General features: G+C 44.4%; 1 protein-coding gene across 2 annotated transcripts; it reads left to right on the forward strand.

Annotated features, from left to right (window-relative positions):
- The first annotated feature begins 17437 nt into the window (after nucleotides 1–17437).
- BIRC2 (baculoviral IAP repeat containing 2) lies at nucleotides 17438–43131 on the forward strand. Of its 2 annotated transcripts, none has more exons than XM_077298489.1 (9): nucleotides 17438–17538; nucleotides 31041–33754; nucleotides 35011–35110; nucleotides 37257–37335; nucleotides 37564–37612; nucleotides 38528–38767; nucleotides 39624–39878; nucleotides 41111–41152; nucleotides 42709–43131. In XM_077298489.1, exons 2-9 carry the CDS (start codon nucleotides 32914–32916, stop codon nucleotides 42900–42902), a joined length of 1800 nt encoding a protein of 599 aa, XP_077154604.1. In that variant the 5' UTR covers nucleotides 17438–17538; nucleotides 31041–32913; the 3' UTR covers nucleotides 42903–43131. The 2 variants fall into 2 exon arrangements, with proteins under 2 accessions (XP_077154604.1, XP_077154605.1); XM_077298490.1 differs by lacking the exon at nucleotides 17438–17538 and adding an exon at nucleotides 17678–17970.
- The last annotated feature ends 28958 nt before the right edge of the window (nucleotides 43132–72089 follow it).

The raw sequence follows: 72089 nt of genomic DNA on the forward strand, positions 1-72089 counted from the left end.
GGTCCCCGGGTAACCAGGGTAAACATCGGGTTGCTAAGCGCAGGGCCGCGCTTAGTAACCCGATGTTTACCCTGGTTACCAACGTAAAAGTAAAAAAAACAAACAGTACATGCTCACCTGCGCGTCTCCCAGCGTCTGCTTCCTGACACTGACTGAGCTCCGGCCCTACAGCAGAGCGGTGACGTCACCGCTGTGCTTTCACTTTCACTTTAGGGCCGGATCTCAGTCAGAGCAGGAAGCAGACGCTGGGAGACGCGCAGGTGAGTATGTACTGTTTGTTTTTTTTACTTTTACGCTGGTAACCAGGGTAAACATCGGGTTACTAAGCGCGGCCCTGCGCTTAGTAACCCGATGTTTACCCTGGTTACCAGTGTAAAACATCGCTGGTATCGTTGCTTTTGGTGTCAAACACAACGATACACGGCGATCGGACGACCAAATAAAGTTCTGGACTTTATTCAGCGACCAGCGACATCACAGCAGGATCCTGATCGCTGCTGCGTGTCAAACTAAACGATATCGCTAGCGAGGACGCTGCAACGTCACGGATCGCTAGCGATATCGTTTAGTGTGAAGGTACCTTAAGTCCAAAATAATGTTGTCACATGTTGTACATTTAACAAATTGATAGAATTTAGGTAGAGCAGTAGAAATTTTAGCCCGATTAAAATCCCCAGAGATTACAGTAAGTGAGTTGGGGTGTTTCATCTGGAGCCGAGCAATGACTCCTGACAGCACTTCACCTGCAGCCTCATGGTTTGCAGTTGGTGGTATGTACAACACTATTGCAGTAACAAGCGAAAATTCTCTAGGAATATAGTAAGGTCTGAGGCCAACAGCTAGCAGTTCAATGTTCGGACAACAATGGCGCTCCCTTACAGTCACATGCCCCTGATTGCACCATCCATTGTTTATGTAGAGTAATAATAATATAATAATAATAATTTTTACTTATATAGCGCCAACATATTCCGCAGCGCTTTACAACTTATAGAGGGGACTTGTACAGACAATAAACATTACAGCATAACAGAAATCACAGTTCAAAATAGATACCAGGAGGAATGAGGGCCCTGCTCGCAAGCTTACAACCTATGAGGAAAAGGGGAGACACGAGAGGTGGATGGTAACAATTGCTTTAGTTATTTGGACCAGCCATAGTGTAAGGCTCGGGTGTTCATGTAAAGCTGCATGAACCAGTTAACAGCCTAAGTATGTAGCAGTACAGACACAGAGTGCTATTAACTGCATAAAGTGTATGAGAACATGATGCAAGGAACCTGATTATGTGGGTTGTTTTTTTTTTTTTTTTAATTGGCCACACAGGGATAGTTAGGTTAATGCGTTGAGGCGGTAGGCCAGTCTGAACAAATGCGTTTTTAGGGCACGCTTAAAACTGTGGGGATTGGGGATTAATCGTAGTAACCTAGGTAGTGCATTCCAAAGAATCGGCGCAGCACGTGTAAAGTCTTGGAGACAGGAATGGGAGGTTCTGATTATTGAGGATGCTAACCTGAGGTCATTAGTGAAGCGGAGGGCACGGGTAGGGTGGTAGACTGAGACCAGAGAGGAGATGTAGGGTGGTGCTGAGCCATGGAGTGCTTTGTGGATGAGGGTAGTAGTTTTGTACTGGATTCTGGAGTGGATGGGTAGCCAGTGTAATGACTGGCACAAGGTAGAGGCATCGGTGTAACGGTTGGTGAGGAATATGATCCTGGCAGCAGCATTCAGGACAGATTGGAGCGGGGAGAGTTTGCCTCCGCCCTTTTTTTTGCCGCTCTTCATAGTGTCTCTATCAGCCCGGACCATGTGAAATCCTGGTACTGAAACACTCGAGTCAGGTATCTCGTCGCGTAACCATGTTTCAGTAAAACACATCAAACTGCATTCCTTGTAATCCCTCTGGGTCCGTATTAATGCTAACAGTTCATCCGACTTATTTCCCAGTGATTGAACATTCCCCATGATGATGGACGGAACTACAGGTTTAAACCGTCTTCGCCTTGCCTTTAGTTTTTTGCCCGCTCTGCAGCCTCTGAAAGGTCGCCTTACCTCACTAGGGACACGTGGTCTACACACTGCAGGAGAAGACATTAGCCTGCGCAGCTCCAGAAGTCAGCCCCTTGAGTAAGCAACACGTTTAGGAACAGACTTTGAGACATCCATCAAAACCTTGGCCATATTAGTCGCACCAAGCCTGTCGGTGTAGGGAGGCATACAGTGCACGCCTCCAGACATAGCTGTACTAATTCCCAGACAAGTAGTGGCCACCCGGCCGTAGGTGCATATAAAAAAAACAGACCTAAGTTGCAAGGTGATCACAAATGCACTGTATATCCAGATAGCTGTGGGTAGTAGCAAACATCCAAGGGAAACATTTCAAAGGAACCCAGGTTCAGAAGCTTATATCCAGAAGCAGTGGGTAGCAGATAGATAGACAGATAGATATGGGATAGATAGATAGATAGATAGATAGATAGATAGATAGATAGATAGATAGATAGATAGATAGGCATATATCTATCTATCTATCTATCTATCTATCTATCTATCTATCTATCTATCTATCTATCTATCTATCTATCTATCTATCTATCTATCTATTTCCATAGATATGTCCATATCCATGTTTCTAAACCCCTTCACCCCTGGAGCTTTTTTCGTTTATCGCTCCCCTTCTTTGCAGAGCCATAATTTTTCTGTCTATATGGCCATGTGAGGGCTTATTTTTTGCGGGAAAAGTTCTACTTTTGAACGTCACCATTGGTTTTACCATGTCGTGTAACAGAAAATGTGCAAAAAAAGGCAAAGTGCAATGAAATTGCAAAAAAAGTGCAATCCCACACTTGTTTTTTGCTTGGCTTTTTTGCTAGGGTCACTAAATGCTAAGGCTGTGTGCACACATTGTAGATTTGATTGCAGATCCGCAGGGTTTTTTGCTGCACAGTATTGCATCAAATCCGCAGTGTAGAGCACAACAACCAATGTAAGTCTATGGGAGCCGCAGACTTGTTGTGCACATGCTGCGGAAAAGGCCGCACCGAAACACAGCTTTTTTTTTCTCTGCAGCATGTCACTTCTTTTGTGCCGAACTGCAGCATTTCTGCACCCATAGGCACATCCGCAGCAAAACCGCAGATGTAAAAAAGATCTGCAGTTTAGATGCGGATGTGGGTCCGAGAAACGCTGCAGTTCGGGAGGAGGGAAGTGTGTGGGCGGCAGGGCCGGACTGGGACTAAAATTCAGCCCTGGCATTTGAAGTTACACAGGCCCACTTGTCACATGGTGACTGTATAATATCTTTGTACACTTGTAGACAGGGCCGGTTTTAGGCAAAGTGGGGCCCTAGGCAAAGTTTAAAATGGGGCCCAAAATGCTAACATATTGCACATCACACAAAAGCATTTCTGTTGTATTTACATGCGCTGATCTCAGGCCGCTAAATGAGTTTGATCGACAATACTGAAGTTGTTCAACGCTTGTTTCCCGGCCTCTTTCCACCGTCTGAGAAAGAATGATGGGACAGAACGATCACTAACAGATCACTAACCGATCACCATACAGTATCATGTTATCAGCAGCACATCTACAGTTTACGCTGGCGATGTGCTGCTGAGAACAAGGATTTTTGTTCCGGCAAACACAATCTGAATATGCAGCATTTTACTTGTTTAGCCCGCACAGTGGTATATCCAGCAGAGCCCGCACAGTGTTATATACAGCAGAGCCCGCACAGTGGTATATCCAGCAGAGCCCGCACAGTGGTATATCCAGCACAGCCCGCACAGTGGTATATCCAGCACAGCCCGCACAGTGGTATATCCAGCACAGCCCGCACAGTGGTATATACAGCACAGCCCGCACAGTGGTATATCCAGCACAGCCCGCACAGTGGTATATCCAGCACAGCCCACACAGTGGTATATCCAGCACAGCCCGCACAGTGGTATATCCAGCACAGCCCGCACAGTGGTATATCCAGCACAGCCCGCACAGTGGTATATCCAGCAGAGCCCGCACAGTGGTATATCCAGCACAGCCCGCACAGTGGTATATCCAGCACAGCCCGCACAGTGGTATATCCAGCACAGCCCGCACAGTGGTATATCCAGCAGAGCCCGCACAGTGGTATATCCAGCAGAGCCCCCACAGTGGTATATCCAGCACAGCCCGCACAGTGGTATATCCAGCACAGCCCGCACAGTGGTATATCCAGCACAGCCCGCACAGTGGTATATCCAGCAGAGCCCGCACAGTGGTATATCCAGCACAGCCCGCACAGTGGTATATCCAGCAGAGCCCGCACAGTGGTATATCCAGCACAGCCCGCACAGTGGTATATCCAGCACAGCCCGCACAGTGGTATATCCAGCACAGCCCGCACAGTGGTATATCCAGCACAGCCCGCACAGTGGTATATCCAGCACAGCCCGCACAGTGGTATATCCAGCACAGCCCGCACAGTGGTATATCCAGCACAGCCCGCACAGTGGTATATCCAGCACAGCCCGCACAGTGGTATATCCAGCAGAGCCCGCACAGTGGTATATCCAGCAGAGCCCGCACAGTGGTATATACAGCACAGCCCGCACAGTGGTATATCCAGCAGAGCCCGCACAGTGGTATATCCAGCACAGCCCGCACAGTGGTATATCCAGCAGAGCCCGCACAGTGGTATATCCAGCAGAGCCCGCACAGTGGTATATCCAGCAGAGCCCGCACAGTGGTATATCCAGCAGAGTCCGCACAGTGGTATATCCAGCAGAGCCCGCACAGTGGTATATCCAGCAGAGCCCGCACAGTGGTATATACAGCACAGCCCGCACAGTGGTATATCCAGCAGAGCCCGCACAGTGGTATATCCAGCAGAGCCCGCACAGTGGTATATCCAGCAGAGCCCGCACAGTGGTATATACAGCACAGCCCGCACAGTGGTATATCCAGCAGAGCCCGCACAGTGGTATATCCAGCAGAGCCCGCACAGTGGTATATCCAGCAGAGTCCGCACAGTGGTATATCCAGCAGAGCCCGCACAGTGGTATATCCAGCAGAGCCCGCACAGTGGTATATACAGCAGAGCCCGCACAGTGGTATATCCAGCAGAGCCCGCACAGTGGTATATCCAGCAGAGCCCGCACAGTGGTATATACAGCACAGCCCGCACAGTGGTATATCCAGCAGAGCCCGCACAGTGGTATATCCAGCACAGCCCGCACAGTGGTATATCCAGCAGAGCCCGCACAGTGGTATATCCAGCAGAGCCCGCACAGTGGTATATCCAGCAGAGCCCGCACAGTGGTATATCCAGCAGAGTCCGCACAGTGGTATATCCAGCAGAGCCCGCACAGTGGTATATCCAGCAGAGCCCGCACAGTGGTATATACAGCACAGCCCGCACAGTGGTATATCCAGCACAGCCCGCACAGTGGTATATCCAGCACAGACCGCACAGTGGTATATCCAGCAGAGTCCGCACAGTGGTATATCCAGCAGAGTCCGCACAGTGGTATATCCAGCAGAGTCCGCACAGTGGTATATCCAGCAGAGCCCGCACAGTGGTATATCCAGCAGAGCCCGCACAGTGGTATATCCAGCAGAGCCCGCACAGTGGTATATCCAGCAGAGCCCGCAAAGTGGTATATCCAGCAGAGCCCGCACAGTGGTATATCCAGCAGAGCCCGCACAGTGGTATATCCAGCAGAGCCCGCACAGTGGTATATCCAGCACAGCCCGCAAAGTGGTATATCCAGCAGAGCCCGCACAGTGGTATATCCAGCAGAGCCCGCACAGTGGTATATCCAGCAGAGCCCGCAAAGTGGTATATCCAGCAGAGCCCGCACAGTGGTATATCCAGCAGAGCCCGCACAGTGGTATATCCAGCAGAGCCCGCACAGTGGTATATCCAGCACAGCCCGCAAAGTGGTATATCCAGCAGAGCCCGCAAAGTGGTATATCCAGCAGAGCCCGCACAGTGGTATATCCAGCAGAGCCCGCACAGTGGTATATACAGCACAGCCCGCACAGTGGTATATCCAGCACAGCCCGCACAGTGGTATATCCAGCACAGCCCGCACAGTGGTATATCCAGCACAGCCCGCACAGTGGTATATCCAGCACAGCCCGCACAGTGGTATATCCAGCACAGCCCGCACAGTGGTATATCCAGCACAGCCCGCACAGTGGTATATCCAGCACAGCCCGCACAGTGGTATATCCAGCACAGCCCGCACAGTGGTATATCCAGCAGAGCCCGCACAGTGGTATATCCAGCAGAGCCCGCAAAGTGGTATATCCAGCAGAGCCCGCACAGTGGTATATCCAGCAGAGCCCGCACAGTGGTATATCCAGCAGAGCCCGCACAGTGGTATATCCAGCACAGCCCGCAAAGTGGTATATCCAGCAGAGCCCGCAAAGTGGTATATCCAGCACAGCCCGCAAAGTGGTATATCCAGCAGAGCCCGCACAGTGGTATATCCAGCAGAGCCCGCACAGTGGTATATCCAGCAGAGCCCGCACAGTGGTATATCCAGCAGAGCCCGCAAAGTGGTATATCCAGCAGAGCCCGCACAGTGGTATATCCAGCAGAGCCCGCACAGTGGTATATCCAGCAGAGCCCGCACAGTGGTATATCCAGCAGAGCCCGCACAGTGGTATATCCAGCAGAGCCCGCACAGTGGTATATCCAGCACAGCCCGCAAAGTGGTATATCCAGCAGAGCCCGCAAAGTGGTATATCCAGCAGAGCCCGCACAGTGGTATATCCAGCAGAGCCCGCACAGTGGTATATACAGCACAGCCCGCACAGTGGTATATCCAGCACAGCCCGCACAGTGGTATATCCAGCACAGCCCGCACAGTGGTATATCCAGCACAGCCCGCACAGTGGTATATCCAGCACAGCCCGCAAAGTGGTATATCCAGCAGAGCCCGCACAGTGGTATATCCAGCAGAGCCCGCACAGTGGTATATCCAGCAGAGCCCGCACAGTGGTATATCCAGCACAGCCCGCAAAGTGGTATATCCAGCAGAGCCCGCAAAGTGGTATATCCAGCAGAGCCCGCACAGTGGTATATCCAGCAGAGCCCGCACAGTGGTATATACAGCACAGCCCGCACAGTGGTATATCCAGCACAGCCCGCACAGTGGTATATCCAGCACAGCCCGCACAGTGGTATATCCAGCACAGCCCGCACAGTGGTATATCCAGCACAGCCCGCACAGTGGTATATCCAGCACAGCCCGCACAGTGGTATATCCAGCACAGCCCGCATCTCTCCTCCTCCCCCCCCCCTGAGAATGTCCCCACAGTCCAGTAAAAAAAAAAAAAACACTCCTCACCTTTCCTCTTGCCCGCGTTGCTTCTTGCTCCTGTCTCGGCAGCTGCAGTCTGCCCGGGACACAGCAGGTGCGCGATGATATGACATCATCGCACACCCGCAGTGTCAGAGGCAGAGCGGGGAATGATGGGAGAGGGAGCGTCTGTAGACGCTCTTGCAGCGCCCCAGAGTCCTGGTCGTTGCAGTACTGTGGCTCCGCCACTAAGGGGGGCTATGGTACGTCTGATGGCACTGAAGGAGTTCATCTGACCAGGTATCACAGACACCAATACATTTCACAGTCTGGCCTCCAGGGGGAGCTAAGGGTACTATTCATTAGGCTACTCCTCACAGTCTGGTAAAACTGGGGGTCAGGCAGGAAGTTAAAGAGAACGCTGACTGGGTTGGAACCAGACAACACCTTGTGGCAGAGGGTGTTGTGGGGGAAGATTCGGTAGGGTCCCCGTCAGGGGTGGGATCCTGACAGAGGCCTGGCAATCAGAGAGAAAGCTACGGGACCGCGCCTGCACTTCATAGCGGCGGTGCCCTAAGAAAGGACAAGAAGCGAGATTTATTGTGCTGAGTGAGAAACGAGATCAACGCAACAGGGAGAAATACCAGTAGGAGTCGTGCTGTTAGACCGAGGCAACATCCTACTGAGGCGTAACTAACCGGTGGCCGGAACGCCGAGGAAGTACAGAGCTCTAAGCATTACTTCACACCAACGGCAGGACAGAGAGCTATAGGCTGGCTGTCTCACCTACATCACCTACGCAGACATAGGGGGCAACTTGTGGAGAGGGGCGACTCTAGGGTCCCGGAAGAGCTCCGAGCCTTCCCGTCATACGGGTGCGTCCTACCATAAGATCTGGGGGACGAGATTCAGAAGAACATCAGAATCGAGTTGTTGTGAGGGAACACGAGAAACAGACACAACAGTTGTGGGGACTATCCCGTAAGCACAGCAGGGGAGGACCACAACACACAAGCGCTAGAAGGAAGGCACAGATTTCCACCTGCAAAGGGAACTCTGGAGGTGCCATCGGACCGGCCGGACTTGCGCAGCCCGGTTAACCGTATTCCGGACTGAGGATCCAGAAGCCTTCAGTAAAGAGGTAAAGAGACTGCAACCTGGTGTCCTCGTTATTTACTGCACCGCACCACTACCATCACTACCACCATCCACATCTATTATTTGGGCGCCCCTCGGCAGGGTCACGGACCGGGTCTAGCCACCGTGACAACCCCAGAGCAGAGACTCAGAGGCCCGGTACCGGGTACCCCTCGGCCCTGCGGCAGCGGGGGCGCTGCACTCTCTCCTCCATCATTGCATTCAACTGTACCGGCGTCATAGACGCCAGGGGGGTGAGTCGGCGGCGGCAGGGGGGTGAGTCGGCGGCAGGGGGAGGAGGATCGAGCGGCCCACGACTGGCACCGGCCCTTCTGGCATTTGCCAGAAGTGCCCGATGGCCAGTCCGGCCCTGGTGGGCGGAATGTGGGCAGTGACGGTGTGCGTGTATGTGTGTGCTGGGTCTGCGGGCTGTTCGGATGTGTGCAGCGCTGTGCAGGACTGTTCAGGTGTGTGCGGGGTCTGCGGGCTGTTCGGATGTTTGTGGGGAACTGTTTGGATGTGTGTGGCGCTGTGCGGGACTGTTCGGGTGTGTGCGGGACTGTTCGGGTGTGTGTGACGCTGTGGGGGACTGTTCGGGTGTGTGGGACTGTTCGGGTGTGTGCGGGGATCATCCAATGGGACTACAAGTACGCAGCATCCAATCTGCAGCTAATTCGGATGTAATCCGGACAGTGGACACGCACCCTACACTATCCATACATCTATCAATAGATATATCTATCCACATATATCTATAGATAGATATAGGAATAGATAGATGTATGCATCTATAGATCTATCTATATGTAGCTCTGTATATCCATTTCATCTATCATCTATATGTCTATCTATGGGTGTGGGTTGGACAAATGTAAAAGAGGAGGTTGGACAGAAATGACATCACTCAATAATGTTCAATAATACATCTTTAGCTTTCAAAAACGCATACAAAAACGCACAAAAAACAAAATGCATACAAAAACGCACAAAAAACACGCAAAAACCGCACCAAAAAAATAAAAAAATGCATCTAAAGCACGCAAAAACTGCACCAAAAACTGCATCATAACCGCACCAAAAACTGCATCAAAACCGCACCAAATACTGCATCAAATCTTCACCAAAAACTGCATAAAAAGCATCAAAAACCTGAATCAAAACCACGCAAAAAACCGCACCAAATACTGCAGCAAAAACTGAATCAAAACCGCGCAAAAACCACACCAAAAACCGCACCAAGAACAGCATCAAAACCACACAAAAAAGCTGCATCAAAACCGCGCAAAAACATGAAAAAAAGTGAAAAAAAATGCATTCAAAACGCAGCTGCGTTTTCTGCAAGGAGATGCAGATTTTGTGCAGACAATCCTGCACCCAAATCTGCAACGTGTGCATACAGCATAAAACTGATCTGCCATTATGATTCTCCAGGTCATTACGAGTTCATAGACACCAAACATGTCTAGGTTATTTTTTATCTAAGTGGTAAAAAAAATTTCAAAACTTTGCTAAAAATAAATAAAATAATTGCGCCATTTTCTGATACCTGTAGCGTCTATATTTTCTGAGATATCGTGTCGGGTGAGGGCTAATTTTTTGCGTGCCTAGCTGACGTTTTTAATGATACCACTTTTGTGCAGATACGTTCTTTTGATCGCCCATTATTGCATTTTAATGCAATGTCGAGGCAACCAAAAAAACATAATTTTGGCTTTTGATTTTTTTTTCTCGCTATGCTGTTTAGCGATCAAGTACATTTTTTATTTTTGTATTGAAAACAGCTGACATGTTGCGGCTTTGAAGTGGGCTCACCGCGAAGCCCACCTCAAAGTGGGGGATACTGCCAGCTGACGTACTATTCCGTCAGCTGGCAGAAAGGGGTTAATAAACAATATGTTTATGTAATTAAAAAAAAAACGGTGTGGGCTCCTGCGCAATTTTCTGCACCAGAGGGGGAAAGCCGACGGCCGGGGGCCAATATTTGTAGCCTGCTATGAATATCAGCCCGCAGCTGTCTGCGTAGCCTTTACTGGCTATTAAAATAGGGGGACCCCCCCAAAAAAAAATGACGTGGGGTCCCCCTATATTTTATAGCCAGAAAGGCTATGCAGACAGCTGCCGGCTGATATTCATAGCCTAGAGAGGGGCCATGGATATTGGTCCCCCCCCGGCTACAAATACCAGTCCGCAGCCGCCCCGGAAATGGCGCATCTGTAAGATGCGCCAATTCCGGCACTTAGCACTTAGCCCCTCTCTTCCCACTCCCGTGTAGCGGTGGGATATGGGGTAATAAGGGGTTAATGTCACCTTGCTATTGTAAGGTGACATTAAGCCGGGTTAATAACGGAGAGGCGTCAATAAGATGCCTATCAATTACTAATCCAATATTAATAAAGGGTTAATAAAACACGCACACATTAGGAAAAAAGTATTTTAATATTCTTCATTTAACCATACTTACCATATTTCAGACCCTGCAAAAAACGTAAAATAATAAACCGTATACTACCTGTCCGCCGTAGTCCAATTAATAACGAGTGTCCCACGACGATCTCCCCTATAGAACAGTGACATCGGGTGATGTCACTGCTCTATAGGACCCTCAGTGACACACTGACAGGAGACAATGGCTCCTGCAGTGCATCACTGAGAGGTTACACACACACACACACCACCCCCCAGCACATACCGGTCCGCACATCGCCGGCGCCCGGGACCGCACAGCGCCGGCAACCGCACAGCGCCGGCGCCCGCACATCGCCGGCGCCCGGGACCGCACAGCGCTGGGGACCGCACAGCACCGGCGCCCGCCCGCACATCCCTGCCTAGCCCCGCAGGCAGCCTCAGCCCCGCCCACAGCCCAGTCACTCTTTCTGAGTGACTGCTGTCTGTGGAGCCTGGGGACACGCCTGCTACTGACGTCATGTCAATTTCCAGAGTCTGGAAATTGACGTGACGTCGGCGGAAATGAGCGGCGGCTGAAGCCTGGGGGTCACGTGACCCGGACTCAGGCACCAGCATAGCGCCGCTCACAGGCGAAAACGGCTAAAGAAGGTATTTACACAAATCATCAGGGGCCCCGGGTGGATACATAGGGGGGTTAATTGAAAGTAGTGGACAACCCCTTTAAACTTGAAAATCTACTTTAATTTCATCTCAGTGGTTTCATTTTAATTCATAACCATTGGCATGCACAGCCTAAATCACAAAGATCCGGTCACTGTCAAAATATTTCTGGACTTACTTGTATATGTAAGCAGTAGTTGGCATAAAACACTTGACTCACTATGTATAGAGAGAAGCAACATTTCATCATTCATCTAGCAAGGGCAAGTAACTCAACTTTTCTAGCGGGCCCTTGGCACCCCAGTCCGACATTGCTCATGCCTGCCATACATGGTGCCTGTTTGAAATCCCCAATTGTGCAGATTTTTAAGACCCAAATCACTATATAGAGTTAAATATTATCCCTTTAATATATTTGGAAAGAAAAGGTTAGATTATGGAATAAAATACCATTAGGAAAGGCAGATAGAATAGTGTGATGCCCACCAGGGCTGTGGTTTACTCAGAAACGGGTAGGACAGTTCTATGGGGGAAGTCACGGGGCCGTGACCCGACTCCGTCGCCCTGGGCGTGCAATAAAAATGATGCAAGGGGGAAAAGTTTATAGGGGGTTGATTCATGATGCCACCTGTGGTGTTCGACAAGGGGTGCCGACGTTGCGGTGCTCAGTGGGTTTCTTGCCGCCTCTCCTGCAGCACACTTTCCCGCACATCCACACGTGCTCCTTCCGTTCTCCACCCTTCATGGGTGGATCCTTTTTCTTTTCCCGCCAGCCATACCAGGAGGCGGATCCCTCTCGCTGACAGACAAGTCCTCTCTCAGTGAAGTCTTTAAAGTGGGGGGATACGGTTTTTGCACCGTTCGGTAACCCGGCCCACAATAGGCGCACAAGACCCGGGTTTACAGGATCGGTCCATTCTGTTCGTGACGCCAAGATGCGATGCCCACCAGGGCCTAGGGGTACTTGGAACCGGGTCGGACAGTTCTTTGGGGGAAGTCACAGGGCCATGACCCGACTCCGTGGCCCTGGGTGTGCAATAAAAATGATGCAAGAGGGAAAAGTTTATAGGGGGTTGATTTGTGACGCCACCCATGGTGTTCGGCAAGGGGTACTGACGTTGCGGTTCAGATCCACTGGGGCCGATGGTGACACAGCAAATGTGGTGCTGCTTTCCACGGCTAGAGCGGGGCCCCAGGGCAGATATATGGAAATTATGATGATGGTAGCTGTTGCAGTACTGAGCAGGTGACGCAGTAAATAATTCTGAGGACACAGCAGGGTGCAGTCTTCACACTTTTCCTCACAGTCTGTTGGTTACAAATGCCCGCCGGGGGCTGCGTCCTCCTGGCCGTGATCCAGCCAGCTCTCGGGTAATTTGGGACACACACATACATAATGTGTTATTGATGTGTTCATGCACGGTGGCACTGCTACACAAAGTGTATTGTCACCGTGTCCAAGAGCATTGCTATACTGATGTATATTGCTCTGTATTTAAATATATGTTTGCCATGCACACTTTATGTTAGGGAAAGATTGTCCCCGGGTCTAGTATAATGATAGGGGCGTAGTGTTCATAATTGGCCATTAGAGGGGGGCACTGTAGCATATAGTTAGAGTAGAAGAGGTACAGTGCATAAGTATAGTGTAGCTTTGTGGTACGAGTCAGTTAGGGCCTGGGCGCCCGTGCAGCGCACTGGGGTGCCTAGCCAGAAGTCGGTGTGCTCCGTAATGTTCAAGAAGGGGCCCAGCATAGAACAGATACAAGGAAAGAATTCCTCTAAGAGGAAAAGGAGAATGGAAGCGCTGCAGATGCAGCTGAAGGAAGTCTATCCCTATAGAGCAAGAAGACAGGTCAGCACAGTCATTATGCACGAGATGTGGCAGATCTTTGCCTGGGCGGCAGTACTTAGAACCGGGGCGAAACGGTGTAGGACTCCCCCATGCGAGGCAAGAATTCCGGATGGAATAGATTCTGCGGGACCAAAAGAAGCGGTCCGACCCAGGGCTGAATATAGTTTTTACCGACCCCAGTGTTGCGATCACCATTATTCACGGATTAACAGTGACCGCAAAAAAAACAAAATCTCAGATTTCCCATTTAATTTCTCTCTCCTCTGATGTGATCGCACGCTAGTTGTCAGATCCCAGTACGTGTATCCAGTATACCTGTCCTGCTATTCTTTCTTGTCTGCCTATCTGCTATGTCTGTTAGTACCAGTCTGTGTGTTGAGCCGGCTACTGTTCCAGTCGAGCCTGTCAGGACTTGCCCAGTCCACCATTGCTTCCTACAGTCCCTTGGGAGTAAGCTGCCAATCACCCAAGGTCAGTCCTGGTGTAGCACGTAGTCCCACCTTCGTCTCTTCTAGGCTCACGGTGTTGTCAGCCAACATGTATTCTAGATCAAACTTAGTGAGGCACCTAGTTAGGCCCCTCCAGGCTTTCCTTGGGCCACCGCGCAGCCTGTTACAAATAGATGGGTTAAGTGTGGTGGTGAAGTTTGGGAGGAGGTGTGATGGGATCGGGAAGTGGAGAAGTGCGATTTGTAGAGGGGACGAGTAAGCTCTCCTTCAGTGATGTTGGAAAGCGAAAGGTAACGGGGTTTGGCATTGGTTTAGTATACAAATGGGTTGTGGTGGTCAAACAATAAAGACTTGCTTTGTTTGGTCGATCTTATTTTTGAAGCGTTTGGCAAAGTCCACGATCGCACGCAAACGTAAACCATGAATGTGGTTTATTAAGTCAAAGCATTTCAAAGTTTTCAAAACTCTTCATCAGGACTAAACAACAATGATCAGGTGATTATGTAGGCACAGGAGCCACACAATCACCACCGGGAGCTCGGTTTAATTGGCAACCAAGCTCCTACATTAACAAGCAGAGCCAGGGCAAGCACCTAGCTTAAAGGGAACCTGTCACCCCCAAAATCGAAGGTGAGCTAAGCCCACCAGCATCAGGGGCTTATCTACAGCATTCTGTAATGCATTCTGTAATGCTGTAGATAAGCCCCCAATGTATCCTGAAAGATGAGAAAAAGAGGTTAGATTATACTCACCCAGGGGCGGTCGCGGTCCGGGGCCTCCCATCTTCTTACGATGACGTTCTCTTCTTATCTTCATGCTGCGGCTCCGGCGTACTTTGTCTGCCCCTGCAGAGCAAAGTACTGCAGTGCGCAGGCGCCGGAAGAGGTCAGAGAGGCCCAGCACCTGCGCACTGCAGTACTTTGCTCTGCCCTCAACAGGGCAAACAAAGTACACCTGCGCCGGAGCCTGAAGACAAGAAGAGGACGCCATCATAAGAAGATGGGAGGCCTCGGACCAGAACAGAACCGGGTCCGCTCCTGGGTGAGTATAATATAACCTCTTTTTCTCATCTTTCAGGATATATCGGGGGCTTATCTACAGCATTACAGAATGCTAAAGATAAGCCCCTGATGCCGGTGGGCTTAGCTCACCTTCGATTTTGGGGGTGACAGGTTCCCTTTACCGCTATTATGCTGCGATCAAAAGTTATTGTGGCATTTAGATTGTCATGAGAGCATTTTAAGAACAATCCTGATATAAAGCGGATGTAATAAATGTTTTTATGAACTATTTTGTGTGGTATGACCACCTGTTTTAATGGGCATTAAAAATTCACTCGAGCGTGGGAATTTTTCGGATTATTTTCTCACTCTCGAGTACATCTGAGGTTCTGCCAGCAGGGGGCGCAGCACTGCAAGTTAGGGTATGTGCACACGTTGCGGATTTCTTGCAGAAAATTCCTGAAGAAAACCGGAAATTTTCTGCAAGAAATCCGCATTTTTTTTTTTGCGTTTTTTTTCCGTTTTTTTCGCGTTTTTTTAGCATTCTGCAAGCGTAATTAGCTTGCAGAATGCTAAAGTTTTCCCTGCGATCTGTAGCATCGCTTGGAAAACTGACTGACAGGTTGGTCACACTTGTCAAACATAGCGTTTGACAAGTGTGACCAACTTTTTACTATAGATGCTGCCTATGCAGCATCTATAGTAAAAGATAGAATGTTTAAAAATAATAAAAAAAATAAAAAAATGCTTATACTCACCCAGACATCTCACCGGCGTCCGTTCCGTATAGCTGGTCTGTGCGCACAGGACCTCCCGTGACGTCACGGTCACGTGAGCGGTCACATGACCGCTCACGACCAATCACAGGACAGTGACGTCATTCGGCGAGGTCCTTCAGCGCACACCAGGTACAGAAACCGAACGGCAGCGTGCGAGGAGGCGGCAAGACATCGAGGGTGAGTATAGGACTGTTTATTATTTTATTTCTTATTTTTTGACCACTTATATGGTGCCCAGTGCGTGGAGGAGAGTCTCCTCTCCTCCACCCTGGGTACCAACCGCATATAATCTGCTTACTTCCCGCATGGTGTGCACAGCCCCGTGCGGGAAGTAAGCAGATCAATGGACCCCTAGGTGTGCGGAATCCCTGCAATTCCGCATTTTTAATGAACATGTTGCTTTTTTTTCCGCTATGCGATTTTTTCGCGGAAAAAATCGCAACATTTGCACCAAAAATGCGGAATACCCTGTAAATAATAGGAGGCTTATGTAAGCGTTTTTTTTCGCGTTTTTATCACGTTTTTATAGCGAAAAAACGCGAAAAAAACGCTAACAATCCTGAACGTGTGCACATGGCCTAAAGGTAGCTACTTCCCCTGCTTCCCATTCATTCCCCAAATGTTACAGTCAGGAGCACAGCTGCATTAGCAGAGCTCCTGGCTGTAAAATTATTTAACCCCTTCAGATGGATTTACAGCGTGGGACAAGACTGAAAGACGGAAGGTATGGGATATTGTTGATTTTTTATTTTCACTTTGTTTCAGGTGACAAGGGTATTCAGGTGGATTAAGAGTATAATAAACTATTATAACACCCTGTGTCTTTATTTCATTAAAATACTTTATTCCTAATGTGTGTGTGGTTTATTAACCCTTTACTACTATTGGATTATTAACGGATAGGTGTCTTATTGACATCTCTCCCTTATTAACCTGGCTTAATGTCACCTTACAATAGCAAGGTGACATTAACCCTTCATTACCCCATATCCCACCGCTACACGGGAGTGGGAAGAGAGAGGCCAAGTGCCAGAATAGGCGCATCTTCCAGATGTGCCTTTTCTGGGGTGGCTGGGGGCAGATGTTTTTAGCCAGGGGGGGCCAATAACCATGGACCCTCTCCTGGCTATTAATATCTGCCCTCAGTCACTGGCTTTACCATTCTGGCGGAGAAAATTGAGCGGGAGCCCACGCCAATTTTTTCCGCCATTTAACCCTTTATTTTACCAGCTAGAGCCCCAAAATTTTGCGAGAGAGAGACACTGATATATATATATATATATATATATATATATATATATATATATAGACTGTATAGTATATGCTTTCATGACTATTTCAGCCCATGGATCCCTTGTATGTCCGTTTTGCAAGCCTGCGAGAAAATCTCGCAGTACGGATGCCATACGGAGGATGCCACGCACAAAATACGCTGCCACACCCTGCCTACGGATGACATACGGATCACTATTTTGGGAACATTTCTGCGTATTATGGCCGTAAAAAAACGGCCAGTATTTTCATACGCCTGGTGTGACGCCGGCCTTTGGCTCACAAACACTGAGGTGAAATACCGAGCGTGTGAACGCGGCCTCACAATGAAACTGGCGGTTCTGTGAGCCGATACTGACGCTCCTCGTTTCCTGCCAGCTCACTGCTCCCTATGGCGCGGACACATCATCACTGCACGAGGGGATTTCCACGCCGCTCAGGACTTTCCGCAGCAGTGGACTTTCCACGTTGCAAATACCCCATATTATTTTCGGACGCCCACTTCTAACATTCAAAGAAAAATAACAAAACCCACCGAAAGAAATGGCACACAATGGTTATTTTACAACATAAAAATAAAAAACACACTACAGACTCCGCCTCACGCCTCCTCCCTCGTGTGACGTGTAGCAAAAGCACAAAGGCTGAGGCTGAGGGAGAGGGCCGCCATTTCGCATCGCACAGGGTGAGGTAAGTCCGCTAGAAAAAAAATAATACTAAAGTCACATTCTCCGTCCTGCGTGTGCACTCCCGGTGAGGGGAGACAGACAGGGTGAGGTAACGGTCGGTGCAGAGACTCCTCGTGTGGCCGGAGAGGAGGAGGAGAGACGACGCGGAGCTGCCAGGCAGAAGACTCCTGAAATGGCGGCTGCGGTGAGGGAGAAGCCCGGACATTGCAGGGACTGTCCTACAGCGGTCTGCAGGAGACACGGGGCTGCGGCCGGCATTGCTGCAATATCAGTGTCAGCAGGTTTTATTACAGTGTGGGGGAGTCCCCGGAGGTGGGGTGATGGCGGACTATAATAACTGCTCCCTCCTGCCTGCACTAAGTGTCGCCGTCTTCTTGCTAAAAGATGTAACAGAAAAGGCTGAGTCAGGAGCAGAGCCCGCCTCTATACCGGGGTAAGTTACCTCACAACTGGGGTATGGACCGGCACCGTGAGCTGCCACCTGTCAGGAGCTGTGCAGAGGCAGTAAATCCATTACATGTAGTACTGTGCACATCTTACTATATACATACTACATATAGCACTGTGCACATCTTATTATATACATACTACATATAACACTGTGCACATCTTATTATATACATACTACATATAACACTGCACATCTTATTATATACGCTATATACATACACTACATGTAGCACTGTGCACACCTTATTATATACACTATATAAACTAAGTATTCCTTACTATACACACTGTATACCACTATATACCACTTATTACCCACACATTGTGCTATTATATACCACTTATTACCCACACATTGCGCTATTATATACCACTTATTACCCACACATTGTGCTATTATATACCACTTATTACCCACACATTGCGCTATTATATACCACTTATTACCCACACATTGCGCTATTATATACCACTTATTACCCACACATTGTGCTATTATATACCACTTATTACCCACACATTGCGCTATTATATACCACTTATTACCCACACATTGCGCTATTATAATTATATACCACTTATTACCCACACATTGCGCTATTATATACCACTTATTACCCACACATTGTGCTATTATATACCACTTATTACCCACACATTGTGCTATTATATACCACTTATTACCCACACATTGCGCTATTATATACCACTTATTACCCACACATTGTGCTATTATATACCACTTATTACCCACACATTGCGCTATTATATACCACTTATTACCCACACATTGTGCTATTATATACCACTTATTACCCACACATTGCGCTATTATATACCACTTATTACCCACACATTGTGCTATTATATACCACTTATTACCCACACATTGTGCTATTATATACCACTTATTACCCACACATTGTGCTATTATATACCACTTATTACCCACACATTGTGCTATTATATACCACTTATTACCCACACATTGCGCTATTATATACCACTTATTACCCACACATTGTGCTATTATATACCACTTATTACCCACACATTGCGCTATTATATACCACTTATTACCCACACATTGTGCTATTATATACCACTTATTACCCACACATTGTGCTATTATATACCACTTATTACCCACACATTGTGCTATTATATACCACTTATTACCCACACATTGCGCTATTATATACCACTTATTACCCACACATTGCGCTATTATATACCACTTATTACCCACACATTGCGCTATTATATACCACTTATTACCCACACATTGCGCTATTATATACCACTTATTACCCACACATTGCGCTATTATATACCACTTATTACCCACACATTGTGCTATTATATACCACTTATTACCCACACATTGCGCTATTATATACCACTTATTACCCACACAGTTTGCTATTATATACCACTTATTACCCACACATTGCGCTATTATATACCACTTATTACCCACACATTGTGCTATTATATACCACTTATTACCCACACATTGTGCTATTATACACCACTTATTACGCACAGTGTGCTATTATATACCACTTATTACCCACACATTGAGCTATTATACACCACTTATTACCCACACATTGCGCTATTTTATACCACTTATTTCCCACACATTGCGCTATTATATACCACTTATTACGCACAGTGTGCTATTATATACCACTTATTACCCACACAGTGTGCTATTATACACCACTTATTTCCCACACATTGCGCTATTATATACCACTTATTTCCCACACATTGCGCTATTATATACCACTTATTACGCACAGTGTGCTATTATATACCACTTATTACGCACAGTGTGCTATTATATACCACTTATTACCCACACATTGCGCTATTATATACCACTTATTACCCACACATTGCGCTATTATATACCACTTATTACCCACACAGTTTGCTATTATATACCACTTATCACCCACACATTGTGCTATTATATACCACTTATTACCCACACATTGCGCTATTATAATTATATACCACTTATTACCCACACATTGTGCTATTATATACCACTTATTACCCACACATTGTGCTATTATAATTATATACCACTTATTACCCACACATTGCGCTATTATAATTATATACCACTTATTACCCACACATTGCGCTATTATATACCACTTATTACCCACACATTGTGCTATTATATACCACTTATTACCCACACATTGTGCTATTATATACCACTTATTACCCACACATTGTGCTATTATATACCACTTATTACCCACACATTGCGCTATTATATACCACTTATTACGCACACAGTGTGCTATTATATACCACTTATTACGCACACAGTGTGCTATTATATACCACTTATTACGCACACATTGCGCTATTGTATACCACTTATTTCCCACACATTGCGCTATTGTATACCACTTATTTCCCACACATTGCGCTATTATATACCACTTATTACCCACACATTGCGCTATTATATACCACTTATTACCCACACATTGCGCTATTATATACCACTTATTACCCACACATTGCGCTATTATATACCACTTATTACCCACACATTGCGCTATTATATACCACTTATTACCCACACATTGTGCTATTATATACCACTTATTACCCACACATTGCGCTATTATATACCACTTAATTACCCACACATTGTGCTGTTATACACCACTTATTACCCACACAGTGTGCTATTGTACACCACTTATTACCCACACAGTGTGCTATTATATACCACTTATTACCCATGCGCTGTGTCCTGTTGCGTTCCACGTGTTACATGTACTTATATACACTGCACTCAGCACTGCTGCTTCAGTACAGTTGTGTGACCAGTGCAGTCAATCAGTGTTCTGTGTTACAAACCGCTTACGTCAGTGATTGGCTGCAGCATCACATTGGTGTGAGGCACATAGGCTGGTAGAAAACATTGGCGTAAGAAGAAATTGAATTGATGAATTCTGCTCATTTTATTTTTGGCAGAAACCATCGGCACAAAGGGGGATTGTTGGCAATATTTTTTGGAATTGAGACCGGTAAAGCCAGGAAAGATTGAGTAGTATATTCTTGTGTTTTTTTTTTTTTTGTGTGTGTGTGTGCATATTTTGATGTTGGGTACAGTTGTTTAAATCCCTTTAGAGCAGACTTGGTCAAACACATCCGACCCTCTATCTGCTCCAGTCCAGTAGACAGCCGAAGGGCTGAAATGGTGGCCCATGGGCTGGCGCCGTGCCCTCCGGTGGTCACTGTCTCCTGTATCTGCATCCTCAGGAGCAGGGCTTGAGTCTATTTTGGTGGAGTCAGTATAAAATGGACCAACTCCTAAAATATATAATACATTGGGTACAGTAGTTCAGTGCAAGAGGAATGAGGGCCCTGATCACAAGCTTACAATCTGAGGAAATAGGGGAGACACGAAAGGTGGATGGTAACAATTTATTTCATTGTACTGTCCAGCCATCAATGTAATAAATAGGGTGTTCATGTAATGCTGCATGAATTGGTAACATTAGGGTACCGTCTCACAGTGGCACTTTTGTCGCTACGACGGTACAATCCGTGACGTTCCAGCAATATCCATACGATATCGCTGTGTCTGACACGCAGCAGCGATCAGGGATCCCGCCGAGAATCGTACGTCGTAGCAGATCGTTTGGAACTTTATTTCGTCGCTGGATCTCCCGCTGTCATCGCTGGATCGGTGTGTGTGACAGCGATCCAGCGATGCGTTCGCTTGTAACCAGGGTAAACATTGGGTTACTAAGCGCAGGGCCGCGCTTAGTAACCCGATGTTTACCCTGGTTACCATCGTAAATGTAAAAAAAACAAAACGTACATACTCACATTCCGGTGTCTGTCAGGTCCCTAGCCGTCTGCTTCCCGCACTGACTGACTGCCGGCCGGAAAGTAAAAGCACAGCACAGCGGATTACCCGGGGACTTCGGCATCGTTGGTCGCTGGAGAGCTGTCTGTGTGACAGCTCCCCAGCGACCACACAACGACTTACCAACGATCACGGCCAGGTCGTATCGCTGGTCGTGATCGTTGGTAAATCGTTTTGTGTAACGGTACCCTTACAGTATGGGTTAAAGACACAAAAGGCTGTTAAATGCATAAAGATTGTCAGAACAGATGATACAGGCTTCCTGGTTTTGAAGAAAACTTTGAATGGGCAACACAGGGATAGTTAGGTTAATGCGTTGAGGAGGTAGGCCAGTCTGAACAAATGCATTTTTAGGCAACGCTTAAAACTGTGGGGATTGGGGATTAATCAAATTGTCCTAGGTAGTGCATTCCAAAGAATTGGCACAGCATGTGAGAGGTAGTGTTGAGCATTCCGATACTGCAAGTATCGGGTATCGGCCGATACTTGCTGTATCGGAATTCCGATACCGAGATCCGATATTTTTGTGATATCGGGTATCGGTATCGAAACAACATTAATGTAAAAATGTGTAAAAGAGAGAATTAAAATAAAAAATATTGCTATACTCACCTCTCCGACGCAGCCTGCACCTTACCGAGGGAAGCGGCAGCGTTCTTTGTTTAAAATTCGCGCTTTTCTTTCCTTTACGTGAGTCCCGGCTTGTGATTGGTTGCGTGCCGCCCATGTGACCGGGACGCAACCAATCACAGCAAGCCGTGACGTAATTTCAGGTCCTTCAGGATTTTAAAATTACGTTCCGGCGTTGTGATTGGTTGCGTCGCAGTCACATGGGCGACGCAACCAATCACAGCAAGCCGTGACGTAATTTCAGGTCCTTAAGGATTTTAAAATTACGTCCCGGCTTTGTGATTGGTTGCGTCGCAGTCACATGGGAGACGCAACCAATCACAAGCCGTGACGTCACGGGAGGCTGGACACGCGCGCATTTTAAAATGGGCGCGTGTCCAGCCTCCCGTGACGTCCCGGCTTGTGATTGGTTGCGCCGCGGTCAACCAATCACAAGCCGGGACGTCACGGGAGGCTGGACACGCGCCCATTTTAAAAAGCGTGCGTGTCCAGCCTCCCGTGACGTCACGGCTTGTGATTGGTTAATGGCGGCCATGTTGCCGGGACGCGGACCAATCACAGCAAGCCGTGACGAAATTACGTCACGGCTTGCTGTGATTGGTCCGCGTCCCGGCAACATGGCCGCCATTAACCAATCACAAGCCGGGACGTCACGGGAGGCTGGACACGCGCCCATTTTAAAAAAGCGCGCGTGTCCAGCCTCCAGTGACGTCCCGGCTTATGATTGGTCCGCGTCCCGGCAACATGGCGCCGTGACCAATCACAGCAAGCCGTGACGTAATTTCGTCACGGCTTGCTGTGATTGGTCCGCGTCCCGGCAACATGGCCGCCCTGACCAATCACAAGCCGGGACTTCACGTAACCAAGTAAAAGCGCGAATTTTAAACAAACAACGCTGCCGGTTCCCTCGCTGAGGTCCAGGCTGCGTCGGAGAGGTGAGTATAGCGATATTTTTTATTTTAATTCTTTCTTTTACACATTTATATGGATCCCAGGGCCTGAAGGAGAGTTTCCTCTCCTTCAGACCCTGGGAACCATCAGGAATACCGTCCGATACTTGAGTCCCATTGACTTGTATTGGTATCGGGTATCGGTATCGGATTGGATCCGATACTTTGCCGGTATCGGCCGATACTTTCCGATACCGATACTTTCAAGTATCGGACGGTATCGCTCAACACTAGTGAGAGGTCTTGGAGATGGGATTGGGAGGTTCAAATTATTGAGGATGTTATACTTAGGTCATTAATAGAATGGAGGGCACGGGAAGGGTGGTAGACTGAGATGAGGGAGGAGATGTAGGGTGGTGCTGAGACATGGTGTGCTTTGTGGGTGAGAGAGATAAGTTTATATTGAACTCTGGAATGGATGAGTAACCAGTGCCATGTTTGGCACAGGGTGGAGGCATCGGTATAACGATCGGTGAGGAATATGATCCTGGCTGCAGCATTCAGGACAGATCAAGAGGGGAGAGTTTAGTAAGAGGGAGACCGATTAGTAGAAGTTACAGTAGTGCGGACGAGAATGAATAAGAGAAACTGTAAGGGTATGTGCACACATTCAGGGTTTTTTTTGCATTTTTTCGCTATAAAAATGCTATAAAAACTCATTAAAAACGCATGCATTATGCATCCTATCATTTAGAATGTATTCTGCAATTTTTGTGCACATTATGCATTTTTTTCCGCGAAAAAAACGCATCGCGGTAAAAAAAAGCAGCATGTTCATTAATTTAGCGGGTTTTTTTTCACGTTTTTCCTGCTATTCTATGCATTGGGAAAAACGCATCAAAAACGCGATAAAAACGCATGCGGATTTCTGGCAGAAATGTCCGTTTTTTGTCAAGAAAATTACTGCCATAAATCCTGACGTGTGCACATAGCCTAAGAGTTTTTGCAGAGTCGAACGTAAGAAAAGGTCGAATTCTAGAAATGTTTTTGAGGTGTAGATGACAAGAGTGAGCCAGTGTTCGGAAGTGGGGGGGGTGAAAGAAATGAAGTATGACCCCAAGACAGCGAACATGTTTGGAGTAATGGCAGAACCACATACAGAAATGGCAATGTCTGGCATAGGTAGGTTAGTGGAGGGAGGAAACACAAGGAAGCATGCATGATGTATTACACAAAGTGTCCAACCAGTGGTGTCGGTATGGTTATTCAGCGCTCTGCATTCACAGTACTGCTAAATCTGCAGCAGCAAAAACTGATTTTAAGTTGGGAGACCGGCTATCATAGCAGCAGAGCCTGCAGGAAATGACAATACTGGCATATACAACTTGGCTGTGTTCACGTTGGCATTAGAAGCTCTTTTAGGAGCCTCTTTCACAGATTTTGTCAAAAATACTTCCCATTACCCAGAGACCAGTACAAAAGCCTAACCATGACATACAAAGCCATCCACAACCTGTGTCCTCCATACATCTGTGACCTCGTCTCCTGGTACTTTCCTGCACGCAACCTCTGATCCTCACAAGATCTCCTTCTCTACTCCCCTCTTATCTCCTCGTCCCACAACCGCATCCAAGATTTCTCCTGCGCATCACCCATACTCTGGAACTCTCTACCACAACATATCAGACTCTCGCCTACCATCGAAACCTTCAAAAAGAACCTGAAAACCTACCTCTTCCGACAAGCCTACAACCTGCAGTAACCACCGATGGACCAAACCGCTGCACGACCAGCTCTATCCTCGCCTACTGTATCCTCACCCATCCTTGTAGATTGTGACTCCTCGCGTGCAGGGTCCTCTCTCCTCCTGTACCAGTCATGACTTGTATTGATTAAGATTATTATACTTGTTTGTATTATGTATACCCCTCCTCACATGTAAAGCGCCATGGAATAAATGGCGCTGTAATAATAATAATTTTATCAAAATGTCAGTAAGCAGCCCAGTAAGTGACACAAAGCTTGAATTATGGGCTCTCTCCCTACATCATGCTGTTCTTTGACCTATTACATCAAAAATATATATATATTTTTAATCTCTTATTGGATCTTTATTTTAGATTTTAAATCAAGAAAAAACATTAAATTTTTATGGTGGCCCAGCTACTCTCTCATTGGTTTTTTTTATTTTTTTCCCCAGCATAACAAACTCTCGGGGGAATTTCATTGCTTACACATTAGTTTTCAGGTGGGAAAAAAAGTCCCAAATTTTGGACCATGTCGTTTTTTTTTTCTCATTATTTAACCCCTTCCCGACCTTTGACGCCACCTAGGCGTCATGAAAGTCGGTGCCAATCCGACCTGTGACACCTATGTGGCGTCATGGAGGGATCGCGTCCCTGCAGAGCGGGTGAAAGGGTTAACTCCAATTTCACCTGATCTGCAGGGACAGGGGGAGTGGTGCTTCAGCCCAGGGGGGGTGGCTTCACCTCCCCGTGGCTACGATCGCTCTGATTGGCTGTTGAAAGTGAAACAGCCAATCAGAGCAATCTGCAATATTTCACCTATGAAAATTGGTGAAATATTACAATCCAGCCATGGCCGATGCTGCAATAGCATCTGCCATGGCTGGAGACCCCGATCTGCCCCACCGCCACCGATCTCTCCGTCCTGTCCGCTCTCCCCGAGCTCCGATCCCACCCCCCCCATACTTACCGAGCTCCGATGTCCCTCCCGGTGTCTGTCCGTCTTCTCCATGGGCGCCGCCATCTTCCAAAATGGCGGGCGCATGGGCAGAGCGCCCGCTGAATCTGCCGGCCAGCAGATTCTTTCCAGGTACATTTTGATCGCTGTGATAGGTTCTATCACAGCGATCAAAATAAAAAAAATAGTAAATAACCCCCCCCCCCCCCCTTTATCACTCCCATAGGTAGGGAACATAAAAAAATAAAGAAAATATATTTATTTTTCCACTAGGGTTAGGGTTGCACTTAGGGTTAGGGTTAGAATTAGGCTATGTGCACGCGGTGCGGATTGGTCGCTGCGGATTCGTAGCAGTTTTCCATCATGTTTACAGTACCATGTAAACCTATGGAAAACCAAATCTGCAGTGCCCATGGTGCGGAAAATACCGCGCGGAAACTCTGCGTTGTATTTTCTGCAGCATGTCAATTCTTTGTGTGGATTCCGCAGCGTTTTACACCTCCATAATAGGAATCTGCAGGTGAAATCCGCACAAAAAACACTGGAAATCCGTGGTAAAGTGCGTTTTACCTGCGGATTTTTCAAAATCTGTGCGGAAAAATCCGCACACAAATCCGCAACGTGGGCACATAGCCTTAGGGTTGGAATTAGGGTTAAGGGTGTGTTGGGGTTAGGGTTGTGATTAGGGTCATGGTTAGAGTTTGGATTTAGGGTTAGGGGTGTGTTGGGGTTAGTGTTGGAGTTAGAATTGAGGGGTTTCCATTGTTTAGGCACATCAGGGGGTCTCCAAATGTGACATGGCGCCACCATTGATTCCAGCCAATCTTGGGTTGAAAAAGTCAAATGGTGCTCTCTCCCTTCCGAGCCCCGACGTGTGCCCAAACAGTTGTTTACCCCCACATATGGGGTACCAGCATACTCAGGACAAACCGGACAACAACTTTTGGGGTCCAATTTCTGCTGTAACCCTTGGGAAAATAAAAAATTGCGGGCTAAAAAATTATTTTTGAGGAAAGAAAATTTTTTATTTTTTTTTCACGGCTCTGCGTTATAAACTTCAGTGAAGCACTTGGTTCAAAGTGCTCACCACACATCTAGATAAGTTCCTTTGGGGGTCTAGTTTCCAAAATGGGGTCACTTGTTGGGGGTTTCTACTTGTTTAGGCACATCAGATCATTCCATCAAAGTCTGCATTTCAAAACGTCACTACTTCCCTTCCGAGCCTCGACGTGTGCCCAAACAATGGTTTACCCCCACATATGGGGTATCAGCGTACTCAGGACAAAATTTCTCCTGTAACCCTTGTGAAATTAAAAAAATTGCGGGCTAAAAATCATTTTTGAGAAAAAAAAAAATAAATTATTTTCACGGCTCTGCGTTATAAACTTCTGTGAAGCACTTGGGGGTTCAAAGTGCTCATCACACATCTAGATTAGTTCTTTGGGAGGTCTAGTTTCCAAAATGGGGTCACTTTTGGGAGAGCTCCAATGTTTAGGCACACAGGGGCTCTCCAAACGCGACATGATGTCCGCTAACGATTGGAGCTAATTTTCCATTCAAAAAGCCAAATGGAGTGCCTTCCCTTGCGAGCACTGCCGTGCGCCCAAACAGTGGTTTACCCCCACATATGTGGTATCAGCGTACTCGGGACAAACTGCACAACATTTGGGGGCCAATTTCTCCTGTTAACCTTGGGAAAATAAAAAATTCCGGGCTAAAAAATCATTTTAGAGGAAAGAAAATTTTTTATTTTTTTTTCACGGCTCTGCGTTATAAACTTCTGTGAAGCACTTGGGGGTTCAAAGTGCTCACCACACATCTAGGTTAGTTCCTTGGTGGGTCTAGTTTCCAAAATGATTGGAGCTAATTTTCCATTCAAAAAGTCAAATGGTGCTCCTTCCCTTCCGAGCCTTGCCGTGCACCCAAACAGTGGTTTACCCCCACATATGAGGTATCGGCGTACTCAGGAGAAATTGCCCAACAAATTTTAAGATCCATTTTGTCCTGTTGCCCATGTGAAAATGAAAAAATTGAGGCTGAAAGAAATTTTTTTTGTGGAAAAAAAAAAAGGTACTTTAATTTTTACGGATCAATTTGTGAAGCACCTGAGGGTTTAAAGTGCTCACTATGCATCTAGATAAGTTCCTTGGGGGGGTCTAGTTTCCAAAATGGGGTCACGTGGGGGAGCTCCAATGTTTAGGCACACAGGGGCTCTCCAAACGCGACATGGTGTCCGCTAAAGATTGGAGCCAATTTTTTATTCAAATAGTCAAATGGCGCTCCTTTCCTTCTGAGCCCTGTCGTGCGCCCAAACAGTGGTTCCCCCCACACATGGGGTATCACCGTACTCAGGACGAATTGGACAACAACTTTCGGGGTCCAGTTTCTCCTTTTACCCTTGGGAAAATAAAAAAAATTGTTGCTAAAAGATCATTTTTGTGACTAAAAATGTTAAATGTTCATTTTTTCCTTCCTTGTTGCTTCTGCTGCTGTGAAACACCTGAAGGGTTAATAAACTTCTTGAATGTGGTTTTGAGCACCTTGAGGGGTGCAGTTTTTAGAATGTTGTCACTTTTGGGTATTTTCAGCCATATAGACCCCTCAAACTGACTTCAAATGTGAGGTGGTCCCTAAAACAAATGGTTTTGTACATTTTGTTGTAAAAATGAGAAATCACTGGTCAAATTTTAACCCTTATAACTTCCTAGCAAAAAAAAATTTTGTTTCCAAAATTGTGCTGATGTAAAGTAGACATGTGGGAAATGTTATTTATTAACTATTTTGTGTCACATAACTCTCTGGTTTAACAGAATAAAAATTTGAAAATTGCGAAATTTTCGCCAAATTTCCATTTTTTCACAAACGCAAAAATTATCGACCTGAATTTACCACCATCATGAAGCCCAATGTCACGAAAAAACAGTCTCAGAATCGCTAGGATCCGTTGAAGCGTTCCTGAGTTATTACCTCATAAATGGACACTGGTCAGAATTGCAAAAAATGGCCAGGTCATTAAGGTCAAAATAGGCTGGGTCATGAAGGGGTTAAATGGAATCTTGTCAGCAGGATCTCACCCTTCAAACTATTTATATGAACATGTAGCTCTTTTAAAAAGAGGTGCAGCAATCTCTTTTCATGGCCAGTCCATTCCTCCACTACTGAGAAATTACCTTTTGAATTAATACGGAAATGAGGCTGAAGGACTGTCTGAGATCTCAAGCCTCTGTCACTCTAGCTCTATTCCTTGACCAGTGCCACCGCCTTCTGCTTCACTGATGGCTCCTTTGTTTTAAAGTCACATCAGAGGCTACAGTTTTAATCAGGGCTGTGTAGTCGGTAAGCCAAACCTCCCAACCCCGACTCCTCAATTTCCATGACTCTGACTCCACCAAAATAGGTTCAGATTCCGATTCCGATTCCACAGCCCTGGTTTTAATATCACGGTTATATTTGCTAGTCTTAATCATGAGTTTTGTCTAACCCAACCATTACTTTTTCTGCTTATACTATGCATAGGTGGAAAGCAAACATTCAGTGCCGGGGCAAGGGAATAACCAATGCTCATGAATATCTAGGACTAGACAGCAGAAAGTTACAATTAAGAGGGCTAGCAGAGTTGCAACAGATATGTTTTATCAGAACTACAGCAAGAAGCCCAGTAAGGGACCTAAAGGTACCGTCACATTAAGCGACGCTGCAGCGATATAGACAACGATGCCGATCGCTGCAGCGTCGCTGTTTCGTCGTTGTGTGGTCGCTGGAGAGCTGTCACACAGACAGCTCTCCAGCGACCAACGATGCCGAAGTCCCCGGGTAACCAGGGTAAACATCGGGTTACTAAGCGCAGGGCCGCGCTTAGTAACCCGATGTTTACCCTGGTTACCAGTGTAAATGTAAAAAAAACAAACACTACATACTCACATTCCGGTGTCTGTCGCATCCCGCGGCGTCCGCTTCCCTGCGCTGACACAGTGCAGGGAAGCGGACGCCGCGGGACGCGACAGACACCGGAATGTAAGTATGTAGTGTTTTTTTTTTTTTTTTTTTACATTTACACTGGTAACCAGGGTAAATATCGGGTTACTGAGCGCGGCCCTGCGCTTAGTAACCTGATGTTTACCCTGGTTACCAGTGAAGACATCGCTGAATCGGCGTCACACACACCGATTCAGCGATGTCAGCGGGAGATCCAGCGACGAAATAAGGTGCTGGCCTTCTAGCTCCGACAAACGATGTCACAGCAGGATCCTGATCGCTGCTGCGTGTCAAACACAATGATATCGCTATCCAGGACGCTGCAACGTCAAGGATCGTTATCGTTGTTAAGTTGTTCAGTGTGAAGGTACCTTAACACTGGAACTGGGGTCCTGCCCTTATCTGTTCAAAGATAAGATTAGAAATCTGTTCTGAGTAGTAACTTATCTCTTTGTGGAGAGTGACTTGCCAGTGTGAAGAGACTTATAGGCCATGTGATTCATATTTCCTCCTCAAAGCAAGAGGATTATAAGTCTTGGGCCACCTAGTGTAAGTAGTAACCCTAAAGACACCTTCAATATTTGTTCCACTCCTGGTTTCTGCTTACAATCAGAGGAAAAGTGGAATAGAAACATCTGCACCACTAATTCATTTTTCAGCCACTCCTAGTTTTGGCTGACAAATACTGATAGAACATGGCCTAAAAGTCAATATCGACTTTAATGAGCCTTACCACATGACTTTGGTTAAAAGGCAAGCCAGTCTCTATTCGCAGACTTGTTTCGGGGTGTTGCGCCTTCCTCAGTTCAAAGCAGATCTGATTTGGTTTGAGAGGCCTCAGACTGTAGTTTTAAGGAGTAACAATCAGTGCTGTTCATTGAGAGTTGATGGTGCAAGGAAAACTATAATCTAAAAGACTTTTTAAATATGTTTCTCTTGCAGGTTTTAAAGACTTATAGAAAAGCTTCCATGCATCAACTTCATCATTTTTTTTACGGTGTGTTCAGAACAGATATGGAAGGCTAAAGGCCAAAAAATAAAGAGGGGAAGTCTTACTCTGGGAGGTAGAAGCGGGTTTTTTAGTTGTCTTTTTCGCTCAACGTCAATACATTTTTGTTAAGATTTTAATCATACAAGTGCTTCTTACTAAATTGGAATATCATCACAAAGTTAATGTTTTAGTTTTTCAATACAAAAAGTGAAACTCGTGTATTATATAGTCAATACAAACAGTGATCTCATTTCAAGTGTTTATTTCTGGTTTGTTGATGATTATGGCTTACGGTCAATGAAAACCGAAACATCCTAGAATAATTAACAAAAACTCCTGCGAAGGCTTCCTAAGCATTTAAAAAGTCCCTTAGTCTGTTTCAGTAGCTCCACAATCATGGGGAAGACTGCTGACTTGACAGATGCCCAGAAGACAGTCATTGACACACTCCACAAGGAGGGTAAGTCACAAAAGTTCATTGCTAAAGAAGTTGGCTGTTCACAAAGTGCTATATCCAAGCATATTAATGGAAAGTCGAGTGGAAGGGAAAAGTGTGGTAGAAAAAGGTGCACAAGCAACCGGGATAACCGCAGCCTTGAAAGGATTATTAAGAAAAGGCCATTCAAAAATTTGGGAGAGATTCACAAGGCGTGGACTGCTGCTGGAGTCATTGCTTCAAGAGCCACCACACACAGACGTATCCAGGACATGGGCTACAAGTGTCGCATGCCTTGTGTAAAGCCACTCAAGACCAAAAGACAACGCCAGAAGCATCTTACCTGTGACAAGGAGAAAACGAAATGGACTGTTGCTCAGTGGGCCGAGGTGTTCCTTTCAGATGAAGGAAAGAGTCTGGTGGAAGAGTGGAGAGGCACACAATCCAAGTTGCTTGAGGTCTAGTGTGAAGTTTCTACAATCAGTGATGGTTTGAGGAGCCATGTCATCTGCTGGTGTAGGTCAACTGTGTTATATTAAGACCAAAGTCAGTGCAGCCGTCTACCAGAAAATTTTAGAGCACTTCATGCTTCCCTCTAAGTTTTTTTTGGAGATGGAAATTTCATTCTGCAGCGGGACTTTGCACCTGTCCACACTGCCAAAAGTACCAATACCTGGTTTAAAAACAACAGTATCGCTGTGCGTGATTGGCCAGCAAACTCGCCTGACCTTAACCCCATAGAAAATCTATGGAGTATTGTCAAGAGGAAGATGACACCAGACCTTACAATGCAGATGAGCTGAAGGCTGCTATCAAAGCAACCTGGGCTTCCATAACACCTCAGCAGTTCCCCAGGCTGATCGCCTCCTTGCCACGCAGCATTGATGCAGTAATTAAAGGAGCCCTGTCCAAGTATTGAGTGCATTTACTGACCATACATTTCAGTAGGCCAACATTTCAGATTTGAAAATCATTTTTCAAGCTGGTGTTATAAAGTATTGTAATATACTGAGATAAAGACTTTAGGGTTTTCGTTGACTGTAAGCCATAATCATCAACATTAACAGAAATAAACACATGAAATAGATCACTCTTGTTTGTAATGACTATATATGAGTTAGCAGTGCTATCTGCAGTGGTAGGCAAGGTTTTCTTATGTTACGCTAGGGTGGACTTTGTGTTTGAACATGAGCTCGCTCCAGCACATTTCCATCAAAGTGTGGTAGGCGATCCTGAACTATTAACAAGAGCGTCTTCATTATTCTTTAATTCCAAATGTTGATTATTTTTAAACAGCCTCTACGTTTTCATAGCAGTTAATCTGACACTTTTTTGTTTGACTACCTCCCAGAGAGACTTCCCCCTCTTTTTTTTCCCCCCCAAGCAATATGCAGGATTTGAACAGTAGCCCATTTTTGGCAAATCTGCTGAAATCTACGACAAGCATGAATTCCATAACCATGGAGCTTTCATGTGAACTGTACCGAATTTCTACTTTCTCCAAATTTCCAATAAATACACCAGTATCTGAACGCAGCCTCGCCAAGGCAGGTTTTTATTACATCGGCACTGACGACAAAGTGAAATGCTTCAACTGCGGCCTGATGCTTGATAACTGGAAGAAAGGTGACAATGCAATCGAAAAGCATAAATTGCTCTATCCAAGCTGCAGTTTTATCCAGAATGTATCTTCTTCTTCGAATCTCGGAGCCTCTAAAAATTCTGCCTTTTCCCCTCCTATAAGTAATCAGACGCATTCTGCCTCTTGTGAAGAAGAGACTGGATTCTTCAGTGCATCCTTTGCTAGTGTTCCTATTATATCTGTTTCAAGAGCAGTGGAAGACCGATCTCACGAAAGGGGTGATAACGGCATGTACACTGAGGAAGCAAGGCTGGCCACTTTTAAAAACTGGTCTCTAAGTTTTCTTTCTCCTACTGAACTTGCTAAAGCTGGGTTTTACTACGTTGGTCCCGGAGATAAAGTGGCTTGTTTCACATGTGATGGAAAATTAAGTAATTGGGAACCTAAAGATAATGCCATGTCTGAGCACCGAAGACACTTTCCAAATTGTCAATTTGTGAGCAACAGTGCAAGACCCTCGTTAAGGTGCAGTGTTTCCAATGTCAGCATGCAGACCACCTCGTCAAGACTTAAAACATTTCTAAACTGGCCTCCCAGGATCCCAGTGACGCCGAAAAAACTGGCGGAAGCTGGCTTTTATTATGTCGGTACGTATTGTGAAGTGATGAACTGTATTCAGGTGCAACCATGTTTGTCATTATTAAAAATATCCCACTTTTCTGTCTACAGCCCATATGCCGTTCTTTGTGTCTCCATAGTTGGACTACAATTCTTGTATGATCTTGCTCCTGCAGCTGTTCCCTACTTGCTTGAGTAGTGAATGTAGGTTAGCAAGCAGTAATGGATGGAAGGGTTTGTCTTCTGTTACCATGGAAACACACTGTTCTGCATAGGAGCGGGTATGACCTTTTTATAATTAAAGGGGTCTTCCACTACTGGACAGCCCTCACTTAATAATTTCCAGGCCCCATTTAAAAAAAAAAAAAAAGAAAAAGCAATTTCCACTCTACTTCTACAGTGGCGCTGACCCAGCAATGTTGGCACGTTTATTCCCAGTGGGTCACATTGTGTCACCTGACCACACTGCAGCCTTTACCTTTTCATCGGTCAGGGCTTCCTCTCTGATGGAATATTGAAGAGCTGCAGCCGATCAGCAGCTGCTGACTGACTGCAGTGGTAATATGACCACAGTGGGGTGAGCCCCGCTAGGTGTAACCATGCTGACATTGTTGAGTTGGCACCACTGCAAGAGGTGACTATACATTTTTGTTTTTCTTTAGGGCCCTAAAGTAATTAATCAGGCATTGTCCAATAGTGGGCAACCCTTTAAGCCTCTTTACAAAGTTCAATTTTTGCGTGCGTGCGCAATGCATAGTCTTTAATTATAATGGGGCTTAAAGGGAACCTGTCACCCCCAAAATCGAGGGTGATCTAAGCCCCCGATGTATCCTAAAAGATGAGAAAGAGAGGTTAGATTATTCTCACCCAGGGGCGGTCTGATCCAGTGGGCGTCACAATCTAGTCCGGGGCCTCCCATCGTCATAGGATGACGTCCTCTTCTGGTCTTCATGCTGCTTCTCCGGCGCACTTTGTCTGCCCTGTTGAGGCGCCGGGAAAGGTCAGAGAGGCCCAGCGTACTGCAGTACTTTGCTCTGCCCTCAACAGGGCAGACAAAGTGTGCCGGAGCCGCAGCGTGAAGACCAGAAGAGGACGTCATCTGATGAAGATGGGAGGCGCCGGACGGGACCGCCCCAGGGTGAGTATAATCTAACCTTTTTCTTTTAGGATACATCGGGGGCTTAGCCCCTGATGCCGGTGGGCTTAGCTCACCCTCAATTTTGGGGGTGACAGATTACCTTTGTTTCTTTAAACTTTAATATCTCTTCCTTTTGTTTTCTTGTAGGGCGTAATGATGATGTGAAATGCTTTTGTTGTGACGGTGGTTTGAGATGCTGGGAATCTGGAGATGATCCGTGGGTTGAACACGCAAAGTGGTTTCCCAGGTAATACTTTAGATCTGAACACTGACATGTATTGTGTAACTTCAAAGTAAAAGAACTTGTATTGATATAAATGTCTTGTGCCTTAAAAAAAAAAAAAAAAAAAAGTGAATACATACCTCGTTAAAAAGTGGCAGTACCAGTTTGTCGCCCCGGTAGGGCTAGTGTGCATCAGTGATGCGCAGTGTATTTTGTCAGCAGGGACACTCCTAAGCAGACAGGCTTCAACTGAGGTGCAGACTGGGTGTACTGCCCAGCGTCGGCAGCAGGACGTTGCGTGATGAAGCTGATTGTATGGACAACATACAATGCTGATTCAGTTTTGCACCTTAACGGGTGCAACATTGCCAGACCTTTCTTCTGCACAGCAATCTACTTCCATTTTATGCAAAGAAAAGTTGATTGAGACTAGTACAACCCTACTGTACACCCTACCTGTGCACTGAGTGGGCTTCCCTGCTGTGCGGATTAACACTTTGTTGGAACAACCCTACTGTAGGTCGAAGGGCGCTAAACAAGCTACTGGGAAAGTGACCTGAGTATGTTTAATGCTCATGATGCACCAGTATCAAAACCACAAGGTCGTATTGGCGCTTGGTTGAAAGGGAAAATCAATATCTGTAGGGATATCCGATTTGGAACGTCTGAACCAAGGCAAACTTGACATTGTCAAAGCCAAAATGAGCAGAACAAGGACTCAACTTACTCTAAATTAGCGAACTAAGATGGATTCAATATGAACATTTTCAATTAAATGTACAGTGGGTCTTCTATTCTGGCAATGACAACCAAAGATGAAACTGCTTTTACTGTCAACCGGAGATTATACGTACAATGCGGTCAGTGATCGTCATCTTGATATGACTACAAGGAGCGCCAATCCTTTTGACAGTCATACAAGTCTGCTCTCCAACAACAGAACAAGACTTGCTCATTATCATAGGAGACTTGAGTGCTAAAGTGGGCCACGGCCAACATGGAACTGTTGGGGCAAACTTTGGACTGGCGGAAGATTCCTTGACGTTTTTATGACAAATCAACTGTCCATCATGAACACCTTCCAAAATTACAAACTGAGACTCTACACATGGGCATCACCAAATAGGGCCTTTCATAATCGGATTGACTACGTGCATGTTCACCAAAGATGGAGGTTGTCTGTCTTTGGCTACTTTCACACTAGATTCGTGCACTGCACGTCGCAATGCAACGTTGTGGAGAAAAAACGCATCCTGCAAAGTTGTCTGCAGGATGCGTTTTTTCTTCCATAGACTTTTATTACCGACGCAGTGCCACACGTCGCAACAGTCGTGCGACGGTTGCGCCGTGTTTTGGCGCACCACCGACACAAAAAAGTTACATGTAACGTTTTTTTGTGCGTCTGGACCGCCATTTCCGACTGCGCATGCACGGACGGAACTCCACCCCCTCCTCCCCGGACCTTGCAATGGGGCAGCGGAAGCGTCTTAAGACTGCTTCCGCTGCCCACGTCGGGCATTTTTATCACAGTATGCGTCGGGCCGACGCAGCGCGACGGCCCAGTGCCGACGCTAGTGTGAAAGCGGCCTTTACCGACTGGAACTGATCATGAACTTTTGACATCAAAGATTAGTCAAGCTGCTCAGATGGACTACACAACAGGCCGTTTTCCATCTTTTGATTTGACCATCATACCTGTAGTTTTTTAGAATGGTCTGCACAACTAATTTCCTTCACTGTACGTGGATGAAAGACAGCCTGAGGAATAATGGACACAAATATAAAGATTATTCTTATTGAAAAGCCAGTAAGACTAGCAGGATTCAGAAAAGGTAGGAGAACAAGAGATGTGACTGCTAACATTACCTGGATAATGGAAAAGGCCAAACAATACAAGGAGATTTATTTTTGCTTCGACTACAGCAAAGCCTTCGACTGTTGATCACCAGAAACTTTGGAATACCATGAAGGATATGAGTGTACCGAACAATAGGACAACCCCTTCAAAGATGCCTCTGTAACTCACTAAACCAGCTAATCTAGCAATAATTAAGTTTCAACCAGTGCAGTACTTTATTTTCCTAAGGCAAACAGTGTGCATATTGTTGTTTTATCGTCACAATTGATGTTACTTTTTTATTTAATCACTTTTCTCTACCCCTCTCTATAGATGTGAATACTTATTGCATGTGAAAGGCCAGGGCTTTGTCAATGAAATTCAGGATAGATATCCACATCTTCTAGATCAGGTAAAAAAAAATTACTATATCACTGCATATTTTCATCTCTGCAAAAATAACTCATTTATGTAGCTTTAAAATTTATTCCAGTTTGTAAATGTGCTTACAGATTGACTTTGAATCATGAGTATGACATATTGATAAAAGTAATGGTTGACATTCCAATAATAACTGATTTCTTAGTACTCTTCGTTTTAAACGAAAACATGTTTATCTTGCCCTTTTTCCCTTCTACAGCTATTATCCTCTTCAGACACGCAAAACAATGAAGCTCAGTATCCACCAAGTAAGTATTCTCTTTAAAAAGATTTACACTAATAATAATTTAGAGTTGAGATAAATAAAACACAAACATTTTGACCTGAAACAAGCCGAGGTAGTGCATATGGTGAAAATTGGCCAATTTACATCCTTTCCAACACCCTCCTCCCCATCAGTTATATTAAAGGTCTACCCTAATGATAAAGTATAGAGCTACAGTTCCAATCTAATACATTGAGTCGTATGCAATCTAATTACTCTAATCATTAGCTCTGCAAGAAGTCTCCTTGAGCTCAGGCCTAAAACCTTTCACAATAAAGACTGGCTGACTTTTATCTGTTCTGCCCCACTGAACAGCTTGCTCCAAAGCAAACACTTTACATATTTGTCATTCTAGTGTAACGTCTATTGCCGCCTCCTTACTTACTTTACAATGCTGACCTTCAGGTTTGCTATGTGAACAAAGCTGTTTAGTCCCTTGAGGATACCATCAATTTTCATTTTTGCACACTTAATTTTTTAATTTTTTTTTAAAGCGTTCTGTCCATATAGCCATGAGGGTTTCTTGTTGGACAAGTTTTAGTTTTGATTGACATGATACACTGTACCATATAATGTACTGGGCAAACTGGAAAAAATTCAAAGTGAGGTGCACTGGGGCCGATAGACTGGAACAATTGCAGCCAGCATTTGCACTGTGCAAAGCAGTCTCTGCTCCATACACCTGCACTCTTTCTATATTATATAGTATGATGGTTTGTCATGGGACATGAAGGGGTTAATTGGCAAGTGCCCATGCAGTGTGTTTCATACATCTGAATGCATATATGCTGTAGACAACATTTCCCACCCACTCCCTTACATTTATATTCTATTTATGTATGGAATCGCTTTTTGGCTGTAATTTACGCTGGACTATTTTCCTAATGTTTTTACTTAGTTATTCGCTTGGACAAAGAAAACAACCAAGATGATGAGGTTTATCTGAATACGCCTATAGTCCAAAATGTACTGCAGATGGGATTTCTGCGAAGACTAGTAAAAGAAACTGTAATGAGTAAAATATTGACATCGGGAGAAAATTACAAGGATATTGAAGAACTGGTCAGTGACTTGTTATGTGCCCAAAAGGATCAGACTGAAGAAGAGCGAGACCGGCAGATGGAGCAGAGTTCATCAGGTAATTTCAGCACATGACTTATTTTCTCCTCACTCCCCATTTTTGACTGGAGTGTTAGAGGACCTTTCACCATATTTTTCATGTTGAACTGGACACAGGATGTAATAGATGCTGCAGAGCATTATTAAACTTTTTTTTCCTTTTCTGTTGAGATATTCACAATCAATGTATTTAGCACCTAACGAGTTATCAGATAATTTTCCCTGTGGGCGTGTACTTCTTCCTGTGTGATGCTGACCAATCATAACCAGGCAGCAGAAAAAGAACACGCCCCTATACTGGCTTAGAGCAAGTGTTTTTTTGTTTTTTTTTTCTTTAAAAATTTTAGAGTATGCTTTTTATGACACTGCCCCTGATCTTCGGGCCTACCTCCTGCATGCTTAGAAAGCGCAGATGACTAACACACTTCAGATAATGGTCTTGTGTGGGGAAGGGCAGCACAACTGATTTTAGCTGTGTCACATTACAAACCCATCTAATGGCTCTACTCGTGTCACCTGGGCAGTACTGCTCCTCACCCACACCGACCGAATGCTGTCTGCTTTATGATTGGTCAGCATCATATAGGCAGAAGGACACGCCCCCACTGAAAACTATCTGATAACACCCACTTGAATTTAGCAAACGTTAACTCCTTAAGTGCCAAATATTTAGATTGCTAATATCTCAGCAACGAAAAGGTGAAATGTTAAAGTTTTATTCCATGCGGCAGCCACTTATTACAAGTCCAGTGCAACCTGAAAAATTTGGTGACAGGTCCTTTTAAGTTTGCATCTCCACGATGAAGTGTATGGGACATAATTTGGTAATCTGTTATCATTTCTGTACTTTGTTACAATTTCCTTGTTCCTTTCAGATGAGATCACGTTAATTCGAAAAAGTCGACTTACTTTGTCCCAGCGTATGGCAAATTGCCTTCTAATTGTAGAGGATCTGGTCGCCTCAGACGTCCTCACATCTGCTGAATATGATGCTATAAAGCAGAAAACACCAATCGCCTTACAAGCTCAAGAGCTGATTGAAATGGTTTTAATAAAAGGTCGAAATGCAATTGAAGCCTTCAAAAAGAGTCTTAATAAACACGACCCGGGTCTACACAGAGAGCTGTTCAGTAAGTGGATTTTTTATTTCATGTATTCCAAAGCGTGTTCGTATATAATATACCGTATATACTCGAATATAAGCCGACCCGAGTATAAGCCGACCCCCCCCCCTAATTTTGCCACAAAAAACTGGGAAAACTTAATGACTCGAGTATAAGCCTATGGTGTAAAATGCAGCAGCTACCGGTAAATGTCAAAAGTAAAAATAGATACCAATAAAAGTAAAATTAATTGAGACATCAGTAGGTTAAATGTTTTTGAATATCCATATTGAATCAGGAGCCCCATATAATGCTCCATACAGTTCATTATGGCCCCATAAGATGCTCCATACAAAATACACCCCATATAATCCTGCATAAAGGTTAATAATGGCTCCATAAGATGCTCCATAGACACATTTGCCCAATATAATGCTGCACAAATGTTGATTATGGCCCCATAAAATGCTCCATAAAGATATTTGCCCCATATAATGCTGCACAAACCTTGATTATGGCCCCCATAAAGATGCTCCATACAGACACTTGCCCCATTTGCTGTTGCTGCGATAAAAAAACCCAAACAAATCATACTCTCCTCTCCGTCGCTCAGGCCCCCGGCACTTTCAATATTCACCTGACATCGCTATGGCGCCGCTCCATCTTCAGCGTCTTCTGCACTGACGTTCAGGCAGAGGGCGTGCACTAACCACGACACCGTGCCCTCTGACCTGAGCGTCACTGCTGAAGACGGAGCGGCGCCGGAACGAGGAGCAGGTGAATATCGCACAGCGCTCCCCTCCCTGTTATACTCACCTGCTCCCAGCTTCTTCCTGTCACCGTTACCGCTCATTACAGTAATGAATATGCGGCTCCACCCCTATGGGATGTGGAGCCGCATATTCATTACTGTAATGAGCGGTACCATGTGACCGCTCAGTATAGGAAGAAGCTGCGGCGCCGGGGAACCAGGGACCTGAAGGGACTGCGCCAGGAGCAGGTGAGTATTAGACAGCCCCCGCTCCCCCTCCCCTGCCGACCCCTGGGTAGGACTCGAGTATAAGCCGAGAGGGGGACTTTCAACCCCCAAAAATGGGCTTAAAATCTCGGCTTATACGCGAGTATATACGGTATTCCTTTTTTTTTTTTTTTTTTTTTTTTTTTTTTTTAACTTTTATAATATTACATATCTTATATTTGAAGTTGATGGATAATATAAAGTTTTGTAACTTTTTTTTTTCTTTTTTTTTTTCCTTCAGTTGAACAGTCATTGATATGTCAAACATCAGAAGGCTATTCAGGTAGGTTTAGTTTTCTGTATGATTGTCAGTATTTTACTTTAACCCCTTCATGACCTTGGGATTTTCCATTTTTCCTTGTTCGTTTTTCTCTCCCCGCATTCCCAGAGCTATAACTTTATTTTCCCATCAATATGGCCATGTGAGGGCTTATTTTTTGTGGGACGAGTTGTACTTTTGAATGACATCATTGGTTTTACCATATCGTGTAGAAAATGGGAAAAGAATTCCAAGTGCGGTGAAATTGCAAAAAAAGTGCAAACTCACACTTGTTTTTTGTTTGGCTTTTTTGCTAGGTTCACTAAATGCTAAAACTGACCTGCCATTATGATTCTCCAGGTCATTACGAGTTCATAGACACCTAACATGTCTAGGTTATTTTTATGTAAGTGGTGAAAACAAATTCCAAACTTTGCTAAAAAAAAAATTGCGCCATTTTCTGATACCCGTAGTGTCTCCATTTTTCATGATCTCGGGTCGGGTGACGGCTTATTTTTTGCGTGCCGAGCTGACGTTATTAATGATATCATTTTGGTTTAGATACGTTCTTTTGATCGCCCGTTATTGCATTTTAATGCAATGTCGTGGCGACCAAAAAAACGTAATTTTGCCGGTTCAAATTTTTTTCTCACTATGCCGTTTAGTGATTAGGTTAATCCTTTTTTCTTTTTATTGATTGGGCGATTCTGAACGCGGCGATAACAAATATGTTGGTATTTGATTTTATTTTTGTTTTATTTTTAAAGGGGGGTGATTTAAACATATATATATATATATATATATATATATATATATATATATATATATATATATATATATATATTATATTTTATTGATTTCATTTTTTTTAAAACATTTTTTTTTCTTTTGCCATTCTTCAATAACCTCCATGGGAGACTAGAAGCTGGCATAGCCTGATCGGCTCTGCTACATAGCTCCTATGTAGCTTAATTACAGGCTTGCTATGAGCGCCGACCACAGGGTGGCAGTCACAGCAAGCCGGCATCAGCAACCATAGAGGTCTCAAGGAGACCTCTGGTTACTATGCCGATGCATTGCTGACCCCCGATCATGTGACGGGGGATCGGCGATGAGTGCATTTCTGGCTGCGCGGCCGGATGCAGTAGTTAAATGCCACTGTCTGCTAGTTAATAGCGGCGGGTGGATCGCGATTCCACTCACCGCTATTGCGCTCACATGTCAGCTGTTCAAAACAGCTGACATGTCGCGGCTTTGATGCGGGCTCACCGCCGGAGCCCTGCATCAAAGCGGGGTATCTGACCTCAGATGTACTATCGCGTCCGAGGTCAGAAAGGAGTTAAAGCTTAGAGCTTCATGTATTTCTACTTGATATGGTAACCATTCTCAACATTGCATTTATCACTGATTCTACTATAGTTGTGATCTTGCATACCAATACGTGTAGCTGCAGAAATGGGCTCCTTTTGTATATGGTGTTTAATAATTTCTAATCTACTTTGACAATATGTAATGTTACAAACTGGGTATAATATTCCATAGAATTTTGTTTCTAAACCCTCGAACTTCTTATATTCTAGATCTTCCAATGGAAGAGCAGTTGAGAAGGTTACAGGAAGAACGGACCTGTAAGATATGTATGGACCAAGAAGTTTGTATTGTGTTTATCCCATGTGGCCATTTAGTAGTTTGCAAGGACTGTGCTCCGTCTCTCCGGAAATGCCCAATTTGCCGAGGTATAATTAAAGGCACAGTTCGCACCTTCCTTTCATAGGAGTGGGATGATGTATATTATTATTTATTACTTCTGAACATGACTTGACTGCCCAGACTGATTCCTTTTATAGATCTGACTCTTGTAGAATATGAGTTGGTCTTTGGGTGTAAGCTGTTTCGGATTTCTGCCACATGAGTTGTCATGTGAGCCCCATAATTGCCTGTAAATAACATGTGTTATGACCACATTACTGTACTCAATAAACCTATTGTTACCATCAACAAAATTATCATCTGTGTCCTCAGTCTAACCTCCTCACTCAGGCATGTTCCAAGCTCGGACATTTCTCTGAGAAACAGGTTTAGCTTAGGAATGTGGGGATTTTTCTAAATCCTGTTTTAAAACTGTGTGACCTCTGATCTAATACTTCTGTCATGTGAAAAGTTAACATGACTAATTAGGACTATAAATAACAAGCTTGTGATTTGATGATTGGAGTACCCGAAGTGAGTGATTAGACAGAAATGTACTTTGTATAATATATTCCCAGCGTTCTGTGCTTAGTCATCAAGGACAACACACTGAATGCAATCTGTGTCCAACGTGTAAGAACTGCAGCTATTGTATTAAGTATTTGCTTTCAGTTATTGTGTGGTCTTAAAATCTGATGCATTAGCGGGCTGACAGACTGCACCAGGTGCAGTATTATTATTATTATTTATTTATATAGCACCATTAATTCCATGGTGCTGTACATGAGAAAGGAGTTAGAGTTACAGATATCATTTACAGTAAACACGTTTACAGTGACAGACTGGTACAGATACTGTATGAGCCTCCTGCTTTCCAATGGTTTAAAGTATTTGTGTTTTTTACAAAATAATTATTTTGACCATGTAAGACAGGCTTCATCCTTCTCCTCGTTCTGGCTCTCATAGACTTGTGTTGAGAAGTGACTTGCCACTCTCCCAGCAAACAATGAAGCCATGGGCAGATTACAACCAGTAGAACAGGAACAGAGCAGTGCCAAGAAAAGCAGAAGACTTTTACTATGGGCAAGAAACCTACAGTAGTGATCATTCCCACGATGAAACGAAAAATACCGGAGTGGTGCTTTAACATAATTATAATGAAGATACATCTTATAAATGATAAGGAATTTAGAGGAAAGTATTAATATCAAGCCACATGTTATCAACTGAATTAATTTGAGTATGAAAAGGGTAAGGAGGCGGAAGTGCAGACAATAATCTCCACAGGGGCGAGAAGTTGGTAGCCTAGAACATTGTCATTAGTTAGTGTTTGTACAACTAGATCCGTGATGTCAACTAGTATGTACTAGCCATGTTCACTATATGTAATCATGCAACTGGCATCATCATTCATTCTTTTTTTAATTCATTTAGTTAAAATGGTTTTTAATACAAAGTATAGCAGTGAATTTTAAGAGATTTCCATAATTACTAAGGCACATAGAAATACAGGCGCTCCTTAGTAGACTTGATTAAAATAAAAGTTGCACAAGTAAACTTTACCTATATGATGGAGAAAATGTAAGGGAAGTGGAAGACACTTTGAAGAAACCAAGGGTTGTACTTTTTCTCATGCTCATGCCATACATCAGGTATAAAGTCTTTTAAGTTTTGTAGATGGTTTCCAATTTTACACAGTGAAAACGTGACTAATTACATAACATTACTCTGACAAAATTTCATGGTAAAAAGACTCTTGTTAGATTCCTATTTAGTTCTGAGGTTTTGTGTTTACGTTCAGTCTTGATCAGCTCAGCAGCTACGGATCTGAAAAGTCTCCATTAATCACCCCCGGACATGAATGAAATACCATTCCACCCAACATGGCGATAAATATATTTTTTATTTTATTTTTTTTTTAACATCAACAATTGATAGACAAGTCATATTTGTGAAAAGAAAGCGCAAAACATTCTAAAAACCTGCACTATAGACTAGCCTGAAGGAAGATTTCCCAGTAGTTCTGAGAGTACTGGGAAATCTCATACTGTGACAAAAAAAACTTCATCTTGGAACAAGCCAATAGGCACACAACCAAAACAATGATTGACTTGTTTCATAACAAATTTCTCTACTCGCGTGACCCTGCCAGAGGCAAGCTATGATGCAGGTTGAACATTGAGAGACATGAGAACATCTGATCATTAACACACTCCATCAATCTTCAGAGCCTGAAAGATGAGAAGAAAATCCACACTACAGGTGTACTAAGCTTAGCTCATATAAAAATAATTGTACATAGGAACTGAATATAGCAAAAAAAGTATATGTTTTTCTTTATTCCAACACAAAAAAATTAAATTATTAAAAAAATAGCTTGTACGGTCCTTCCCAAAAGTGCTTCTGTCATGTCCCATGACTTGGGGATCATTCAGTATTTTATTAGCATTATATTGTTGCTGTTACACTGCTATGGAATAAGTTTGCCCTTTGAGGATTGTCCTGTCTCTTCCTGGAACCCAGCTCTGATATATGTAAACCCTCCCTTATTCCCCGGTCAGTGTTTGTCAGCTGTCTTTGGTTGAACTTCATATCTGTACAGCTGTGTTTCAGAATTGTCTATTTACCTGTTGCTGTTATTGTACATAATACAAGAATTCAGCCTGAGAATAAACTTCTAGAATCTTCATACCTCTGCAGTCGAGTCAAGTGATCCGATTAAGTTTTTTTGGTTCAATACAGACATCCACAGAAACACTGTCTCAAGAATCCCACACTTACAGCCCAGTTATGGAGTCAGAGTAGTAAAAAGATATCTGCTAGGTATATCTGTAAAGCCAGATTACAGCTCCTGTAAATATATAGCCAGAGACATTAGAACATCTGCTCCCAGCATAGAAGAAATTATCAGTGTGTGTATAAAACGATTGCCGCTAAATCTCCCTCAGCGTTGATCTCGCTAGAATCCTACATCTCTACATAGATCCATTCTCCCTGTGAGGTGCCATGTAAGAAGGGAAAGTTTGTAAATTCTTCATGGAACTTTCAATCAGATGAAGAAAATATGGATCTCCATCTACAGTCCAGTGAGAAGGCCAAACGCTCTACCAAGTTTATATGGAAGGTTGGAGAAAACCTTGAAAATGTGAAACATGAACTTTCTTAAAATGTATCAGTCAGACTCATGGCAAAATTGTCACAACCACCATGTATCTGCTGCTTCTCATGAGACACCACTCTAGGGAGCTCTAGAACTGTGTGGAGCATATGAGAGATATACAAGAAAAATCCAGGAATATGGTATAACTGAAGAAACTTAATACACAAGATTCTCTAGAACTGCAAAGTTTCCAGCAACTTTAATGCTGAGAGAGAACGCACAGTGCGCAATATTAAGTCTAAAACGGGCAAGAATTGCACAAATACTAGTCTTGTCTCTGGGTCCACTAAATTGTCTAAACAATCGTCTGTCACGTTTTTCGAAATGTTTACGCTCCTACAGCTGCTTATAAGAGCATGTGCAGAGGCTACTAAGATAAGAGCTGCCTATGCGCAAAAGCAAACTGAGATGTAAGTGAACACTGCAAAAGGGCAGAATTTGAAGCTCTAGAGAAGAAATGTGAGCACGACACAACCATGGCAAAGCTGAAGGTCCTGCAACAAGCTACCAGTGGGAGTCTATGAAACAGCATAATTTTGAGTGAAATGGATACAGAAGACCCTCTGATGTGCACAAGAGAGGAGCTAATCCAAAATAATGAACCTTTCATTGCTTCAGCTGTTCCTGAAGGTACAGAAATTTCTCCAAAGCACCACGACGCAGTACCTTCTACAGCATCCTGCATTCAAGATCGGTACTAAGCGCTGCCAATTCTTTATCTTGACCCTCCATGTACCAGAACGTACTGCAGCGCCCCAGAGTCCTGGTCGTTGCAGTACTGTAGCTCCGCCACTAAGGGGGGGCTATGGTACGTCTGATGGCACTGAAGGAGTTCATCTGACCAGGTATCACAGACACCAATACATTTCACAGTCTGGCCTCCAGGGGGAGCTAAGGGTTCTATTTATTAGGCCACTCCTCACAATCTGGTAAAACTGGGGGTTAGGCAGGAAGTTAGGAGAGAAAGCTGACTGGGTTGGAACCAGGCAACACCTTGTGGCAGAGGGTGTTGTAGGGGAAGATTCAGAGGGGTCCCTCTCAGGGGTGGGATCCTGACAGAGGCCTAGCAACCAGAGAACGTTACGGGACCGCGCCTGCACGATATAGCGGCGGTACCCTAAGAAAGGACAAGAAGCGAGGTATATTGTGCTGAGTGAGAAACGAGATCAACGCAACAAGGGGAATACCAGTAGGAGTCGTGCTGTCTCACCCAATTGACCTAGGAAGACACGGGGGGGTAACAACAGGAGTGGGGCGACGCTAGAGTCCCGGAAGAGCTCCAAGCCTCCCCGTCATACGGGTGCGTCCTAACCATAAGATCTGGGGGGACGTGGAAGAACATCAGAATCGAGTTGTGAGGGAACACGAGAAACAGACACAACAGTTGTGAGGACTATCCCGTGGTGCTCAGCAGGGAAGGACTACAACACACAAGCGCTAGCAGGTAGGCACAGATTTCCATCTGCAAAGGGAACTCTGGATGTGCCATCGGACCGACCAGGCTTGCGCAGCCCGGTTAACCGTATTCCGGATTGAGGATCCTGAAGCCTTCAGTAAAGAGGTAAAGAGACTGCAACCTGGTGTCCTCGTTATTTACTGCAACCTGCACCGCACCACTACAACATCATCACCATCCCGCACACCTATCATTGGGCGCCCCTCAGCAGGGTCACGGACCGGGTCTAGCCACCGTGACAACCCCAGAACAGAGACTCAGAGGCCTGGTACCGGGTACCCCTCGGCCCTGCGGCAGTGGGGGCGCTGCAGTACCAGGGCTCTGCGCCTTGGCAAACTCCATACCTATATACATAGATGCCAATATGCCAGCAAGTCACTCCTCCTGACCACCACTGTTTCCAGTTCCACATGTGGCAGAAACTATGCACATCAAACCAGTTACTGGACTAAATAATTATGCTGTAGCATACTTTCCACGTCTCTAGTTCAGACTTGCAGCAGGTCTCATGGCCACATGGGAGAGACTGAACAAAGCTTTGGCAGTCCTGAAGCCGTAGATAATACGCTGTTCAAGTGACTACCAGATTTTCCAAAAATATCCAGTAAGGACAGTTTAAAATTCCAAGAGCTCATTGACTTTCTGTTAGAGCTCCTACCTGGCATCTGCTACCTAGGAACTGCTTGTGGTGTAAGCCCAATAGTTTCTAAGCTACCATACTATATTCAAGAAAGGTGGACCACACTTGCATCAAGATACAAAAGAGAAAATCAAGTCTTTTCCTCCGGTATCCTACTTCTGTTCATCAAGAATATTTGAGAGTATAAGACCGACCCAAGCTTTTCCTATGGATAACCCATCGGCCCTGGTTTATCTCCTCCTAAGTATGAGTTCATGTTTAGATTTGAGCTAATTTGTTTGGGTTCTCTCTTATTCGGCAAGCTATAGCGCCTAATGAATAAGCTGCAGAGGGAACCCGGCTTCCTGGATCGCGCTGGCTGATCGGTGCCGCAAGTGCATGTCACGGCTGTGTCACAGCACATGCATGGAGAGCCGGTTTGTTGGGCTCTCCATGCATGTGCTGTGACAGTGACACAGCCTTGATGCATGCAGTTGTGGCGCCAATCAACTGATCAGCTGGTGCGATCCAGGAAGCTGGGTTCCAGCAGCTTATTCGGTAAATGATATAGCTTGCCGAATGAGGGAACCCGAACTCGCTCAACTCTAACCATGTTCTACCAACAGAAACCGCAGAAGTTGTGTCAGTGAAAAAGAGTGATATTCTTCTTCCTACAGCTACATCAGCTTCAGACGAGCAACACAGGTGAAAAGGTTGAAAACTTTAATCATCTTCCCTATTGATAAGAAACCACATCCCCTAAAGAAGTTAATCTGCTTCAGAAAGAAACTGCTTCAGGAACCCAAGGAGCTTCTAAAGAAATTTGGGGGGTGTTTCAGATGTTGTTTCTACTGAACACTTTGTGAAGACTATAAAATTACTATTAAGTGTTTCGAGTGTGACAGTGAGGACTATGTATAAGCGCTCCATGCATCCCAAGCTAGCTCTTCAACACTTACACTTTCTCCCACAAAGAATGGCGAGGAGGATGCAGATCAATTAGCAAGTCCTACCACAGTACTTTCTACATGCAGAGATCTGCTGAGAAGGCCTTTGGCTCAAATGCTGTGTGAAGATATGTCTGGTGAGTGTATATCCCAAGGGTCAAACAGTGGAAACCATAAAGGTGTACGCCATCCTGCATGATCAGTGAAACCGATCACTTGATCTGTTCAACTTAAAGGCATTCTGTCTGCACAGAATGATTGGCTCTGCTATGAAGCACCGAGTGTATGTACTTGGTTTGAACAATCCTTTAAATACACCTTCCCACTTGCTTGTTTTTTGTATCTCTGCCCTTATCTGGCTCTATGAAGCTAGAGCTGTCAATCAAACAAGAAGGGAAGGTGTAATTAAATGATTGGCCCCACCATGAAGCTCCAAGTAGCAGAAATTCGTTTGAACAGACATTCTGTGCTGCCAGTCCTTTTAAGGGGAAACGCTTACCTTTACACCTTGGCCACCTGCAGTGGTGCCCGAGGTTTCTGGGAGAAGAGCCAGTAGGCTTCAAGTAGCTTCTCTTGAGAACACTGGAGATCCCCCTACCCACATTTGTCGAGTGCAACCAGATACCATCCAATAGGGGAGAGATTCCAAGGCCAGAAGCTGCTCTTCATCACCCTCATTTAAAGAATGTAGCTAAAGGCCCCGTCTCACATAGCGAGATCGCTAGCGAGATCGCTGCTGAGTCACAAGTTTTGTGACGCAACAGCGACCTCAGTAGCGATCTCGCTATGTGTGACACGTACCAGCGATCAGGCCCCTGCTGCGAGATCGCTGGTCGTGTCAGAATGGCCTGGACCTTTTTTTGGTCGTTGAGGTCCCGCTGACATCGCTGAATCGGTGTGTGTGACACCGATCCAGCGATGTCTTCACTGGTAACCAGGGTAAACATCGGGTTACTAAGCGCAGGGCCGCGCTTAGTAACCCGATGTTTACCCTGGTTACCAGCGTAAATGTAAAAAAAAAACAAACAGTACATACTCACCATCTGTTGCCCGTCAGGTCCCTTGGCGTCTGCTTCCTGCTCTGACTGAGCCGCCGTAAAGTGAGAGCGCAGCAGTGACGTCACCGCTGCGCTCTGCTCTCACTGTACGGCGGCTCAGTCAGAGCAGGAAGCAGACGGCAAGGGACCTGACGGGCAACAGATGGTGAGTATGTACTGTTTGTTTTTTTTTACATTTACGCTGGTAACCAGGGTAAACATCGGGTTACTAAGCGCGGCCCTGCGCTTAGTAACCCGATGTTTACCCTGGTTACCCGGGTGCTGCAGGGGGACTTCGGCATCGTTGAAGACAGTTTCAACGATGCCGAAGTCGTTCCCCTGATCGTTGGTCGCTGGAGAGAGCGGTCTGTGTGACAGCTCCCCAGCGACCACACAGCGACGCTGCAGCGATCAGCATCGTTGTCTGTATCGCTGCAGCGTCGCTGTGTGAGACGGGGCCTTAACAAGATACCAACCCTTGACAACCGTGCAGATATCCTGATTCTGCTTGGCAGAGATCTTCTCTGGCTACACAAGATATGTCAGCAAATCAACAGACCACATGATGCTTCATTTGACCAACACTTTGATGTAGGCTGGGTTATCATAGTCAATATTTGCAAAAATACGATGAAGAGGCCTACCAAGATTTCTTCATATAAAACGCCTATCTTGCCAATTGGTCGCAGCGCTTATTTTCAACTGTGCTTACATCATTACTGAGTGAAGAAGAAGCTGAGTGACAGTAGTGACAGTAAGCGGCATCATTAACCCGTTGATAACATGAACACATTCCTGATATGTGATGACAGCCTTGGGTTAACTGTGTTTAGTTCTTCAAAAATTCATAAAGGTTATGGAAAAGGAATTTGCTCAGGACTATTGCAACAGCTGCGTAGCACGTATACTCTTTTCTTTCTCCAAGACCAAGGTTGCTAAACAATCTGCAGCAAGCAACTGCAATGTTTTCATCTTTAAACCGCATACCAAAGAGGAAACCAGATACTGAAAAACATTTAATCAATTTCCTGCAGAATATTTTTGACAAAGATCATGCAGAAGGAGGGAGAAGAATGCTGTTACCTTTCATCCTTTGGTGTGTATCACCCTCGTAAACCTAAATAAATCAGAGCGGTGTTTGACTCCAGTGCTCAGTATGAAGGCATCTATCTCAATAACCTGCTCCTCACTGGGCCCGAACAACAGCCATTTGGGAGTGCTAATTCACTTCAGAGAAGAACCTGTTGCAGTATTGGCTGACATCCAGCACATGTTCCATTGTTATGGCACAAAGACACTGACATCCACAACAAAGTCATAGATTATCGGATTAAGGTACATGTCTTCAGCAACCGCCCCTCGTCAGATGTTGCAATCTATGGAATGAGACTGACAGCCCATGAAGGCGAGACGGAGTACGGGTCTGATGTTCATCGATTTGTAGAAAAGAACTTTTACGTATATGATGGACTTAAGTCTTTGCCCACAAGTGAAGAGGCAATTGATCTGCTCTCTAGAACACAGGAAATTGTCTGTAGCGAACCTCAGACTGCACAAGATTTTCTCCCAACAGCCAGAAGATCATGAAAGCATTTCCATCTAAGGATCATGCAATGAGTTAGAAGGACTTTGATCTCTGTTGTGATCTTGGTTTGCTGTGGGACATTAAAAAGGATACATTCCAAATGACAGCCTGCAACAAACCCGTCACCAAATAAGGAGTCTTATTTGTTTTGAACAGCATCCAGTGATCCTTTTGGGTTTATATAACTCACCACCATTCAAAGCAAGATATTGCTGATACAGTTTACCACTGAGAATACAGATTGGGTTCACTACGCAATGTCACAGGAAAAACAAACAAACTGGAGACATGGAAGAAGTCTCTGAAGTTCTTTAGAACATCTCAAAGTTCCTCATTGTTATTCCTTAAAGTCCCTTTCAGCTGCCATCCGAAGCAAAGTCTACATTTTCTCTGATGGATCTATGTAGGCCATACGCTGCTGCATCTATCTGAAGACCTCAGAAACAATCAACAAGGTACATGTGGCCTGGGAAAGACCAAATTAACCACAAAACTTTCACAGTTTTTACCAAGGCTTAACTTTGTGCTGCTGTATTAGCAGTTAAATTTCCAAAGTTACTCTTGAGTAGAGTTGATGAAATTTGTTCGGCTATAGCGCTTGCCAAATGAGCTGCAGAGGGAACCTGGCTTCCTAGATTGCACCGGCTGATCGGCGTCACAGCTGAATGTGTCACGGCTGTGTCACTGTCACAGCACACGCATGAAGAGTCTGTTTGTTGTGCTCTCCATGCATGTGCTGACTGTCACACACCCATGACACATGCAGCTGCGGCGCTGATCAGCCGGCGCAAACCAAGAAGCCGGGTTTCCTCTGCAGATTTTTCGACAAGCGCTATAGCTTGCAGAATAAGAGGGAACCCGAACAAATTAACTCAACTCTACTCCTAAGCAATGGCATCACATCTCCATTGACCTAAACCTAACGGATCGAGGAACAGGGCTCACAGCTCCATCAAGATTTGGCATCAACATGCGCCTGTTGCCTTCACATTTCCTGTATGAGGATCCTTGTTCCATTGATGCTAGAAGTGCATATGGTCTTGTAGAACCGGAGTCAGATGGGTTGATCAGACCTGCCGTCTCTACGCACATCTGTGGTACCAAGGTTGAAACTAAGGCCTCATCACTTTTGAGCTGCTAATCCATCATGCAGTTGTTGCTTGTCTGACTCATATTGCTCGGTTCTTCATAAAAGGAGAATGCCAACATTAATAGATGGCATATCGCCCAGCAGATCGGCTAGATACAGATCAGACGTTCACTTATGTCGGCGTAGATGTCTTTGGCCTATGATTACAAGAAGGAGTGGTGGTGGAGCTTCAAACTGTAAATGGTGCTGGTTACCTGACTTAGTATGAATGCAGCAGACATTGAGGTGAGTGAATCTATGGAATTCCACTTGCTTCATCAATACACTCAGACGATTCTGACACTAACTTTGTAGGAGCCTGCCTGTAAGGAACGATAGCTAGACAACTTCTTGATGAACAGTGCGTGCAACTGGGTGTTCAACCCTGTAATAGAAGCCTTGATAACTGGTGAGATCATGTTCTGGTGAAGAAATAGATCAGTAGTTCAAATAAATCATAAGTTGCAGCATACCAAGACTGAGTTGAAATGGCAACACAATAGTAGTGTTAGTTAATCATCCTGAAAAAAAATCCTCCGCTTGGGAAATCACCCTTAATAATTCTCATTATAATGCTGCTCCGACATGCAAAGCAAACTCCCACTACACTGCGATGGATTTACTGAAACATCTGGCTATCACAGTGTGGGTGACTGCTCAGCATTGCTTCCAAGAAAATGGTCTATGTAGAAGAGGATTACAAGACAAACATTGCCAGCTATTGGCGATTCTGTTCTATGTTTGAGTTATGTAGCACCCAAAGGCACTGGAAAAAAGTGGAAAGAAGGACGGACTAACGCAAAATGGCCGTTGTCCTGACTCTCTCTCTCCGCATTCCTCTAAAACCTGCACACCCTGTCCATGTCCCTAAGCAAGGAATAAAAGACTAATATTTTTTATCGATTTGGTAAGTACCACATATTCTTTACTGTTGCACACTTTAAGCCTTTTTTGTTGGCCACCTATTACCATTCGATATACCACTTAAGCTTCAATATCTGGTCGCATCACTGCTTTAAATACCACAAATTTCCTGATACCGTTACTCCTTTCTCAAGTATATTGATAAATACCAACAAATCTGGGATAAATATTTACAATGTTTCACTTTTTCTAATGAGCCAGCACCAAGGCCTGTTGCAAATAGGGGCCCCTGTTTTCATGGCCAGTTAGGCCAGTCTAAAGTTGGTCACTGAACTATCTCCTTACCTCACTTATGTAACTATCCAGTTTTGCCCTTCCACAATTTTCTTCCAAATCTGGTCCCTCATAACATCTGTTTACACACCTTTCATGTACTTAATAGCACTTTATCTGTACTTACTCAGATACTGGCTGGTGACCGAGTCATGCAGCATTTTTTGAATATCCTTTTTATTATGTTGATGGCTAGACCATACAATACAAGCACTTTTTACCTTTCATGTCTCCCCTATTTCCTCATAGATTGTAAGCTTGTGAGAAGGACCCTCACTTTTTTTGGTATATATGTTGAATTATGTGTTTATTCTGTTAATGTCTTTATTGTCTGTACATGTCCCCTCTGTAATGTAAAGTGCTGTGGAATATGATGGTGCTATAGAAATAAAAATTATTAGCATTATATCTTTGGCCTGGGACAACTCAAAGTCCCATGGCTTCCATTACCACCAATATGCTGATGCTACCCAGATCTACTTACCAATCTTTCACTTCTCTACTGGTCAGAATTTCAGAGCGCCTATCAGCCATATCCTCCTTTTTCTGCTCTCACTTCTTAAAACTCAATGTGGACAAAACTGAACTCATCCTCTTTCCTTCATTTCACCTAACCCCCTCCCTGATCTATTACAATTAACAAAACCTCACTTTATGCAGTATCGAAAGTCTTCTGCCTCGGAGAAAACATTGACTCTGCCATGTCCTTCAAGCTGCACATCCAAGCTCTTGCCGCTTCCAACTCAAAAATATTTCCAGAATCTATCTTTTCCTCAACCATGAGTATACTAAAATGTTAGTGCATGCCCTCATCATTTCCCATCTCAACTACTGCAATATTCTCCTCTGTAGCCTTCCTGCTAACACACTCGCACGTCTAGTCCTTCATTAACTCTGCTGCCTGACTAATCCACCTCGTTTCACGATACTACTCTGCTTCTCCCCTCTGCCAAACCCTTTATTGGCTCCCAATTCCCCATCGTATCCAGTTCAAACTGCTAACATTGCCTTTAAAGCTTTTCATAATGTGTCTCCTCCATATACAGTATCTCCAAACTATTCTCCCAATATCTTCCAACACACAACCTCCAGTCATCCCAAGACCTCCTCTCCTCCACACTCATATTCCTCACCCAATCACCTCCACGACTTCTACCAAGTGTCTTCCATCCTCTGGATTTCTGTGCCTCAGCACATCTAATTATCCCCTACATTCGGAACCTTCAGACGGAACTTGAAAAATCACCTCTTCAAGAAGGCTCACAGCCTGCACTGACCCCATTGTCATGTCACCACCACTGGAGCTGCCACAACCTCCTACCCTACTGTCTCCTTCCCCATTATCCTGTAGACTTTAAAGGGAACCTGTCACCCCCCCCCCCCCCCCCAGGCGTTTGTAACTAAAAGAGCCACCTTGTGCAGCACTAATGCTGCATTCTGTCAAGGTGGCTCTTTTATTTGGGGTCCCATCCACCCCTGAAAGAATTGTTTTTATAATTTGCCCTCCATACCTGTAGTTTGTCAGGGGGGCATGTCTTTCCTCCCGAGATCCCGCCCCGCAGTCTCTTCTGATTTATTCAGATTGCGGGGCTGGGAATCTTGGGCCGCGCATACACGCAGGCGCGAGAATTAAGACATCATGTGATGTCAGTGGAAGGGCAGTGCTAACTGCGCATGCCCGAGAAAAAAAATTACAGCGCAGGCGCGGGGGACATAACTGAATGCTGAGGAGGCGGTGCCCAGGGGAAGGAAGGAAATGACTGATGGCTGGGAGGCGTTTGTGTCCTGGGAGGAAAGAAGAGAATTGCATGGCCAATAATTATCTTATCTTATAATAAGTCTCTTTATCTAAAGGATGAGAACACTCCGTTGATATAGTTGAAAAACTTCCGACATTCATGATATGCCATCCATATTTATGAAGGAAATCCATAAATGTGATCTAACGCATCTGAGACCACAATATAAAATATGTACCAAAATAAACCTAAAAGTAACAATGGAGCGACACCATCTGTATAGTGTATTAACCCCTTAGTGACAGAGCCAATTTGGTACTTAATGACCAGGCCAATTTATACAATTCTGACCACTGTCACTTTATGAGGTTATAACTCTGGAACGCTTCAACGGATCCTGCTGATTCTGAGATTGTTTTTTCGTGACATATTGTACTTCATGTTAGTGGTAACATTTCTTCGATATTACTTGCGATTATTTATGAAAAAATGGAAATATGGCAAAAAAATTAAAAATTTAGCAATTTTCAAAATTTGGATTTTTATGCCCTTAAATCAGAGAGATATGTCACAAAAAATAGTTAATAAATAACATTTCCCACATGTCTACTTTACATCAGCACAATTTTGGAACCAAAATTTTTTTTTGTTAGGGAGTTATAAGGGTTAAAAGTTGACCAGCAATTTCTCATTTTTACAACACCATTTTTTTTTTAGGGACCACATCACATTTGAAGTCATTTTGAGGGGTCAATATGATAGAAAATAACTAAGTGTGACACCATTCTAAAAACTGCACCCCTCAAGGTGCTCAAAACCACATTCAAGAAGTTTATTAACCCTTTACGTGCTTCACAGGAACTGAAACAATGTGGAAGGCAAAAATGAACATTTAACTTTTTTTTGCAAACATTTTGCTTCAGAACCATTTGTTTTTATTTTCACAAGTGTAAAAACAGAAATTTAACCATAAATGTTGTGCAATTTCTCCTGAATACGCCGATACCCCATATGTGGGGGTAAACCTCTGTTTGGGCGCACCGCAGAGCTTGGAAGAGAAGGAGAGCCGTTTGACTTTTTCAATGCAGAATTGGCTGGAATTGAGATCGGATGCCATGTCACGTTTAGAGAGCCCCTGATGTGCCTAAACAGTGGAAACCCCCCACAAGTGACCCCATTTTGGAAACTAGACCCCTTAAGGAACTTAACTAGATGTGTGGTGAGCACTTTGAGCCCCCAAGTGCTTCACAGAAGTTTATAAAGTAGAGCCGTGAAAATAAAAAATCGCATTTGTTTACACAAAAATGATCTTTTCGCCCACAAATTCTTATTTTCACAAGGGTAACAGAAGAAATTAGACCACAAAAGTTGTTGTGCAATTTCTCCTGAGTATGTTGATACTCCATATGTGGGGGTAAACCACTGTTTGGGCGCACCGCAGAGCTTGGAAGAGAAGGAGTGCCGTTTTACTTTTTCAATGTAGAATTGGCTGGAATTGAGATTGGACGCCATGTCGCATTTGGAGAGCCCCTGATGTGCCTAAACAGTAGAAGCCCCCCACAAGTGACCCCATTTTGGAAACTAGACCCCTTAAGGAACTTAACTAGATGTGTGGTGAGCACTTTATACCCCCAGGTGCTTCTCAGAAGTTTATAACGTAGAGCTGTGAAAATAAAAAATCGCATTTTTTCTACAAAAATGATCTTTTTGCCCCAAAATATTTATTTTCACAAGGGTAACAGGAGAAATTAGACCACAAAAGTTGTTGTGCAATTTCTCCTGAGTACATCAATACCCCATATGTGGGGGTAAACCACTGTTTGGGCGCACTGCAGAGCTTGGAAGAGAAGGAGTGCCGTTTTACTTTTTCGCTGTAGAATTGGCTGGAATTGAGATCGGACGCCATGTCGCATTTGGAGAGCCCCTGATGTGCCTAAACAGTGGAATCCCCCCACAAGTGACACCATTTTGGTAACTAGACCCCTTAAGGAACTTATCTAGATGTGTGGTGAGCACTTTAAACCCCCAGGTGCTTCACGGAAGGTTATAGCGTAGAGCCGTGAAAATAAAAAGTCGCATTTTTTTTTCAAAAATGATCTTTTTGCCCCCAAATTTTTATTTTGACAAGGGTAACAGGAGAAATTAGACCACAAAAGTTGTTGTGCAATTTCTCCTGAGTGTGGCGATACCCCATATGTGGGGGTAAACCACTGTTTGGGCGCACCGCAGAGCTTGGAAGAGAAGGAGTGCCGTTTTACTTTTTCAATGTAGAATTGGCTGGAATTGAGATCGGACACCATGTCGCGTTTGGAGAGCCCCTGATGTGCCTAAACAGTAGAAACACCCCACAAGTGACCCCATTTTGGAAACTAGACCACTTAAGGAACTTATCTAGATGTGCGGTGAGCACTTTAAACCCCCAAGTTCTTCACAGAAATTTATAAAGTAGAGCCGTGAAAATAAAAAATCCTTTTTTTTCCTCAAAAATGATTTTTTAGCCTGCAATTTTTTATTTTCTCAAGGGTAACAGGAGAAATTGGACCCCAAAATTTATTGTGCAATTTATGCTGAGTAGGCGGATACCCCATATGTTGGGGTAAACCACTGTTTGGGCGCATGGCAGAGCTCGGAAGGGAAGGAGCGCCGTTTTGGAATGCAGACTTTGATAGAATGGTCTGCGGGCGTTATGTTGCATTTGCAGAGCCCTTGATGTACCTAAACAGTAGAAACCCCCCACAAGTGACCCCATTTTGGAAACTAGACCCCCCAAGGAACTTATCTAGATGTGTGGTGAAAACTTTGAATGCCCATCTGCTTCACAGAAGTTTATAATGCAGAGTCGTGAAAATAAAAAATATTTTTTTTTTCCACAAAAAAGATATTTTAGCCCCCAAGTTTTTATTTTCACAAGGGAACAAGAGAAATTAGACCCCAAGAGTTGTTGTCCAATTTGTCCTGAGTACACTGATACCCCATGTGTGGGGGGGACCACTGTTTGGGTGCACGGCAGAGCTCGGAAGGGAAGGAGCGCCGTTTTGGAATGCAGACTTTGATAGAATGGTCTGCGGGCGTTATGTTGCATTTGCAGAGCCCCTGATGTGCCTAAACAGTAGAAACCCCCCACAAGTGACCCCATTTTGGAAACTAGACCCCCCAGGGAACTTATCTAGATGTGTGGTGAGAACTTTGAATGCCCAAGTGCTTCACAGAAGTTTATAATGCAGAGTCGTGAAAATAAAAATAAAAAAATTTTTCCACAAAAAAGATTTTTGAGCCCCCAAATTTTTATTTTGACAAGGGTAACAAGAGAAATTGGACCCCAAAAGTTGTTGTCCAATTTGTGCTGAGTACACTGATACCCCATGTGTGGTGGGGACCACTGTTTGAGCGCATGGCAGAGCTCGGAAGGGAAGGAACCCCATTTTGGAATGCGGACTTTGATAGAATGGTCTGCGGGCATTATGTTGCGTTTGCAGAGACCCTGATGTACCTAAACAGTAGAAAACCCCCACAAGTGACCCCATTTTGGAAACTAGAGCCCCCAAGGAACTTATCTAGATGTGTAGTGAGAACTTTGAATGCCCAAGTGCTTCACAGACGTTTATAATGCAGAGTTGTGAAAATAAAAAATATTTTTTTTTCTTCCACAAAAAATTTTTTTTAGCCCCCAAGTTTTTATTTTCACAAGGGTAACAGGAGACATTGGACCCCAATAGTTGTTGTCCAATTTATCCCGAGTACGCTGATGCCCCATATGTGGGGGTAAACCACTGTTTGGGTGCACGGCAGAGCTCGGAAGGGAGGGAGCACCATTTGACTTTTTGAGCGCAAAATTGGCTGTGGCGTTTAGAGACCCCCTGATGTACCTAAACAGTGGAAACCCCCCAAATCTAACTCCAACCCTAACCCCAACACACCCCTAAGGCTTCTTTCACACTTCAGTTGTTTGGCGTCAGTCAGCTCCGACATAGTGACGGATCCGTCACAATTGTTGAGAAAACAGTATTAACGGATCCGTTTTTTGGACGGATCCGTTACTTGGGGGTTGTCTGGGAAAAGTATCTACTTTTTGGAGCATGCGCAATTGAAAAAGCGGATTGGGGCGACGGATCCGCTGAAATGACGGTAACAACGGATCCGTCGCCCATAGGCGGCCATTCTATGGAATGACGAACGCGACGGATCCGTCGCGAACCGCCATTTTGGCGCAGACAAAAAACGTTACAATGGCCGTCAATGTCTAGATGACGTCCGCCAAATCTCGACGGATCCGTCACATGGCAGATGGAACGGACGACCATCCGCCACAATCCGTCGCTAATGCATGTCTATGGGAAAATAGCGGAACCGCCAAAAAAAAATGGCGGATCCGCTATTTGATGAAAATGGCCGTTTGACTGACGCCAAAAGACTGAAGTGTGAAAGAGGCCTAACCCTAATGCCAACCTGATCCATAATCCTAATCACAACCCTAAGGATAATCGCAACCCTAACCTCAAAACAACGATAACCCTAATCAGAACCCTAAATCCAACACACCCCTAATCCTAATCTCAACCCTAACCTCAAACCTAACCCTAATCCCAATACACCCCTAATCCCAACCCTACCATAACCCTAATCCCAAACCTAACCTTAATCCCAAACGTAACCCTAATGCCAACCCTAATCCAAACCCTAATCCCAACCCTAACCCTAACTTTAGCCGCAACCCTAGTCCTAACTTTAGCCCCAACCCTAACCCTAACCCTAAATTTAGCCCCAGCCCTAACCCTAAATTTAGCCCCAACCCTAACCCTAAATTTAGCTCCAACCCTAACCCTAAATTTAGCCCTAACCCTAACCCTAGCCCTAACCCTAGCCCTAACCCTAATTTTAGCCCCAACTCTTCTCTCCTGCCGGCCGGCAGATGGCAGCAGAGAGCGGGCGCACTGCGCATGCACCCGCCATTTTCTTTCTATAGGAAGAAGCCGGCCGGCAGGAGAAGACACAGGAGGACTCAGGGACACCGGTAAGTATGATAGGGTCCCCGAATCCCCCTATTTCTCTGTCCTCTGATGTGCGATCACATCAGAGGACAGAGAATTACATATCACTTTTTTTTTTTTTTTTTTTTGCGGTCGCCGGTAAACAGTTAATTACCGGCGATCGCAACTCGGGGGTCGGTAAAAAACCCCCGAATCATGTTCTCTGGGGTCTCGGCTACCCCCGGTAACCGAGACCCCAGAGAAAATCCGACTCTGGGGGGCGCTATTCACTTTTTCCACAGCGCCGTTAATTAACGGCGCTGTGGTTTAAGTACCCTTAGCGGCCGCCGTTAAAAGGCGTATCGGCGGTCATTAAGGGGTTAATAGAGTGTTAACCAAAGTAAGTAGTGTAAGACAAAACACAATGCAAAAAAAGAGGAAAGACAAAGATTGTTTGCATTTCCTACATTTAGACAATATTAATCTTTACTAAGCAACCAACTCAAAAACCAAGACAATAGAAATAAAAAAATTACAAACTGTGCTTGTTGTGCCTAAACCTGTTACCTAGTACAAAAATTGGAACTAGGATACAACCCATATGGCCAGCATGATAACCAATAGGGCCATGTAAATATGGTGGATATCCAGGATAAATATGAATGTTCACTACACTGACAGTGATGACAATTTGTATTAAGTACAGAAGAAAGCTGTAATACACATGCATACACAATAAATAATAAAACATCAGTCTGTGTCTCTTATGTGATCTCTACAGCAGTCTGTTTCCTATGTAATTTCTACAGTGTTTCCTGTGTGATGTATACAGCAGTTTCAGCCTCTCCTATGTGATGTATACAGCAGTTTCAGCCTCTCCTGTGATGTATACAGCAGTCTGTATCCTGTATGTCTCAACGTATCCTATGTGTATTCATGTCATTGCATTTTAGCAGTACCTACGTTTCCGAGCAATAGTTTTCAAGATTGAAACACATTGAGTAAAATTAGAACCAAAACATCTGATGACACTTTGAGAACTCACCACGAATTGCCACTAGTTCTGTCATATTGATGCATTAGTTTCTCAAATACTATGTGAAATATTCCACTAGTTTTGTGATCACCGATATAGAAAACATACAAATCTAAGTAATAAACTGTCAATCATGTTTTGTTTTATGTTTTTTTTTAAATTATAAACGTAAATGAAAAGAGAACATAAAATGAATTTTCTGTTGAGCTTTCTTTTGCTTTTAGAATAAAAAAAATATAAACAGCTCCATTAATGACATTTTATTACTTAGATATGGACATTTTTTTTTATATATTAGTGATCACAATCTTGGGATCTGCTTGACGATTTTAAAAGACTTTCTGAAGGGGCCACTCCATAGATAGGATTATTATGTGAGGACTTTGCTTATCTGCGGTGTTAGAGATTACAAAAATTATGCATCAGCTTTTGTTAGCATTTGCATATTTTTTTTTTTAAACTTTTTATTGAAAGATTCCAAAGGATAAAAGTTACAAACATATAATATCATAGTATAAGGTCAAAATGATTCAGACATTTACTTTTATCCATTCAATATAATATCATGAACGTAACATCACACTCTCAATAATAGAGTGAACAAATAAAGAAAAGCGAACAGATTGGAACATAGTATATTAGGACAGGTTCCGTTATGAAGCATTGCACTCTCTATTTCTAAATAATATATTCTCATGTGGTATTATATTATTAACTAATTTTTTTCACTGGTTGATAGTGGGAGGCTTCCCCCCCATCCACCTTAGTGCTATTGCTTTCCTAGCCATAAATATAACCTCCCGGAGGAATATCCTATCATAGTGCGACCACAAGTCTTCATCCACAATACCCAAGATGCATATCTCTGGGACACACTCAATAGGTATCCCAATTATACGTTCTAATGTAGTTATCGCTTCGCTCCAGTATCTTCGTATTATCCCACAAATCCAGACAAGATGCCAGAAGTCCACTTCCAATTCCCCACCTCTATGGCATTCATCAGGCGCTAGTCTGCCAAATCTATGTAGTCTGATTGGAGTCAGGTAAGCTTGATGTAGGATATATAGTTGAATTAACTTATTATTTGCGGCTGGCGACACCATCGTATGTGCCTCTAGGACAGTGTTCCCCAACTCTGGTCCTCAAGAGCCACCAACAGGTCATGTTTTCAGGATTTCCTTAGTATTGCACAGGTGAGGGAATTATTGCCTGCGCAGGTGATGCAATTATCACCTGTGCAATACTAAGGAAATCCTGAAAACAAGACCTGTTGGTGGCTCTTGAGGACCAGAGTTGGGGAACACTGGTCTAGGGCATCATTCCACTGATCATCAGTGAGAGAAGGGATTAATTGCCGCCATTTACTCTCTAAAGCAAGTTGAGTAGAAGCAATTCTGGAGTTTAGTCGAAAGGTATATAGAGAGGATATTACACCCGTGGGTCTTTGAGTTGTTAACACTCCTATCAATGGATATCTGGATATTCGCATCCTAGGACATGGAAACTGGTGCTCTATGGCATGTCTCATTTGCAAGTATCTGTAAAAATCCATATAAGGGATCCCAAACTTTATATGAATTTGTTCAAATGATAATAAAATCTCATTTTCAAAATTCTGATTAAGTGTTGTTATTCTGTATTGCTTCCAGAAAATTGGGTCCTGTAGATTTTTTGAGGTGTGGAAATTCGGGATTATCCCACATCTGAGTCTCTCCCACTTGGTCAGTAAATTTCAAGATACGTTTACTCTCTCGCCACACCTGTATCGCTAACCTGTGTGCAAACAAAAAACTTTGTGGCGATCTGTAGTCAGTGTCGGACTGGGGTGCCAAGGGCCCACTAGTAACACTGACCTTGGGGCCCACTTGCATACAAATATTACACTACCCTCATTCACAAATTTACCTATATCGCTATGTAATAATACATTGGGTAGTTTGATTAATGAATGATGAGATGTTGCTTTTTTCTATTCAGAATCAATTGAATTATGCCAAGTACTGCTCATACAGTGGGGTTGAGGGCCCAGATCTGCACAGAGGCCCACCGGGGGATTCCCCTGTTACCCTATGGGCCAGTCCGAGCCTGTCTGTAGTGTTTGCATACGTAATGTGCTTCTTAAGACAACTCTTCTTTTCCAATGTGGAGATGCCAACAGGCCAGACACCTATTTAAGACTTTCTAGTCTCTATACTCTCTTTTCATTTGCCTGACTGCTGATAAAGCAAGTCCCCAGAACTTCAATGATCCAAATCCTACATATAACTTATAAATAGCAGGGGTGGTAGAAAAAAAATTGTAACCTTTGTTCTTGCACATTGTACAGATTACATACATTGGGCAAAGTGCTCATGTTTTATATTGTTATACAATGGAGCGTTCTGAAACAATTACAATTACTTTCTTTCATAAATTAGATGAAAGTAAATTAAAGGTAAGGTACCGCGTTTGTAGATTATTAATAAATCACTGTAATGTAGCATAACATGCTGCTATAACCAAGTTTTAAATGCATGTGAAACAGATTTCGTGTGTTATATGTGTTTAAAGAAGGAACTGGGGGCTGACATCTTGGTTTTGCAGCAGTAGCAGGGCACTAACAGTGTCATTTTACAGCACCCCATGGACATAGGAGATAATAGACCGGCGCTGACCCTATCTATAACATTGGAGAGGCGTTAGCAGTGAGCTGGGCACGCCTCGGTGGGCTGCACAACTCACTGCTGTAGGTGTGACTAGCAGCCATTTTATTATAGCCCAGTGCTCTCTGCCCAGCTCCACTTACTCTCTATCACAGGAGCTCCATTCACTCCATTAAGCTGCATTCCCAGCCTGCAGAGAGAGGTGACACCTGATACAATGTATCTCTCCCCTCCCTCCACAATGCCTGGCCATTCACTGCAGACCTGGAGCTCCTGAGTCACAGACAGCTCTGCACAGACAATGCTGCTCCATACACACCACATAAACTATAAACTGCTGGTGATAGCAGATCACAGGGCAGTCACACACAAAATGGCTCTGCCCTGTGATGCTGCTCTTCATTCTGCCCCAGGGATATTAGACCACCCAAAAGGGGAGGGAAATGCTGATGTCAGCAGTTACTGCCCAGATTTTCCAGCTAACAGTAAAGCTGGTAAGTCTTACTATAGCTGCTTGAGGTCTAAAACGGAAAATGCTCCCCCTAGTGGTCAATATATATATTTGTAAGAAAATATATAATATTTTTCATATAGAAATGTTTGCAAACAGTGCAAACATTGCATTAATACATTTTATTTACTATTTTAAGCTTAATTTCACAAAAAAACAAACTACAAGAAAACTGGTGGCACCTTCCCTTTAAATGACAGAAAAGGAAATTTGCATTCTACTCTATTCCCCCATTTTCAGCTACTGAATATACTATATAAAAACTAAAAATAATACTGGCTATGTTGGAATTAAAAAATGATAAATTCATTTATTTTCCACTAAAATATTGCTTTAGCTGTAAATATTTCATTTTCACAAGGTGTAATAGGAGAAAATGGGCCCTAAAATGTATTAGGCACATGTCAAATCCACTGTTGTAGCCCAGAACCTAAGGGTACCGTCTCACAGTGGCACTTTGATCGCTACGACGGTACGATCCGTGACGTTCCAGCGATATCCATACGATATCGCTGTGTCTGACACGCAGCAGCGATCAGGGATCCTGCTGAGAATCGTACGTCGTAGCAGATCGTTCGGAACTTTCTTTCGTCGCTGGATCTCCCGCTGTCATCGTTGGATCAGTGTGTGTGACACCGATCCAACGATGCGTTCGCTTGTAACCAGGGTAAACATCGGGTTACTAAGCGCAGGGCCACGCTTAGTAACCCGATGTTTACCCTGGTTACCGTTGTAAATGTAAAAAAAACCAAAACAGTACATACTCACATTCCAGTGTCCGTCAGGTCCCTTGCCGTCTGCTTCCCACACTGACTGACTCCCGGCCGTAAAGTGAAAGCAGAGCACAGCTTTGTGAGGAGCCCAACTCTTGTCCTGATCTCCTATTCTGCAGCCAAAATGCAGGTAGTTAAGTTTCACCTTTGTGACGCAAAAGTGACTTCTCTGCGTATTTAGCAAAAAGTATCCACTTTGTTAATGCAAAAACGAGACATATCTGAAAAAAACAGAATCATGTCAATATGCTGAGCAAGTAAGTTAAGAAATCCTAAAACTGTATACGTTACACAGAGAGCATTTATAAAAGTAGGTGATGCAGCTGTAACTAAAATTACATCATCGGAGCCGAGTTGACGCTTTTTGATTGGTCACCCTAAGATGATAGAATACTGAAGGCTCAATAGACTAAATAGATGATGTAATAGATGAGCTACTAATAATGCATTAATGATGATGAAATGATAGAAGCAATTTTTCTGTAAGTTCAACAGTTTTCATCTGTAATGCTAGTGGGTGAATGTAACGCTGATGGGTGTGGACCCACCGCACCACGGGCTAGGATTACCCTGGAGGAGCATGACTAAGTGTCTACTGGGTCTTCACTAGGACCTCTAATGGTGATGATAGGCTGGGCTGCCTGTAGACAACAGGTGTCACTCCAAGGCAGTTCATAGAACTACAGCACCAGTCCGGAGGATCAGAGGTGCTGGTACAAGGTAAAGGAGGGCAAAGACAAAGGCGTAGTCAGGCAATCCGTGGTCAGGGAAGGCAGCACATATTCAATACATGTATCCCAGGTCAAGAGTAGAGAGGTCAGACAAGACGGGTAGACAAGCCAGGTCGTTAATGGCAGACAGAAAATGGTTGAATGCATAAACAACGTTTGGCGAGGAATGGAGGATGAAGTCGCCTTATAGATCACCTGCTACCAGGTGATAGGCTGGGGAAGTAAATCTCTGCAGGACAGAGTGGATACAAATTCCTGCAGCATTCGGCTGCGCACCCTTCATGACTCACAACCATCACAAGGCAATTCAGGGCGATGGTCAGGTACTGGATGGAGCAGAGCAAAACACATGGGGTGTAGGGCAGCACTTAGAAGGCATGCGAGTGGCCGGTATAACATTATCTCTGAAGTAATTTGGTTGTAGAACAGTGTTATGCAAGCAGGAAAGCCACAGATTTGCAGTACATCACGTGCAGTTTTCCTGTTTAGCACACCACCAGCCTGACTGCGGATAAAGAAAGTTCCTAAAACTTATTTGAGAACACTCTTTGTCATGAGATTTGCCTGAATACACTTTTGGCAATAACTTTCACATCCCGACATTTCTAGATATTCAGCTATTTTTTGTTAGAATTGTCCAGAGTCCATTAGAAACTCAGTATAAGGCCAAGTTTACACGTTCAGTATTTGGTCAGTATTTTCCATCAGTATTTGTAAGCCAAAATCAGCAGTGGAACAATCAGAAGTCACCACTTCTGTATTTATCACCCACTCCTGGTTTCTGCTTACAAATACTGAAGTAAAATACTGACCAAATACTGAAGATGTGAACGTCGCCTAAGTCTGAAGCATACAGCTGGTTACAGTAAATTCATCTGCATGAAGGCCTGTTATTGCTTTGTGCGAAAATTAGGCATAATACAGCTGTTTGCAAGAAACATGTATGGAGCACATGTTTGGGTGAGTTATATCTAGGGGTGGGTGAATGTGTGGTTACTATGTCCTAGTTCAAGGGTCATGTATAAAAAATGACTCACCTATAGCTTTACTAGCCGTGCAGCCACCACACTGATAGCCTGGCAACCGGGAGGAAATTAGTTGTATTCCTCTCGGCATCCTCAGGCTCTCAGTCATAGAATTGGTGCTTCAGTTACGAGTAATGGGGAGAGGTGAGTATTTGATTTTTTTTAAGAATAGGGCAATATATCAACCCATTATACTGTATCTAGCAATATATGGGATCATTATACTGTATGGAGCAATATATAGGGGCCATTATACTGTATGGAGCACTATGTGGGCCCATTATTCTGTATGTAACAATATATGGGGCCCATTATTCTTTATGGAGCAATATATGGGGCCATTACACAGCATGGAGCACTATGTCAGCCCATTATACTGTATGTAGCAATATATGGAGCTATTATACTGTTTGGTGCAATATATGGGGCCATTATACTGTATGGAGCAATATATGAGGCCATTATACTGTATGGAGCAATATATGAGGCAATTATATACAGTATGGAGCAATATATGGGATCACTATACTGTATGAAGCAATATATGGGGCCCATTATACTGTATGGAGCAATATATGAAGTCCATTATACTGTATGGAGCATTATATGGGGCCCATTATACTGTATGGAGCACTAAAAGAGGCCCATTATACTGTATTGAGCACTATATGGGGTCTATTATACTGTATGGAGCACTATATAGGGCCCATTATACTGTATGGAGCACTATATAGGGCTCATTAGTCTGGAGCAATATATGTGGCCCATTATACTGTATGGAGCAATATATGGGGCCATTACACAGTATGGAGCACTATGTCAGCCCATTATACTGTATGTAGCAATATATGGAGCTATTATACAGTATGGTGCAATATACGGGGCCATTATACTGTATGGAGCAATATATGAGGCCATTATATACAGTATGGAGCAATATATGGGATCACTATACTGTATAAAGCAATATATGGGGCCCATTACACTGTACTAGATGGTGGCCCGATTCTAACGCATCGAGTATTCTAGAATATGCATGTCCACGTAGTATATTGCCCAGTGACGTAGTATATTGCCCAGTGACATAGTATATTGCCCAGTGACATAGTATATTGCCCAGTGACATAGTATATTGCCCAGTGACATAGTATATTGCCCAGTGACGTAGTATATTGCCCAGTTACATAGTATATTGCCCAGTGACGTAGTATATTGCACAGCCACGTAGTATATTGCCCAGTGACGTAGTATATTACCCAGTTACGTAGTATATTGCCCAGTGATGTAGTATATTGGCCAGTTACGTAGTATACAGCACAGAGCCACGTAGGATATTGCCCAGTTACGTAGTATACAGCACAGAGCCACGTAGTATATTGCACAGCGACGTAGTATACAGCCACGTAGTATATTGCCCAGTTATGTAGTATATTGCTCAGTTACGTAGTATATTGCCCAGTGACGTAGTATATTGCCCAGTGACGTAGTATATTGCCCAGTGACGTAGTATATTGCCCAGTGACGTAGTATATTGCCCAGCCACGTAGTATATTGCCCAGTTACATAGTATATTGCCCAGTGACGTAGTATATTGCCCAGTGCCATAGTATACAGAACAGAGCCACGTAGTATATAGCACAGAGCCATGTAGTATATTGCCCAGCCACGTAGTATATTGCCCAGCCATGTATGTCACAGGTTAAAAAATAAACATATACTCACCTTCAGAGGGGCCCCTTGTAGTTCTGTCGCCTGTGTTCGGTTCAGGCGGCAGCTTCCGGTCCGAGGGTGTGATGACGTCGCGGTCACATGACCGTGACGTCACGGCAGGTCTATCTCACGCAGGCGCGCAGGGCCAGCGATGACGTCGCGGTCACATGACTGTGATGTCATGGCAGGTCCTTCTCGCGCAGGCCCTGTGATGACGTCGCGGTCACATGACCGTGACGTCATGCCAGGTCCTTGTCGCACACCAACCTTAGCACCGCAACCTGCCGCTTGCATGGACCGGTCACCGGAGCGTCGCAAAGGCGGCAGAAGGTGAGTATATAATGATTTGTTATTTTTTTAAAATTCTTTTTAACATTAGATGTTTTTACTATTGAGGCTGCATAGGCAGCCTCAATAGTAAAAACTTGGTCACACAGGGTTAATAGCGGCGGTAACGGAGTGAGTTACCCGCGGCATAACGTGGTCCGGTACTGCTGGCATTAACCCTGTGTGAGCCGTGACTGCAGAGAGTATGGAGCGGGCGCCGAGCACTGACTGCAGGGGAGTAGGGAGGGACTAATCGGACTGTGCCCTTGCTGATTGGTCGTGGCAGCCATGACAGGCAGCTGGCGAGATCAATCAGCGAATGAATATCCATGACGGAAGTTGCCGACAGAAAGACGGAAGTACCCCTTAGACAATTATATATATAGATGGAGCAATATATGAAGTCCATTATACTGTATGGAGCATTATATGGGGCCCATTATACTGTATGGAGCAGTATATGGGGCTCATTATACTGTATTGAGCACTATATGGGGCTCATTATACTGTATTGAGCACTATATGGGGTCCATTATACTGTATGGAGCACTATATAGGGCCCTTTATACTGTATGGAGCACTATGTGGGGCCCATTATGTTGTATTGAGCACTATGTGTGGCACATTATATTGTATGGAGCACTATATGGGGTTCACTGTACTGTATGAAGCACTTTATGGGGCCCATTATAATGTATGGAGCATTATGTGTTGCCATTATACTGTATGGAGCACTAGGTGGGGCCTATTTTACTGTATGGAGCACTATATGGGGCTCATTATACTGTATGTAGCAGTATATGGGGCCCATTATACTGTATGGAGCACTATGTGGGGCCATTATATTGTATGGAGCACTATGTAGGGCCATTACACTGTATGGAGCTCTATGTAGTACTGATATACAGTATGGAGCACCTTGCGGTGTGTATGTTATGTTGTTCTTTGTGTTATATAATTGTGCTTTATGTTGCTTTTTATTGATAGACTCTAATAGCATTTTAAACATTTGGTCAGCTTTCTACTTTGGTTATCTTTGGATCACAGACAGGTCAGGTATGATTATCGTCCTCTGAGATTCCTTTCTTTGTCAAAAAGCACTACTATTCTGGCCTTTAGGGGGTGAGGTCTTTAGGGGGCATGTCAAATGTTCGTAAAAATTTTATGTGGTCTGTGAATTTGCGTCGAGGTGTCCAGAAATTCTTTTTTAGTAGGTTGGCCACCCTGGTCACCACTCAGTACACATTGAGCGGTGCCAGTAACCACTCCCCGACACTGACTGACAGCTGGCTCTTTACTGATGCACTGCTGAGCTGGCTGTCAGTCAGTGTCAGGGAGCAGTTACAGGCGCCACTCTCTGTGTACTGAGCAATGACTAAAGCTGCGCCTCTATGACTAAAAGCACGAGGCTGCCGGGGGAATAAAGTTCACTGTCTCCCGACAGCGGGGCTTTCAGTACGGCGGCCGGGCGGTTTCAGAATGCTAATAATCTACACACTAACCCCATATCTGCTGGTTAATATCATTTTTCCACAAACAAATGCTAACATGCAGTGTGATCTTCAGAAATGTACTAATCTGTACTAATTCCTAATATAGGACCTGATTAAATTTGAGACATCACATATATATTTAGGTATAGGAAAGTTCACGCTGTAAAAAAAAGTTAATAAAGTTCAATAGTTGGGAAATTCCCAATAAGTCAAAGCAGTGTCTCACAGGTGTCATTTGCAAATGTGGGGAAGCACCAGACCTTTGTGATGTAAATCAAGGATACGGTTTCTCTAGAGCCACATTGTACTGGAGACTATGATTAAGGATGTATCTCTTTCCTATTTTTGCCTTGATGTGGTATTTTTAATGTACCAGGAACCTTTTTAAGCTGTTCTATTAAACTGGAGGCATTTTATATCCAAACGGCTAGACACTTTCGTTTTCTTTGTCTGCGTTTTAAGCCAAGCAGGGGCTTTCCCTTTTCGTGCCGAGGATTTTCACAACAAATCTAGGAAAGCTGGCAAATTTTGCACTTTCTGCACATTCACCCATCGTTCCCCAACTCCGGTCCTCAAGAGCCACCAACAGGTCATGTATTCTGGATTTCCTTATTATTGCACAGGTGATGGAATTCTTGCCTTTCCAGGTAATGCAGTGATCACCTGGGCAATACTAAGGGAATCCTGAAAACATGACCTGTTGGTGGCTCTTGAGGGCCAGAGTTGGGGATCACTGAGCTAGAGCCCAAGCTTCTGATGATATAACAGATGTTTCATTTTGGATGTTTTTCTCAAACTGTTACAAGTTTAAATTAGAGTTCTGAAACTGTCCCAGGGGGAATTTACCACCCAATAAGTCAAACAGCTGGGATATCACTATAAAAACTGTTGTGCATTTAAAAAATATCTGTTATGTAGCTCCAGTGTTATAGGAGTTGTCCGCAATTTCCAGAAAGATTGTGAATTGTTGTGGGACTAAAGCTCATACCCACTCAAGTAAACGAGGCTGACCTGCAATAAAAGGTCCCACTTTTGATGTTGAGAAGTGTGAGACAACCATTTGTGGGTGTTGTGAATAATGCAGAAGCTTGCGTATTTTTGAGGGGGATCTCTTGCCACTCATCGTACTCACTCATAGCGCCTGCTCATACCTCAAGCCCAGAGGGATTCTCTTGATTCTATGCT

This window comes from Ranitomeya variabilis, chromosome 3 (genome assembly GCF_051348905.1).
Source record: "Ranitomeya variabilis isolate aRanVar5 chromosome 3, aRanVar5.hap1, whole genome shotgun sequence".
NCBI lineage: Eukaryota > Metazoa > Chordata > Amphibia > Anura > Dendrobatidae > Ranitomeya > Ranitomeya variabilis.

Bases quoted from the DNA above. Each gene is read 5' to 3' on its own strand.
- BIRC2 (XM_077298489.1), top strand. From the start codon at position 32,914: ATGCAGGATTTGAACAGTAGCCCATTTTTGGCAAATCTGCTGAAATCT. The intron at 37,613-38,527 runs GTAAGTATTCTC...GTTTTTACTTAG, and splicing joins TGAAGCTCAGTATCCACCAA to TTATTCGCTTGGACAAAGAA. The intron at 38,768-39,623 runs GTAATTTCAGCA...TGTTCCTTTCAG, and splicing joins GATGGAGCAGAGTTCATCAG to ATGAGATCACGTTAATTCGA.